Below are 72,089 nucleotides of genomic sequence, written 5' to 3' on the forward strand. Positions count from 1 at the left end.
GCCCATAAAAATTTACAAAACAAAAACATTCAACAAGATATTCTTATGCTTTGAAACCAAACACAAAAAACACAAAACTCAAACCCAGATTTTCGGCCTCTATGCACAATCAAACCACAAACAACCACACAACCTTAAATTCAACAACTCACACACCTTTAACCCTAGATCTGAAACCGCCGATTTAGTTAGCTTATGGGTTTTGAGAGAAAGCCACTACTGGTTTCGGCCATCAATTTAGAGAGAGAAAGTTTGGGTTTTTGTCCATGGGTTTAGAGAGAGAGAACTAGGTTTTCATAACCCACAAACCCATCATCGGAATACATATCTCCACCATAATCTACACCACTGAGTTGAGAGATAGAGAGATGAAAGAGAGAGACTTACCGATCTGGGATAGAGAGACAATGATCTATGAGTTAGAGAGAGTTTGAGCCATTTGGGTATGAGTTTGAGCGAATCGTGAGAGAAAGAGTAGGTCGTTCAAAGAAAGAAAAGAAGATAACCATCGCCGGTTGTGGTGGTGGCGGTAGTGGCAATGAGTAAAGGAGGCCAGCCATGTAGTTTGAAAGAGTTATGAGAGTTTTGGAAGAGAGAGGAAGGTTTGAGATTTAGGGCGAGCCGGTTTGAAGGTTTTCTTTTGAGTGTGTGAAAATTTTTTGGGTTTGGATGCCAAGAAAATACATGAAAAAAAAAAGGGAAGAAAATAAGGATTAATTTGCTAAGAATACGAGTCAATCTTTTGGGGAAGAACACATAGTTCTAAGTTGTTCATGTTCTTCCAAAAAAAAGAAAAAAAATTTAATTTAACTAATTTCTTTTATTTTTTTAAAAATAATTAAGTTAAAATTTTTTATATTATTTTTATCTGATGTGGCTTTTTAAAAAAAAATTAAATTGTTGATGTGGCATTTTTAAAAATGTAAATAATTTTTTTAATATTATTTTAATGGACACATCAGCATTTATTGTTGGACCGTTTGCCACGTAAGATATTTTTGTTAAATGAGTAATGATAAGAACTAAAACGGAACGTGTTTTTCAAAATAAGGACTAAAGCGGTGAAAATAAAAGATAGGGACCAAAGTGAAAAATTGCGTGAAAATGTAGGGACGAAAATGTGATTTTCTCCTTAAATTTACTGCCCACGGAAAACTTGTTAATTAATTGGCATAAATGCACTTTTAGTCCCTACATTTTGACTTTTTTCCATTTTGGTCCATACATTTTAATTTTATCACTTTTGGTCCTTAAACCAATTAACGCGTGTTATTTTAGTCTTTTCCTTCAATTAACCGACGAAAATAACTGAGGTGGCTGCCGGAGAAATTAAAATATTATAAAAAATACCACATCACCCATGACACATCAACATATAAATTAAAAAAATTAATTTATTAATTTTAACTAAATAATAAAAATAAAAACAGAATTAAAAACTAAAATTCATATGAATTAAGTTCTAAAAGTTTCTTGAACAAGAACACCAACCCAAAAATTTTAAAACCCAAAAAATTAACATAAGATACAAACCTGAACACTATTCTCAAACTCGCCACACACTTTTTCTTTTTTTCATCTCAAACTCAAACTACACTGCCACACACTATTTTCTCATCTCAACCAACCCAAAAATAAAAAAATAAAAAAAATAAATCTCAACCCAAAAAAACACATCTCAAGTAAGTTGAAACCCAGCAAACCCACCTCAAGCAAACCCAGATCCGGTGGCCTGGAGCACTTAATTGGCCTGGAGCTTCGCGGTGTCGTCGGGCTCAAACGATTTGACTCTAGTGATGAGGCCAGAAGCTCCGCCGCCTAGAGCTCCGAGGAGGTAGTTGCAGCCAATGAAGAAGGTGAGGTTGTCGGTGAGATTACGGCGGCTCCAGCGAGCTTTTGTCGAAAAGGTATTGAGGGGCGGTGGGGAGTTGGTAGACATTGCGAATTGGGATTGAGACTTGGATCCCTTGGTACGGGTCGTAGAATTGGGTCTAGGTATTATTCAGGTCGAGTTTCCGTCAGAGAAGAGCTCGTTGGTGGGGAGCATGGCCACCGGATTTGGTTTTACTTGAGGTGGGTTTGCTGGGTTCAACTTGCTTGAGATGGGTTTTTTCTAAGTTTGAGATTTTTTTGTTTGGATTGATTTGGTACTTTAGGGTTTTATGATTTGATGATTTTGCTGGGTTTGAGAAAATGGTGATTTTGAGATTTTTAATTTTTGGATTTTAATTTTTGGGTTTGCTAGTTTGTTATTGTGTTCTTTGTTTGTTGGATCTGAGAGCAAGGTTAAAATTTTCTTAAGATGTGTTTTTCTGGGTTGAGATTTTTTTTTTTTTTTTTTTTTTTGGGTTGTATTTTTGGATTGATTTTGTACTTTGGGGTTTTGGGATTTGATGATTTTGTTGGGTTTGAGAAAATGGTGCCTTTGAGATTTATGATTTTGTTTTTGAGCTGAAATTTTTTGGGTTTTTTGTGTGTTTGTTTCCTGAGAGAATTTTTGGGTTTGCTAGTTCGTTGATTGGGGAATAATAGGATATTCATGTGCTGGGAAAGAAGAAAAGTTCTTACGGAAAAAAAAAAAAAAAGGATTAATGTTCTTTGTGTTTTGAAATTTGAGTTTGTGTTTGGTTCTAGGTTTGTGCTCTTATGTTCTTGTTCTTTTGTTGAATGTTTTTATGTGTTCTTATTCAAAATGAATTAGATCTAAATTTATGTATTTTATTATTTTTAATTCTATTTTTTCTTTTTTTATTTAGTTAAAATTAATAAATTATTTAAAAAAAATTAGATGTTGATGTGGCATTTTTTAATAATATTTTAATTCCTCCGGCAGCCACCTCATCTATTTCTGTCAGTTGACTGACGAAAGTGACGAAAATAACACGTGTTAATTGGTTTAGGGACTAAAAATAGTAAAATTAAAATGTAGGGACCAAAATAGAAAAAAGTCAAAATATAGAGACTAAAAGTGCATTTACACCATTATGTTTTAGTTGGAGTAGTATTTTAGTTTTTCAAATATTGATAATATAGTTTCACTTAAAGTAAAATATGTTGATAGTTTTATGTAATTAGAATTAATCATTGGATAAAATGTTAAAAATAATTATTTTGGGAGGAATGAAAATTACGACTTCAAGTTGTGTCACAATCTTTTGGGTTGTAAATGCACTAAACTATTTAAGAACAATTTTAATAAGTAAAATCTACTCAATTTGACTCAGGAAAAAACTTGTTTCTATTTGTTTATTTGACCATCGAGCTAAGATTAAGCCAAATTTTAGATTCAACTATTAAAGGAGTTAAACATAAATATAATAATGTGTTAGTGAACAAACTTGTGACTGGTGTTCACCAAATTGCAAAAACCACATCAAAACCACTCGCAAAATGACATAAGCGCACCACACCGTAGGTAACAGTGCACCGCATTGCATGGTGCAATGCAATTTGCGGTTTTATAATAAGAAAACCGCACACTTTCTATATATTAATATATTTATTTTTTTAAATATTAGGTATATTATTAATAGTTTAATAACCCTAGTTTCCAATATATATATATTTAATTGGTTGAGATAGTGATATATGTTCAATTTTTGTTACATACTAGGTGTATTATAGTTATTGAAAACAAAGCATTGGGCTGGCCCAAACCAACCTAGCAAGTGTTGATTAGGAAAGCCAACCCAAAATAAAGAAAAACTAGCTTAATAGTTTAAAACTTGGCCCAAAACAAAGAGAAAAATCAATTTTGAGTTGGGCAGAAAAAACCCAAAATTTAAAAAATATACCGACTTCAAATCGTTCAAACCATATCTTATACATTGCATCGCATATGTGACCACAAAAATGACGTGTTGTGTGGTTATGGTTTTGACTAAATTATATATCGCACCGCACATATGATCGCATAAATGAGGTGCGGTACGGTTATGGTTTTCGTTAAATCGCATAGCAAAGTGTGGTGCTAAAAATGGCCTAAAACCGCAAATACCCCTACTTGTGAGCATGATACTCAATTTAAATATATAATGTTATATTTTTATAAAACAATACTTGTATAAATTTGATATTAACTTTTGTGAGTTTGTAAATAAATTTCTAAGGTATCAAGCTGATATTTTTAATTTATTGATAATATAAATATTTTATTTTATAGTAAAAATTTAAAACAATAAGTTTTTTTTTTTTTTGAGGAAAAAAAAATAAGTTGGTAAATTATTTTGTGTAAGTAGTTTAATTAATATAATTTCAACTATAATTTATACTATTAATATTAATTATTAGTACAATTTATTAAGAGATTAAAATTCTTAATTTTATATATAAGATTAAATTTTTGGGGAAATTACACTTTACTATCTTAAACTATATCTCATGATACACTTTGCACCCTAAATTTTTCGAATGCACTCTTTGCACCCTAAACTATTGTTGAGGGCCATTTGTGAAAGCCCAACAGACAGAAAAGCCCAATAATGAGGGCCACAAAGAATTGACAAGATAAATAGCAAAGAACCCATTAGGCCCAAGCGGCAGGAATAATGGATTACAGGCCCAACAAATGAATAAATGGGTCTTGAGAAGGCAAGCGGGCTCAAAGAAGCCAGGAAAGAAAGAAGTAGCATCTCATAGGCAGAGTATGAGGTAGAAAAGTGAGAAAGAGCCGCCGCAGGCCCAAGGCAATTGTAAACTAAAAGAGTAAGGAGTTTATGGCAGACCCATGAACTCCAAAGATAAGGATAAGGTTATTGGGCCGGGGAAGTCCAATGAAGTTAGTAAAAAGCCCATGGGAGTGTGGAATTAGCAAACGGGCCGAGGAAGCCCGAAAAAAGCAATCGGACCACGGATGTCCAAAGGAAAAGCCCAAAGGGACATAGGAGCCCATGAGTAAAAGTAAAATAGTGCCCACAATAGGCCACTGAGAAAAGGGATAAACGGCTGGCCCAAAAAGAGGTCCAGCAGGATTAAGATATTACGGTAGGAATAACAGTTCAACGTGGCAGGCAGTAAAGAAAATCAAAAGTGGGCCAAGGAAATGTGAAGCCCATTATCATACGAGGCCCAGCTCCTGAATGGAGCGAAAAACCAAAGGAAAGCCCACATGAAAGACCAGGAAAACGCAGACGGAGAGTCTCCAGGTCACAGCAGACGCATGAGTAGCAGGCAGACTTTTGGACAAATTTGAAAGGGAAGCACGCGCAAGGCTCAGGCACTACCAGCCTGTACCCAGCCAATATAGGACATGGTGGGGCCACGGGCCAGAGGTAAGAGGTAAAGGGGGTGTGGTTTGGTGGTGGGGAGGGGGGAAAAGACCTATTTACGGCTCCTGCCCAAGCCTCTTTTGGGAGGTACGTCCTGCTGGGATGATAGACCACCCAAAAGAGGCAAGTTTGAGGGAGAACCGTTGGTGCATGCTCTGAGAGTAGAGAGAGAAAGCATTTATACCGTGGCAGGAAAGAAGTGCTACGGCAGGGGGAGAACTGAAACCTGCCTCTGTCTGGCAAGGGTGAGTGGCACACACCTCTGGTGGTCGGCAAGTACGCCCAGACCAGACAGAGGCGGTTAAAGGGAAAAATGGTAAAACCATGGTCGCGGCAGGCACTATAAAAAAGCTCTTGCTGTGCCCTGTAAAGGGGATCGAAAAACAGAGTATATTTTTTTGAGTAAAAAGGAGAAAATAGAGCAAGAAGAAAGGAAAAAGATAAGAAAAAAACTAAGAAAAACGAGAGTTATTTCAAGGAGGGCATGCACCTATAGATCGTTTTCTCCCTTTCCCCCTTCAAATCTTATCTTCTTCCAAAACGTAAACAATGACTTTTTCTTTTGGGCAACAACCATTAAGGTCCGACTCTCTCAAAGCCATTAATCCCCACGGCAGGATAATTTTCCTGAGGGGGTTATTTGCATTGAGAAGAGGCGTTCTCCCCTCTTTGGCTTTGCTACGGCAGACTAAGCTTAAAACTTAATACGTGCCCATTTAAATTAACCAGTATTATTTTTTTCGTTCTTCTCTGTGATCGATATCATTATGACTGTAATCATGCTTTATTAAGTAGGAAATACATAGCTGTTTATTTAAATAAGTCAAAATACTCTGTTTTAGTTATTATTATATCCACCTGCCGTAACTCGTCTGCAGCAGTTCCGCCTGCCGTAATTCGTCTGCAACAGTTCTGCTTGTCGTAAAATTGCTCCTGGCAGACAAGGCATAAGTTTGTGCACAAACCGGCCCAAGTTGAGTTACAATTGGACCGGCCCCAGCTCCCTTACTTAGAAACACTAGGGCCCATCACCGCAGGAGGCAGCCCAGCCCATTACCGCAAGAGGCAACCCAACATACCATATCACATAGAAAAGGCCCCTACAACTATGACCATTGTTATTATACCCTGATATTAAGTTTGTCATTAACTTAGATGGAAAAATATGACACCATGTGAAAAGACTTAATTACCCCTCTTCTTAATGCTTTAAAAACGAAAGATAAATCATACTTTACCACACTAAACTATGGCTGTGTTTGTTTCATGTAAGTGATTTTCCGGAAAATACTTATTTTCCGGAAATGCTATTTTCCGGAAAGGAAAATATTTTTAAGTGTTTGGTTGCATTACAGAAAATGTTGTGAAAAATATTTTCTGGTGTTTGATTGTATGGTTGAAAATGTTATTTTCCTACAAACTCCGCCAAACTCACGGCAGCAAACTCCGACAATTAAAAACCACAACCACCAAAACATCACCACCACAACAACACCAAAAATCAAAATCATACAGAACACCAAAACACAAATAAAACCCAGAAAAAAAAAATCATATTCCGGTCAAATTGAGAGAAGAAGGAAGAGAGGGAGGACGATCGGTTTTGGGGTGCGACCATCGCGATCGGGGACGACGAATCGGTGCTGCGACTGCGGCGATCGGGGACGACGAATCTGGGTTCGCGATCGGGGACGACGAAGGGTGCGATTCGAATGGCGATCGGGAACACCAAAACACCACCACCCACGCCACCACAACAACAACAACAAAATCAGAGATCAAAGAGAGAAAGTAAAAAATCAAAATCACAAAAATTTCAAACGAGAACGAGAACGAATCGGTGCGAGTGGGTTCGTTGGTGCGAGTGGGTTCGCGGTGCGAGTGGGTTCGCGGTGTGAGTGGGTTCGTCGGGGTTTGTCGGTGCGAGTGGGTTTGTCGGGGTTCGTCGGTGCGAGTGGGTTCGCGGTGCGACGATCTCTCTACTCTCTCTGTCTCTCTTTTCGCGCGTGGTTCGGAAATGGTGAGACGATCTCGATGATCGGTGACTGGGTTCGACGAGGGTGGGTTTGAACGATCGGAGCGGTGCGATCGTCTTGCTCCGACGTCGGCGATCTTCTTGCTCTTTCTCTCTCTCTCTCTTCTATTTTCCAAGGGCGGAAATCATTTGAAGTGAAAATGAAAACGGAAATGATTTTCCGTTGTTTTGGCTCTCATTTTCGGTCAACTGGAAATGCTTTTCAGTTTGACCGAATTTGAAGTAACAACCAAACACCAAATTTTCCGGAAAATCATTTCCGGAATCGGTTTGAAGTCAATTCAAACGCACCCTATATTCCTTATTACACTTTACACCCTAAACTTTGAATTTTCATCCAAGTTAACAGCAAACTTAATGATGAGGTGCAAAGTGTAGCAAATGTTATAGTTTAGGATGCAAAACATACATTTGAAAAGTCTAAGGTGTAAAGTATAAAATGAGGTATAATTTAAGGTAGTAAAGTATAATTTCTCCTAAATTTTTTAAGTAATAAGAAAGAATAAATTAAAAGGTAGTAATTGAACCACTTCAAATAAACTTAAACACTTTCCCAAAAAAAAAAAAAAAAAACTTAAACATGTAATTTAGTTGGTTGGAACCAAACTTGAATATATAATTTAGTTGGTTCGAGACAGATCCGGCTCCTCTCCAGTTTAATGTCTCATGTTTTCTCCTGTTTTTAAACAGATGAACGACACGTGGCGGCTATAAAATCTAATGGTAAAAACAAGGCCACATCAAATTATCATTTATTTCTCTTTTACCCCACTCTCAGTAACCCACTACTCACACACCAAACAGCACTACACCGAATCTCAGAAACTATCACAAACAGAGTTGCAAGAGAGGGGGAAAGAATGGGCTGAGAAATTGCGGAAGAACAACAAAGGCTTCTTGTATATTTGTAAGTGTGACAATGTGAGCTAACTGCTAAATGCTAATTGCTAGTTATGGCTGTGTGTGTTTAACTGGTTCGGATCTGCACTTGTTGGTTTGTTCATCTTTTTTGTTGGGATTTGGTTGATTTCGGACTTGGTAGTTTGATACTGAGCTCTCTCTTGCCGTTTCTACAATGGGTTTTTGTCATGGGTCTGGTTTGAATTGAAATGAAATGAATTTTCTCCCTTTTGTTTCTTTATTTTTATATTCAATATAATTTTTTCTTTGTTTGTGCTTATGGGTTCTCTCCCTCTCTTGAGGCTCTGTTTATGTTTATGGATTCTCAGATCCGGTTTTATTTCTGGCATGATTTCTGACGGGTCCTTATCATCCACTGCTAAGTGCAGTGGGGTGTGAACAGTGGATTTATTGCTAAAGAGTGTTGGTAAAATGGAAATAAAAGATGTTGTGATTTGGCCTTTATATCTTACCATTAGATTTTGTAGATGCCACGTGTCATTTACCTGTTTGAAAACTGGAGAAAACATGAGACTCTTGAGTTGTGGGAATGCTATACAATAGTCGCATAGTTGACGGACATCGGTGATAATCTGGGTTCGGCTCCCCTCCAGTCTTGGGGTATTTGGAATAGTAGTTTGAGAATTGAAGTTTGGGATTTTTTAAAATACATGTGGTGAATTAGTGTGTGAAAAAATTTGTAATGCCAACAGGCCTTAAAGGCTCCGTTTTTCGAGTCTTTTGGCTGAATATTGCTAAATTTGAAGTTAATTTGTGTTATAGGTACTGTTTCAACTTATTTAGGAATATGAGGAAAGAGAGTGAATTTCGGCAATACCATTGCCGAAATTCAACAAAAGTAGGAGAGAGAATTTTTTGATTTTCGGCAACACCATCACCGAAATAGGAGGGAAAATTTTTTATTTTTTTTCCCTCCTATTTCGGCAATGCCATTGCCACATTTCACTTTTTTTTTTTTTTTTTTTTTTTTTTTTTTAAGAAATGATATGTGCACACAATTTTTACAATATTTTACAACATTTTTACAACAAATCACAGGTAATTAGTTATTATTAGTTAAAATTTGAATTTAACACTGAGATTACTTTTTTAATAACAAATATAACCTGCCACTTAAAATTTGTTGTAAAAATATTGTAAAAATTGTGTGCACATATCATTTCTTAAATAAAAAAAAAAAAAAGAAAGTGAAAATGTGGCAATGGCATTGCCGAAATAGGAGGGAAATTAATCCAGTGTTAAATTAACCTGCCACAACAAATTTTAAGTGGCAGGTTATATTTGTTGGATTAAAAAAAGTAATCTCAGTGTTAAATTCAAATTTTAACTAATAATAACTAATTACCTGTGATTTGTTGTTAAAAATGTTGTAAAAATATTGTAAAAATTGTGTGCACATATCATTTTAAATATAAAAAAAAAAAAAAAAAGTGAAATGTGGCAATGGCATTGCCGAAATAGGAGGGAAAAAAAATAAAAAATTTTCCCTCCTATTTCGGTGATGGTGTTGCCGAAAATCAAAAAATTCTCTCTCCTACTTTTGTTGAATTTCGGCAATGGTATTGCCGAAATTCACTCTCTTTCCTCATATTCCTAAATAAGTTGAAACAGTACCTATAACACAAATTAACTTCAAATTTAGCAATATTCAGCCAAAAGACTCCCGTTTTTCTCCCAATTTAAAAATGATGAAAGACACGTGGTAAAAATAAAATCCAAAGGTTACAAAAATGCCACGACAAATACAACTTTTTTTTCTCATCTAAGAAGTCTGACCACCCTCTTTCTCTTTCTCCCCAACAAGCCTTTCCTCTCTTATTTGCCTCTCTCTTCTTCTCCATCACCACCACCGCCTGAGCATCAGAGGTACCGAAATCAGAGCTTGACAGAGAAGAAGGGTAAAACAAGATAGTGGATTAGCAAATTATAAAGAGCAAAAGATCTTTGTGACCTTATGGGAAGCCAAGCAAGCTATACTGTGAGAGGGAGGTAGGTGTGCAGTTTGCCATTGTTGTCTTAAACTTCACCTTCTCTTGAACGGAAGCCAATTGCGTTACGGCTAAGCACACCACTCAAGTCCTTGTCCAACATGCCAAGAATAATATAAATTCCCCAAGCACAGACTCACTTCTTGTCCATTTTGGGTTATTTTTTTAATAATTTATTCTCTCTGATCAAATTGTATTTCTTATATCTTTTCTGGTTGTGGAAATTTTTGATTTTGTAAAAGCTTTTGAATTGTTCTTTTCAATTAGATGTTAATGTTATGATTGATTTTGTGGTAACATTGGCAGTGGGTATTATTTATATTAAAAAGATCTTTTTGCTCTTTTTAATTTCCTAATCCATTGTCCTGTTTTACCCTTCTTTTCCTTTAAGGTTTGATTTCGGTGCCTATGATGCTCAGGTGGCGGTGGTGATGGAGAAGAAAAGAGAGGAAGAGAGGAAAGGCTTGTTGGGAAGAAAGAGAAAGAGGGTGGTCAGACTTCTTAGGTGAGAAAAATGTTGTATTTGTCGTGGCATTTTTGTAATCTTTGGGTTTTATTTTTTCCACGTGTCCTCCATCGGTTTTAAGATGGGAGAGAACGGGAGACTTAAAAACTGGAGGGGAGCCGGACCCGATAATCTGATGGAGTTGAAACTTGAAACTAATTCCTTAAGCGGAAAGCAACAAATTCAAAAGTAAAACCAACAAAACCGACATGACCAAGAATCTCAGCAGTACCTCCGAAACATTACCTGCGGCTATGGAACTCGACCTCGACTCCTTCCTTAACTCACCTCTCACCAGCGACGACGACGACGACGACGATAACAAAGGCAATCACCACAACCTCTACTCCATCCCTCACCGCACAATCGACGAAATCCTCAACGCCTCCGATTCCTCCACCTCATCTCCCCCTACATCTCCACCGTCCGTTTACTCCCGCGTCTCCGATCCCAAACACGACCAAGACGACACCGTTTCAGTCTCCACAACTAAACAACCCTCCTCAGACTTTTCCTCCATACCGGCCCAACATCATGATGAAAACCCCTCGCTCCACTCCCGACCCGGTTCGTCTTCGTTCAGTCGGGTCAGACCCGGAATCAATTACCCGGACGATCCGTTTAAAAGGCTCTCGAACTCGAAGCCGTTACCGTCGCTTTTCGGCGGTGTGAGATCGAATGCGAAGCCAGGGGCAGCGCTTGCGGCGGCAGTGGCAGCCTCCAGGGCTCTCCCGACCCCGCACGCCGCCGCGATCAAGTCTAGGAGGGCTGCCAGTGGAAGCTTCCAGAAGGTTCTTGAAGATTCCGATGCGGTTTCGGTCTCAGCCTCAGATGAATTGAGCTCTAATAGTGAAATTCGTAATGCGAAAGAGGATGAGGTTTTGGAAGGTGTGATAGGGAATGAGGGTTTTGCGCAAGGTCCTAGTGTTAAAGAGGTCGAAAGCGAAGCCGAAAATGTGGTTCAAGTAGACGGATTAAAGGTTAGTAGTAATCATGAAGAATTGCTGCGAACAAGTGCTGATTCAGTTTCTAATTTTGAAATCATTGAGCCGCGGATTGGTTCTTCGTCCATAAGTGTTGAGGAGGACGAAAACAATGTAAATGTAGATGAGAATGCTTCTGTGCTTGACAGGAGCTCTGAAATTTTGAACTCAGAAGAAGATAAGGTTGATCATTTGGAAGAGAAGGTAGAGGAGGAATCGACAATTGAGGCATTGGAAACACAGCAACAAGTGAATGTTTTGGAAGATACTGAGGTGGGTGGTGGCGATGATGATGACGCGAGTTCATTGAGTGATATTTCTGAACTTGTGGAAGAGAGAATTGGGCAATTGGAGAGCAGGAGGATTAGTAAGAGAGCGGAGAAGAAATCCCGGGCTGCTTCTATGAAGCCATTGGAGTTAGCTGAGGAGCTTGAGAAGAAGCATGCTTCTACTGGTTTGCATTGGGAAGAAGGTGCAGCTGCTCAGCCAATGAGGCTTGAGGGCGTACGGAGAGGATCAACCACATTAGGATACTTTGATCTTGATGCGGATAATGCTATTACAAGGACCATTTCTTCTCAGGCATTCAGGAGAGATCATGGTTCACCTCAAGCTTTGGCTGTTCATACTAATTATATTGCAATTGGAATGTCAAAAGGGGTCATTCTCGTTGTGCCCAGTAAATATTCCTGTTATAATGCTGACCACATGGATCCAAAGGTTACTTTTGCATTAATCTGCTTATATTGCTCTTACTTGTTAGCCTTTCATGTTCCTTCAGGATTCTATGTTTCTATATATGTTATTTGTTCATCTTTTGGTTGAAACTTGAATAGATTCCAGGAAATATATTTTGGGTGTAATTAGAATCAAGGGAGAATGTTGTGAATGTGCCCTTTAAAATAATAGTCAATTCCTGGTGTCATCTCTTTGCAGAATTGCTTAAGTATCAACTTAATTGCTTATTTCAATCTCTAAAATGCCCCAATGAATTCCACACAAAACAGCAGTTACATACTTGATTTTGTACAGGATGACTTCCATACACAAATAACTTGATATTATTGAAAAGAAACACAATGTTATCAGCTTTAAAACCTTTGGTGTGCGTACTTAGTATGAGTATATTCTGTAAGGATGACTTATATACATAAATATAATGTGCATACTTAGCATGAGTGTGTTGGTACTTCCTCAACAAAGTTCTTATTCAGATATGCCCTCAGTATATGGTTATCTGTTAAGATACCATTGATTGGTAATATCTAAATTTCTTCTGTTACAGAAATCGAACATGTTAAGTGAGGAATTTGGCTTTTTATGGTAATTTCAGTATGAAAACATCTGGATGTTTAATTAAATTGTGAAGCTTCTAAGTACATTTGCTTTTGCTATGTGCCACATTGTAGTTACGACAGAAATAACTTTACTCAATAAACCATGCTGTTTATGTTCCAGATGTCGATGCTTGGTCTGCAAGGGGATAGGTCTCATGCCCCTGTAACTTCCATGTGCTTTAATCAGCAAGGGGACCTGCTCTTAGCTGGTTATGGTGATGGTCATATTACTGTTTGGGATGTGCAGAGATCATCATCAGCAAAAGTTATTACTGGAGAGCATACAACACCAGTAGTACATACATTATTTCTGGGGCAGGATTCTCAGGTTACTCGTCAATTTAAAGCAGTTACTGGTGATAGTAAGGGTCTCGTTCTGTTGCATGCTTTCTCAGTTGTTCCCTTGCTCAATAGGTTCTCCATCAAAACACAGGTAAAACGTTAGTATGCATTAATATGTGATTTATGATTGTGGCACTATGTATAATATGCTTATGAGTTGACATCATCTCCAAACTAATGATCATATTGTTACTTGAAATAGTGTCTTCTTGATGGACAAAAAACGGGAATTGTGCTATCAGCTTCACCGGTCCTTTTTGATGAATTCTCTGGAGGTGCTTCCCTGTCCTCTCAGGGAAACAATGCGGTTTCATCCAGCAGTCTTGGTAGTATGATGGGAGGTGTAGTAGGTGGAGATGCTGGCTGGAAACTCTTTAATGAAGGCTCTTCTTTAGCTGAAGAAGGTGTGGTCATATTTGTCACCCATCAAACTGCTCTGGTGGTATGAAGCCCTCAGATGATTGCACAAATTCCATGTACCTTTTGTCTTGTGAATTGATGTTGTTCTTCTTAGTGGTTATATCTTGTTCAAAATGTGTTAAAGCCACATTTGCATGTTACAGGTAAGGCTTACTCCTACTTTGGAAGTCTATTCGCAGCTTTCTAAGCCAGATGGGGTTCGAGAGGGTTCTATGCCTTATACTGCATGGAAATGCATGACAAAATCACGCAGTTTGCCTAGTGGTATGCATTGAGTGAGTTTTGGGCATTTATGTTGAGATATTTCATTTTTTCTAAGATATGAATTTGTTTCAGAAAACGTGCCTGTGGAGGCATCAGAGAGAGTCTACTTGCTCGCAATTGCTTGGGACCGAAAAGTTCAGGTTGCAAAGTTAATCAAATCAGAGCTAAAAGTATATGGGAAATGGTCTCTTGACAGTGCAGCTATAGGTGTGGCTTGGTTGGATGATCAGGTACGTATTTAGTTATTCATATATTGTTGATTTGTCTTTGTTGTATTTAAATAATGTTATTTAGGCAGCGTTGCCTAGTAAATAATTGTAAATGCTTTGCATGTAATGAGATTTTTGTACTTGACCAGATACTGGTTGTTCTTACATCAACTGGACAACTCTGTCTGTTTGCTAAGGATGGAACTGGGATTCACCAAACAAGTTTTTCTCTGGATGGTTATGGTGGAGATGATCTTGTTGCATACCATACCCACTTTATTAATATCTATGGAAATCCTGAGAAAGCTTTTCACAATTGCATAGCTGTAAGAGGAGCTTCAGTATACATCCTTGGACCTATGCATCTTGCTGTTTCTCGCCTTCTCCCATGGAAGGAGCGGATTCAGGTTCTGCGGAAAGCAGGTGACTGGATGGGTGCACTGAACATGTCAATGACACTTTATGATGGCCAGGCGCATGGTGTTATTGACCTTCCTAGAACCTTGGATGCTGTACAGGAGGCCATAATGCCCTACCTTGTGGAGTTGCTTTTGTCATACGTAGATGAAGTATTTTCTTATATTTCAGTGGCATTTTGCAACCAAGTTGAGAAAATGGAACCACTGGACAACCCAAATAGTAGAAGCAGTTCTGTGCACTCTGAAATAAAAGAGCAATACACTCGTGTTGGTGGAGTTGCTGTGGAATTCTGTGTTCATATCAAGAGGACTGACATCCTTTTCGATGAAATTTTCTCCAAGTTTGTGGCGGTACAACAGAGAGGTATCATTACATCTCTGAGTCTTCTTGTGTTGAATGCTTCAATTACTATGCAGTTTGATCTTTGATGTCCAGGTTGAAGTTCATTTTTTAAGTGAAACTTGGTAACTCAATTTGTGATAGCCATAACTACATAACATGAGGCTAGAATGTTTAACAAACTTTGAAGGTCAGACTGTTTGGACAGTGAGATTATTGCTAGGCTATCAGCAAGACATGTTTGGATCTTTGGGGGGAATATTATCAATTATGAAAGAATATGAGAAATCTTTCCTTATTTATTATTGGCAAGTTACAAACGCACCTAGTGGTTGTTGAACCCACAATCTCACCCTCCACCCTATTCTCATTGGGAAGTGCCAAATGAGCCAAGCTCATTGGCTGCTTAGAGAGCTTTCCTTGTGATGAAGTTTTTCTAATGATATATTCTATGTTACCTTTGCCTTTTAAGATTGGGTTTGTTACTAGGAAGGGTGCAAGTGTTATTCAGCTCTCCTAGCACCTTGAGAGTGATGTATTCCGTGTTGACACTTTGCTAGTACAAAACTAGGTTGAGTTAGTGTCTGCTGTGGTCTTATTGCCTGTGAAGTGTGTGTATTCTATATATATATATATATATAGCAGCCCTTGCAATAATTTGTCCATATTAGCAGTCCTTAGACATTACTCTTTCGGTGATTTACCTTTTGTTTCATTACATTTTCCAGACACATTTTTGGAGCTTTTGGAACCATATATATTGAAGGACATGCTTGGATCACTGCCTCCTGAGGTATAGCTTGATGTCCCAGTGCTTAGCCTTATTGGCAGCTTAATCATAAATTCTGATATTTCTTTTTCTTTTTTCGTTTTATTTTGTTAGATTATGCAAGCACTTGTAGAACATTACAGCAGCAAAGGATGGTTACAACGAGTTGAACAATGCGTCCTTCACATGGATATCTCTTCTTTGGATTTCAATCAGGTCTTACCTTCAAAACCTTTGTTAATCATTTTTGTTGTTGGAGTAAATTCATTTGTTATGATTTATTGACTTGATTGGATAATGATTATTATTTTTCCTTGTAGGTTGTTAGGTTATGTAGAGAGCATGGATTATATGGTGCTCTGGTGTATCTCTTCAATAAAGGATTGGATGATTTTAGGGCTCCTTTAGAGGAGCTGTTGGTGGTCTTGCGAAATAGTCAAAAGGAGAGTGCTGCTGCCCTTGGGTATGTATAACGTGTTCCTTGTGTTCTCATTCATTGAATATGGAAGATTTCCTAATATCATGTTTTCTCATTCTAGTTTGCTTCTCTTCTATGAATGCTGTCATGTCAATATTTATAAATTGACTAGATTTAGGGTCTATTTGGGATTTGCTTATTTTGCTGAAATTGAAATTTTTTTGCTGAAAGTACTGTAAATGAAGGTAAAAGTTAGCTGAAATAGTACAGTTGGACTCATGAATAGTACCAAAAAGTGCAGTGAGGTTCATGAATAGTATCAAAAATAAGTTGAATAGTAAAATAAGCTAGCTTTTTAATTTGGAGCCAAACGCACACTTATTTAGAAGTTTATTTATGGGAAACATTTTCTACTTTTAAGGAATTGTATTCAATGTGCAGGTATAACATCATATTAAGAATGTAATTTTATAGGAGCTACAAATAACCCTAATCTTAAAAGATTTCAATCAGCTGGTTTGAATTAGGCTCCATCTGGGCCTATGTGGCATGGAGTTGGAGACTTGGAGTCAAATTTCAATCAGTGTGCAAGCTTGCTTCTTCCTTCTCCCTTCCCCTTTTCTCCCTCACATTAATTTTCTTATTCTACTTTATGATAGTATTTTTGTTCTCATTGGAAATACATGTATCTTAGCTGTGCCTTAGTGAAGTGTTATTCATATGGGGGCATATGCTATCCAGAGGTTACAAATTTAAGATTCCTATTAAGTTGGTTTTTATTTTCTAAACCGCGAATGAAAACTGTCAAATATTGCATCAAAAGCACACTTCTGGCTTGTTTGTATCTCAATTGTGCCTTAGTGAAGATTTATTCATTTGGGGGCATATGCTATTCAGACGTTACAATTAAAAAAATTTCATATTCATTTGGTTATGATTTTTTAAACCATGAGCAAAAAGTGACAAATAGGAAAAGGTATCTCATGAGACCTCCCTTTCACATCATGTGTGGGTCTCACTTGTTGTGAGAGGTATCAGGTAAGTCTTATAAGATAATTTTCCATCTGATAGGGCTGGAAAACAGGGAGGGCTTATTCCTCTACTGGTTGGTTGTGTAAATAATTACCGGGAAGAAAAAGAGAGAGTATGAAATATTTCTGGGGAAAGGTGGTTTAAAATTTTGATCGAATAAAACTTCTTGAGGCATTTGACTATATGGAATATCTTTAGTTGAAAAGAGGTTTCTTTATTCAGTATGGTATTGATAGAATTTTAGAAAATGTCTTGGATGGCTCACTTGAAATGTTCATTTTCTTTAGATTGGTTGCCCACCACAGCCCCCACTGGGGCCTAGCCCCCCAAAAATAAATTATAATGAGAGAGAGAACTGCTTTACCACTTTTTCTTATTTGCAGTCTTATGGTAATCGTACTGAAAGGTGTTACAAGCAGGATTATATTGTTTTATACCATTATTTATGTTTTATCTTCTTATAGTTGGTTTTTTATTACCACTTTGTAGTATTAACCTTTGCCTTTTGTTCTTGCTTACAGGTACCGGATGCTTGTTTATCTAAAATACTGCTTTTCAGGTCTTGCTTTTCCTCCAGGTAAGGAGTTATTATTGGTGGCACTTTCCAATTGATCAGTTTGAAGATCCTTTGTGCAAGTATGTGAAAATTTCTCTATAAATCTTGAATTGACTAAATTATAGAAAACCAAATATATGTGACTGTTTATCTTGTAATATTTGTTTTGGCCATTTTATGTTGTACATATACATGTTATGCTAATTTCTCAGAGTGTTATATTTTTGTTTAGCTGTGTTACTACTTTCTTACAGGTCTTAAGTAATTCTTTAGGTTAAATTCAATAAGGATGTGACATAAAAGACCCTATTTACACCCTTTAATAAAATATTGACACTGTCAGATTTTCAAAATGAAAGCATAGTGACTAGCACATATGATAACAACCCATTAAAAGCTAATATAATCAAATATTTATTAAGAAAACAAACAAACCGATAAAAAAAATTACTGTCATCTGAAGACTCTGAACACACTGAGAAGTCGCTGGATTGATGTTGGTGTTGTCTGAATTTCGTTCAATAGAAAAAACCTTTTGATGATTCCATAACAATCTGCAAGCATTTGATTCAATTGCCATCTCCCTGCTCCAAACCCAACCACTGTAAACTCCATTTTTCTCATCCTCATAAGCCTTGTCAGAATCAGAATCATACTGTTCCTCCCATTGCATTCTTCAACACCCCATATTATTCCAAGTTCCCAAGAATCACACTATTCCCTCCTCAGAATCACACTTTTTCTCCAGTTAACCTCAGCTATCTCTCCAAGGCGACAGTGATGGTTGTTGGTACTTATTGGGTGAGTTGGATTGCAGTCTTGTGACAATTATGATGTGGTCAACAACTCCTCTATTCTAAAGGCTTTTATTTATTTATTTTTAATTTGAGGATTTTAATGTGATTTGGATTGTGTGTAGTGGGGCTTATGCTTGTTATCACACAAATCTGATGTGTCATTGATTGGATGGTGAAAACCATGGGTTTTGCATCACATCCTTATCAAATTCGGATTCATTCTTTAAACATGCTGCTGTTTTCTTTTTAAATGTGTGGTCTTTAAGTGGTGATTTTAGTATCTGTATTTGTTTTGTCAGTGTATATATATATATATATATATATATGTCTGTACTGGTTACTGACTTTGGAAGAACAAGGCCTTTTTCTAATAAGCAAATTCATTGTACAGCTTGAAACCAGTATTATGACTATTTGATAATTTTTTTTTTTATACAACTTACTATTGATAAAGAATGGCAACCTGTTTGGTTTCATCTTTTAGTGTTTATGGGAGTTTACATAATTCTTAAATGGTGTTTAGATGCTATGAAATGAGTGTGAGGCATCAAAGCAAGAATACCTTGTTTCTTTTTACAATCCACATGTTTTGAAGCTGTATCACTTGTACAGCTTCATTTCAATGTATGCAGGATGGAACTGATTTAGAAACATTGAAGCCAAAAGTTTCCCTTTTGCAGGACAAGGAACTCTGCCCCCTACACGCTTGCCATCTCTTAGAACAGAACTTCTGCAATTTCTGTTAGAACATTCTGATGCCCCTAACTCAAAAGCTGTTTCAAGCTTATCATCTGGAGGAGCATACCTGAACCTGTATCATCTCTTACAGTTAGATACTGAAGCTACTTTAGATGTTTTGAGATGTGCTTTTGTAGAAGATGAAATCCCAAAACCAAAACTTTCATCACATGATTCAGCAGATGAAAATACAAAGCCAAAAATAGAGAATGACAATGGATGTCAAAATATATTGGTCCAAGATACAGTGAACTCTCTTATTTGTATTCTTAATAGGGACATTTCCCAAACAGAGAGGTCAGATAGTGAAGATATCAGTGGATTGGTTGAAGAATGGCCTTCTAAGAAAGACATAGGCCATATGTTTGAGTTTATAGCATACTATGTTGCATGTGAAAGAGCTAATGTCTCAAGAAGTGTCCTGAGTCAGATTTTAGAATACTTGACATCACAAAATAATTTTCCAACTAGTGTTTCCTCACATCACATAACTTCAACAAGAAGGGAGAAGCAGGTGCTTGCCCTTCTAGAAGTAGTGCCTGAGATTGACTGGAATGCTTCTTATGTATTAGGCCTATGTGAGAGAGCACAATTTTACCAGGTATATTTAAATATAGTTCTTATGATGTTTACCTGGGAAGCATATTGCTGCAATCTAGAAATCCTCTGTTTTTCTTACCTGTAATATTAGCTCTGTTTTAATTTTATAGGTTTGTGGCTTCATTCATACTATCAGACATGAGTATCTTGCTGCTTTGGATAGCTACATGAAGGATGTAGATGAACCCATTCATGCTTTCTCCTTTATCAACAAAACATTATTACAGCTGAGTGATAATGAACGTGCTATTTTTCAATCAGCGGTCATTTCTCGTATACCTGAGCTGGTTGATTTAAGCAGGTAATGTTTTTTTTTTTTGAAGTTATCTGGGGATCTTGTTTAAATGGTACATATGATCTTTTGTTGCGCAGAAATTAATTTATTCTGCAATCTCATGCATTTGTTTATCCTTTGCAGAGAGGGAACATTCTTGTTGTTCATCGGTCATTTCAACAAAGAAGGTTTGCATATCCTGTCTGAACTCCGCTCTCATCCAAGAAGCCTATTCCTTTATTTAAAAACGGTCATTGAGGTTCACTTATCTGGCACTCTCAATTTTTCTTCTTTAAGACGAGATGATTTTGTGGATCCTTCTGATGGAATAAGGTTGAAGGATCAGTCAAAAGGACTTGAGGCTTACTTGGAAAAAATCTCTGATTTCCCCAAGTTAATGCGTAATGATCCAGTTGAAGTGACTGATGATATGATTGAGCTTTATCTAGAGGTGAGCACTTTTACAACTATATTTATAATTCAAGCTAGAATTCATTTTACTCCCTTTAAGTTCAGACTTCTTGTCATTTTGGTCCCTATAGTTCTGCTTTTTGCAATTTCATCTGAAAAGTTTTAGATTGTTGTCAATATAACCTTGTCTAACTCAGTTAAGGATCTGTTTGGGATCCGCTTATTTTTTTGAAACTGAAAACTTTTTGCTGAAAGTACTGTAGATAAATGTAAAAATTAGCTAAAATAGTACAGTGGGGCCCATGAATAGTAGCAAAAATAAGCTGAATAGTAAAATAAGTTGGCAAAAATAATTTTTGCCAAACACACACTAAGTGTCATCAAACTATGTCATCTTGGTGAAATTTTTTGTAACGAAAAAAAAAAAAGATTCTTTAAAAGAAAAAAGATACTGTCAGAAACAATGTAAGAAAGCAAATTGCTAGCAAACCGAGGATTAAAGTTATCGTCAGGACCTCTCTGCCATGGTACTTCACATCCTGCTTGATCTTAATGAATGAAACTCAAGCTATGGAGGAAAGGCAACAGAGTATGCAGTTACCATGAATAATTTTAAGAACTTAACCCCCTTCCCCACCCAAAAAAGGGGAAAAGGGGAAAAGGGCAAGGCATTGTTCATACCAACCAAGAAGATGGTGGTCCAAGTCAAAAGCATAGAAGCAGCTGAAGGCACCTATGTGAACAAAAGGAATTGGAGCACAAGGACTATTGAAGTGTTCTAGATGTGAATCCACTTGAACCGAAGCGAGGCCTAGAGCTATCAAGAAATTTGTCTTAGCGTAGAAGAAGGCAGTGAGGATGGTGAGAGAGATGGAATTGAATGAGAGGCAGAAAGAAGAATAAAAAAAAGCTGGGCGAAGAGAAGGGAAAACTTGACTGCAAAGAAGGTTTTGGGACTGGAGTTGAGGGAATCGAGGATGTTAGAGAACATGACGCCTAGGAAATTTACTGTATTATTTTCCTTAAAATTCTGAGTTTTTTGGATTTACCTGCTCTTTTCTTTTCCCTTCGAACTTCCTCTCTCTTCTTTTTTTATAGCATTTTTATATAGTTTTTCTCACAAATTATTATTATTTTTATATGGAATTTTCACTAAAACATTAATGGCAATGTTTTGGTGTTACATACAGCTCATGACATTTGATGGCACTTGGTTAAAGGAATTGGAACCACCACATTGATAACAGTCTGAAACTTTAGGATGAAATCGCTCATAGTGTCACTGTAGAGATGAAACTCACAACAAACTCAAACTTGGAGGGACCAAGATGTAATTTAGCCTAAATTGAAATATGAAGTGGTTGAATGTTTTCTTTCCCCCAATGTCAAATGAATGTGTTTGTTCAGTCTTATCCTATGGTCTTTGAACTTCTTGCTATATAGCTATTGTCAACTCTAAATGTCTTCCCCCACCCCACATTATATGTGACAATGATTTTGGGTTGTCAATAAACTAATAAAGATCTTGTTTCATCAGTCTGCTCATCATTGGGCCACATATCATACTCCTTGTATACATATTTCTAGACTATGCAGATTCTGCACCATAAAGGGTGGTTGTTGTTATGGCCTCTTAATGGCTTACTTTAGTTTTAGTTGTTGCTCAGATTTCCTGGTAGCACTTCTCTATTTGGTGATAGCACCTAAGGTACTCAATGTTTTGCATATCACTTTTGCAGCTATTATGTCAGTATGAACCTGGTTCAGTTCTCAAATTCCTTGAGACCTTTGATAGCTATCGTGTGGAACACTGTCTACGCCTGTGTCAGGAATATGGGATTATAGATGCTGCTGCCTTCTTGTTAGAAAGGGTTGGTGATGTGGGGAGTGCTCTTTTACTTACACTTTCAGGCCTTGACAGTAAATTTGTTGAGCTTGATACTGCTGTTGGAAATGTGGTTTCTGATGTGGCTTTGAGTTCTGCTGCTGATACAAAGCATCTCAGGACTGTATTAAATATGAAGGAGGTATGTCAATATGACTTTTAATGAGATGATATGTTTAAGCTTCTTGTGTGTGTGTGTGTACAATTGTTTTACAACTTTATATTACCTCTGATATTTCTCTTACAGGTGAATGAAATTAGCAATATATTGAATGCCTGTATTGGATTATGTCAGCGGAACACCCCTCGCTTGAACCCTGAGGAGTCAGAGACGCTCTGGTTCAGATTACTTGACTCGTAAGTTGAACATCAATCTTTCGTTTGCTTTCTTTATTATGGTAGATTTACCATAAGTTTTCTTCATTGCAAAATCGTCGGAGCAGTATATAATCATCCACTATAGCAGTTTGCCTCATGCTGATTAATTGATTATCATGATTATATGACAGACATCCATTTGTTTGTTATATAATGGAGTAGATCTATACTTGCAATTAAACAGGAGGGGTATATTGGTACTTTATCAGATGCACATTCATTCTATGACACTGCATTTATTTCTTTTAAGAAACAAAAAATTGAGAATGCCAATGAGCTATAGCTCAACTGGCGCTTCCATTGGGTGCATGTGTAACTTATCATTGAAAAAAAGGAAAAGAAAAGAAAAAAAGATTTAGAAGAAATTACATATTTCTATGATTATGTTGTTTTGAGGAACATAAAGTTCTATGAACTGTTATGTTCTCTACTTATTAAAAAAATGGATGTTATGCTCTCTATTATTTTTGTTTAATTGTGGCACAAACTCATACTAAGCTTCTGTTCCTCAATCTTGTTTCCTGGATTTAATTGCTCCTCTTAATGCCTAAGCACTTGGTGCTTCTCTTTGATCATTATATGTTTTATGTGATATTTATGCTAGTGTGTGAGTCTTGTGGTGGGGGTGGCGTTTCATGTGATTGGTATGAAACATTAGCAAGTTTCAGTCACCAATTTTATTCTTCCAAGAATCTGGAAACTATATAAATATTTTTTACCAAGTGAACTTGAAAACTATCAAATGACTGATATCCATATACTTTGGTAGTAATATTAAATAATTTTTGTACAATTCCAATATGTTTACCAATATTTTCTTATGAGTAGTTAATGCAGTCTAAGATATGTGAGCTTATATGATTTATTTGCATTTCATGTGAAATGGTAGCAATGAACTTTAGCTCAATTGGAACATCCTCCCCCTTCCCCCCATAAAAATGGAGTGGAGGATAAGGTGTGGGTTCAAGACTTACTGTATTTCTAACTTAATAATAGTTGAGTTGTAAAATATGAGAGATTAGGGTTACATTAATATGTCCCTCACCTTAGCATATATTTATTAGAGAAATAGCATGATTACAAAAATACCCTTACACTAATACAAAATAACAAGTTAATATAAAAGAGTGATGCAGGATAACCTAGGCTTTCCACCTAGATTAGTCCTATAGTAGAAATTTAGGCTTCCCACCTAAGGTGTTTGGATTCACCACCAAACAAACGCGATGCAATTTTGCAAATAATCTGAATAATAATAATCATAGTTTGAAAATACAAAAGAAATCATTTGGAGCTTTATATGCAGCTTCCAGAAATCACAATGATAAGGATAAACTCTCCTAAACAATCTTAAATGCTAATCCGATAGTCCTAAACAATCTCAAATACTAATCCAATACTAATCAAATAACTATGTTACAATCTGAAATTATCCATTGAAAATCTAAAATAAAATATCGAAATAACTTCTGGTTTGCTCCTGCATTAAAGAGTTTCTTCTCAGTAAAACAAAAGGTTTTGAGATGGTGAACTACAGTTGCTCCAGGATAAGGTAGCCTCTAAAATATTAAAAATAAGGTAGTGGGGTAGGTCTCTCTCTCTCTCTCTCTCTCTCTCTCTCTTATTTTTAATTTTTGTCAGGTCAGAGTGGATATTGAATGAGATAGTAGCTTCTAGAAAATCAACAAGGATAGATATAACTAGGAAAGACTTGAATATGTCATTAAGGCTCAGGTTGTCATCATGTATGGTTTGTTTGGCTTTCACATGACCTTGAAAGATACTAAGAATATATTTCCATATGCTTAGTTTCACTTGCTTTGTTTTCATGTTAACAACTGTTCTGCTCTTTATAAAGTTGCTAAATAAGCAACTTCTCTTAGGAGGAAGTTATTATATTGTTAAGAATTAAGATAAATATATATACATGTGCAGGAAAAATAATAAATAGTGCTAATTCTTCACAAAAATTCATTTCAGGTTTTGTGAACCTTTGATGGATTCATATGGTGATGAAATGGTATCTAGAGGAGAAAATCATGTTCCACTGCTGACCGAATCATCAGTCTCACGTGAGGATGAAGCATGCATAGTTAATTGGAGAATATCAAAATCGCACAGAGGGGCTCATATCTTGAGGAAATTGTTCTCTCAGTTCATCAAAGAGATTGTTGAGGGAATGATAGGATATGTTCGCCTTCCAACCATCATGTCCAAACTCCTCTCTGATAATGGCAGCCAGGAATTTGGTGATTTTAAACTTACCATACTGGGCATGCTTGGAATATATGGCTTTGAAAGGCGAATTCTGGTAGATATACTTTTTAAACTCATCATTTGCTTTAGTCATGTGGTCGGCCTTTTGTATACTTGTTGCATTAGTTTATATAATGGGAATTATTTTTGCATCTTTGTTGAGATTTAACTATGCCAACATGCATGATTAGGTCATAAAGCTTCTTCTTGTGAATTTTAGTTCTTTAGTGCGATTCTAGGACCTTTGTTTAGGATCATGAATGAACTCTTCTCCCATCTTTGGGATATTAACGTCTTCTCATAGCTAATGCAAAGAATTTGAAAGCTGCTTATATAATTGTTGCAAAGAGTTGCATGGCACGTTGCATTTAGTATTTCTGCTGTACAGAAGTGAGCAGCAAACTTGCATCAAGGATTTTAGTTTGATTGTAATTTCTGATTGCATGTGCATATTAATTGTTGACATTCTAGTGGATAAATGAATTTCTTTTTAAAGTTAGATATAAGGCTGACTCACTCGACTGTAATTATAAAATATTCAGAGTATAAAATTTTCTATTGATTATAATTATTTAATTTGTTGTTTTAGGACACTGCCAAATCCTTAATAGAGGATGATACATTCTATACCATGAGCTTACTGAAGAAGGGGGCCTCTCATGCGTATGCACCCCGGAGTCCTATATGTTGTATATGTAATTGCCTTTTCTCGAAGAATTCTTCTAGCTTTAGCATTCGTGTTTTTAATTGTGGTCACGCAACACATCTTCAATGTGAAGTTCCGGAAAATGAGGCATCAAGTAGAGGTGCCTCATCTGGATGCCCAGTTTGTATGCCGAAGAAGAAATCACACAAAGCAAGAAATAAATCGATTCTTGCAGAAAATGGTTTAGTAAGTAAATTTTCATCCAGGCCACAACAATCACCTGGAACTAGTATTCTACACCCCCATGAAAGTGATGCATTAGAGAATTTCTATGGGCTTCAGCAAATTTCACGGGTAAGCATCGACTTATAATTGTCATTATCTTTTCCATTTCTTGGACTTCACAAGCATTGAAAATTAATCAAAAGTGAATTGGATGCTGCAGTTTGAGATCTTGACTAATTTGCAAAAGGACCAGAGATTAGTTCAAATAGAACACATGCCTCAGTTGAGGCTTGCACCGCCAGCTGTTTATCATGAAAGGGTAAAGAAAGGAACAGATATTTTTACAGGAGAAAGTAGCAATGGCCTTGCGAAAATAGAGAAACAAAGTAAAAGCAAGCAATTAAGGGAGCTAAGAGTAAAAGGATCATCTCTTCGGTTCCCTTTAAAATCAAGTATATTTGGTGAGTTGTGTTATAAATTCAATTTTAGAGTTACTAAAATTTTGTGATACTTTCCAATTCTAACATATGGGAAACTCTGCTATAGGCAAGGAGAAGACCAGCAAGCGGTAATGCGAGTGTCATGTATAGAACATACTGGAGATGATGAAGACCATTTTGGCTGAGATTTTGACTTACTTTATTCTTCTTCGTTTTTCTTTTTTGTATATTTTCATAATTGATTTGTTTATATTAATTTTGGGAGGCTTGGTTGTTGCTGGTTGTTGTATCTGTTTATATCTTAGAGTAAAATTGTACATGAACCATGGAGAGGCACTTGTAATGAAATTGAAATAGAATGCAATCAAATAATGAAGGAATATTTTCATCAGCCTATCTTTAAGAACGTGGACATATATATGAAAAGACGAGTAAAAAGCAATGCTTTTTCCAGAGGGGAGGAAAAAAAATAGTGATGTGCTAATATCAATGAGATTGAGTTATAAAATTAGCAAATTGGTTTAAAGCATTTGTGGAAGAGGAGAAAAATGAAGCTGAAATGTATCAGAAATTGTAGAAGTTAAAAGATATGATAAAAATGAAAAAGTCACTTTGAAGAATAAAACAATTGCAATGGTAACGAGCACCGACCGTGTGGGAAGTGGAACACCGAAAAAAAATTATATTGAAGAAATAAGAAGGGTGGAGAGACGGAAAATAATATAGAAAATTAAAAAACAGGGAAAAAAAGATTACTAACACTAAGGGCCCTACCGGGTTCGAACCGGTGACCTCTTGATCTGCAGTCAAATGCTCTACCACTGAGCTAAGGACCCTTTTGATAGTAGCTCCTCCTATTTATTTATTTAACTAAAATATATTCGTAATACTGATAATCTCACCGACCTCATCCGGTGGACGGTGCCACGTTTGAACTTTGGAATCTAATCGCTATCCTTATGGTTACACACCGTAGAATCTCCTCAGTGGGACCCACGGGTGTTAGACATTGCTCATTTTCATTGCACTCCAAAAAAGTAATTTGGTTCCTAAACATTTGTGATTTGTTACAATTTCAGTCTCGTCCTTATGAATTCATTGAATTGTATCAAATCTGTTTATTATATTTCAAATCAATATTTATCAACTATTAATTTTATCAAATCCATTTTGTCTTTCTAAAGTGATTTTTAATTGACTTGATTTTAAAAGTTAAAGATATGAAATTAATACAATTAATAAATAAAAGTACAATAATATTTTGACTTTTAATAAAAAAAAAAAAAAAAGAACAATACTAAAGCTACACATATTTGCAGTTTTGCACGGTATAATTTTTGGACAAGGTTTTTTTTTGGGATAAATTACATATATGGTCTACATTATTTACATCATATTTTAATTTGGTTTCTAACTTTTTAATTGTGTCAATTTGGTCCCTAACCTTTTAGTATCATGTTGATTTAGTCTTTGCCGTTATATTTTAGATGAAAATTGCTGATATGGCAAACGATCAAAATAAAATTTTAGTTTATTCTCACATTAATGGACACTAATTTTTTATTTTAGCCATTAGATATATCATCAATTTTCATCTAAAAGATAACGATATGGACTAAATTGATACAGTACTGAAATGTTAGGGATCAAATTGACACAATTAAAAGGTTGGGGATCAAATTGAAATATAATATATATGATAGGGATCAAAAACGTAGTTTACACTTTTTTTTTCCCCGCTGCAAATGTGCACTTGATCCCTTTTTAGCTGCCACCATGAGCATCGCCCTTGGTGGGTTTGTCCTTGTTCAAATCATGGGCCTTTTTCCTATCAAATTTTTTTTTGGGCCGTTTAACCTTTATAATTTGTGTTTTGTTATCAGATTGATATTGTGATTAATCTGAATGTTCCCATTATACTTTTGATGCAATTCTCTCTTAAGAGATTGGTTATCTCCCAGATTATACACCTTGTAATTTTGATTTTTAGCAATAAATTTCAACTGATTTCATTCATAAAAATGCATAGAAAATAAATTGAAAACATTGTTGTTGCAACATTTTGTTTACTTTATAAAGGTTTTTGTTAACCGGTACTCTTGTACGCTCGTTAAGGAGGTTTCAAATGAGTCTCACTTATTTTAAGAAAGGTCATTTAAATTAAAAGTGATATGCTTTCTATAAAAAGTCAGTTGACTTCATTAGAGGATTTCCATCTAGTTATGCATAAAATATGCATTTTATCTCCACAAAACACCATTTTCTTTATTTTACATTCTCACTTAACAATACATCTTACATTTCATTCTTTATTTTACAACCCATCTCATTAAAATAATTTATTTTCTTGCCACATCAACAACAACACTAGAAACAACTCACGGCCAAGCCCACCACTACTACCACCTCCAACCAAAACACCACCGCTGCACGCAGTGACCCATCATGACACAATGCTGAGAACCACCCCACCAATTAGAATTGGAGAGAGAGAGAGAGAGAGAGAGATTTGCCACAGTAAAATCTATATTTAAATTTTACTGTGTAGCTGAGTAGTAAATTTTTTTGCATTTTGCATTTTCAAATATGGGGTGATTTTTTTATGTATTTGGTAATATATTTTGCATTCCAATAAATTTTACATTCCAATAAATTTTACATTCTCACATTTGTATAATTATATAATAATTCAACCTTAACGAATGTCTTACAGTCTTAGACACCCATTAACTGAACAAACACAAAAACATCCATGGAAAAATCAATAATGTTGAATCACAAGACACAACAAATGCCACACATCTTTATAACAAAGAAAAGAAAAGATGACATTAGCAATAAACACACTCAACCGACTTTACAAAGCCCCAGTTAATAGCATTTGTAATTAGCTATTGCAAATGGTGCTAGTGTGCTACTACTAATAAAAGTAGGTTGGAGTTGGGTGGCTTTCCCTTTCCTTTTCCCATTTTACAAGCCTTTGTTTTTCCATTCAATATAAAATCCAAATCTTGCCCCCACACCCACACCCACACCCACACCCACACCCCAACGCTCCAGGCGGTTATTTCCACATTTCCCTCTCTCGTTTCCTCCGCCCAAATCTTTTCCCTTCCCTTCATATACATATAAACTCTACTCTCATTTTCTTTCCATTCATTTCCTCAGCTCTTTCTCTCAACCCATTTTCTCAGCTCCCAAACACGTAAAAAAGAGAGAGAAGGGAAAGAAAATGTCATTGACGACGTCCACCAAATTCGCTCAGCCCCTTCCTCTGAACACCACTTCGTCCAGATCCAAGGAACACAAGCTCTTATTCGACCCTTTCAGAACCAACTCTTTCCTCGGATCCACTCACAAGCTGCGCTTCAATTCTCTCTCCAAATCCAATCAAACTAATCTCCACCGTCGATCCGCCATCGTTGCTGTATCCGATGTTGTCAAGGAAAAGAAGTCCAAACCCAGCACCAATCTGGTAATCATTCCACAACCCCATTTCTCCTTTTTTGTTTTTGGTTTTAGTTTAATGCGAATCATCAACAGGCTTATGAGAATTCAATCATGCAAAATCCCCACTTTCTGGGAGAATTTTATTTACCCAGAAAGCTGACTGAAGGAAAAATTATTTTAAAGGTATTACCTTTGAAGGTTAAAAAGTATTGGGTAGCTGATTTTTATTAGTATTGAGTAAATGAGTAATCAAATAGTGCGTAATTAGAACTAGTTGTTTAATTAGGTGGATACTATGTTCATAATTTGCAACCAAAATGACACAGATCATAAACCTTTTTCCTTTTTATTTTATTTTATTTTAATTTAATGCGAATGATTAACACGCTTATAATAATTCAATCATGCTAATCCACACTTTCTGGGAAAATTTTCTTTACCCAGAAAGCTGACTAAAGGAAAAAAGAATTTTAAAGGTATTTACCTTTGAAGGTTTATACGTGTTGGGTAGCTGAGAAAGTAAATGGGGCCTAATTAGAACTAATTGTTTAATTAGGTGGATTCTTTGTTCATAATTTTCAACTAAAAGGATACAGATCATAACATTGAAGTTTCTTTGGAAAAAAAAAGTTTTCATTTTGATATTTGTTTTAAATGTTACTGATATATTTCTTGAACTTATATTTGAGAAGATTTTATTATATATATATATAAATATATATGTTTCATATGAACTTTTACTAGTAAAATGATCTCTTTTATTGGAAAGAAGATTTCGGTGGAAGTATTTTCTAGTGAAACAAACAAAGTCTGAGATTTGTCTTTGCGTTTGGTTAATTGGGTATTCAGCTGATCACGAAAGAGGAAGGCTTGGAGCTCTATGAGGACATGGTATTGGGGAGAGCTTTTGAGGACATGTGTGCCCAGATGTATTACAGGGGCAAAATGTTTGGTTTCGTTCACCTCTACAATGGCCAAGAGGCTGTGTCAACTGGGTTTATCAAGCTTTTGAAGCAGGAAGATTCTGTGGCCAGCACATACCGTGATCACGTACATTCGCTGAGCAAAGGGGTCTCTGCACGTGCTGTGATGAGTGAGCTCTTTGGAAAGGCTACTGGGTGTTGCCGAGGCCAGGGTGGTTCAATGCACATGTTCTCAAAAGAGCACAACGTGCTTGGTGGCTTTGCTTTCATTGGTGAAGGGATTCCTGTGGCTACTGGTGCAGCATTTTCCTCCAAATATAGGAGAGAGGTATTGAAGGAGGCAGATTGCGATCATGTGACAGTTGCATTTTTCGGAGATGGGACTTGTAACAATGGCCAGTTTTTTGAGTGTTTGAACATGGCAGCATTGTGGAAATTGCCAATTGTGTTTGTTGTGGAGAATAACTTGTGGGCTATTGGGATGTCACATGTGAGGGCGACTTCAGATCCTGAGATTTGGAAGAAAGGGCCTGCATTTGGGATGCCAGGTGTTCATGTTGATGGTATGGATGTTTTGAAGGTTAGGGAGGTGGCAAAGGAGGCAATTGGAAGAGCTAGGAGAGGAGAAGGGCCGACATTGGTGGAATGTGAGACATATAGGTTTAGAGGACACTCATTGGCTGATCCTGATGAGCTTCGCGACCCTGGTGAGCATTTGACATTTTTTTTCCTCTTTTGCATATTTACCTTCGGTTATATTTAATTCTTGAATGTGACATGTCTACAGATTGTGCATTTAAACAGCTAGTTTTAGTTATGCCTCTTGGTATTGTTGACTTTTGTTTATTTATTTTTGGTCTATTATGTGGTTGAACTTGAACCAATTCAAATGACGCTGCCCCATCCTTTGTGTTGCATATGCCATTTGTGTTGGAAATTTTAAATATTCTGATGTTACATCCCTTGTTGGATTATTGACTTGAGGAGAATTTGGGATGGCTACTTAAATGCTAAATAGAGCCTGCTGGGTCTTTGCCTCATCGACTAGATCATTTACTTTTATTGGAAGAGGCATGTCTATTAGCATGGTTGCATAGCATTGTCAAGTGAAAAAATTTTCTGGTCAAAAGTAAGAGGATTGAGCTTTTGGATTCCTAGGACTTGAACTGGTTTGATTGTATTAGGAGCAGGGATTCCACCCCCCCCCCCCCCTCTTCTCTCTCTTAAAATGGAGGATGCATTTTTAGGACTTGATAATAATATTAGGCCCTGTGGCCTATATGAACTGGATGACCTTTAATTTTTTCTGGTATATTATTTTTCTCTTATGCGGTGATCAATGTTCACCTCAATTTTTGATACAATTTTTGCAGCTGAGAAGGCACACTATGCTGCTAGAGATCCCATTACAGCATTAAAGAGATACATGATTGACAACAATCTAGTCACTGAACAAGAGTTGAAGACCATAGAGAAGAAGATAGATGAGGTGGTTGAGGATGCTGTTGAGTTTGCAGATGAGAGCCCTCATCCACCTCGCAGTCAGCTATTGGAGAATGTGTTTGCAGATCCAAAAGGTTTTGGAATTGGACCTGATGGGAGATATAGATGCGAGGATCCCAAATTCACTCAAGGTACTGCTCATGTGTAACCTTTCAAGCCCGGACTTCAAGCAATATGTCTTCTGGTTTTAGTCCATGGATGCGTGGTTTATATTTGAGCTTTCACTAGTGAACTTTCAAAAATGTGTCAGCTTTTCTAATATAAGCAGGAGTTGTTATTTAGGTTGCATTCTATATTTCCAATTTTGTATTTTTACTTCACTTTTTTGGTATAATTTATCACGTTCTTTGGGACTAGCATTTGGAATGGCAAGCTCTGAAGGCCAGTTTCATATTCTGTGTGCATCAAGATGTTCTATATCTTTGTGTTCATGAGGGTCCCGTTTTTATAAGTTGTGTTTTCTTGTAAGTCCCTACAGTAGTGCTCCTTCACTGAATAAGATCGTTACTGGACAACATTTCATTTACCTTTCTTTTCATGATGGTCCGTTTGGATTAGCTTTCTACTGATTTTTTACTTTGCAGGCTTTTAAAAAGCAGTAGATAAGCAATGAATTGAAAAATTAAAGCTAATCCACGGTCACAAAGCTGTGCAATGCTATTTGGGAATCCCTGTCCTAAATCATGCGGGCCGCCTCATGGGCCCAAGTTGCAGTGCTGCTGGCTGCTATGCAAATGCAAGTAACACATGGTGGCACTATTGATTCATATTTTATTTTAATTAAATTTAAGATCCCTATAAATATGTAGTTTCATTAAAGATTTCAAACAAAAAAAAAAAAGTTGTCCAACGGGAAGTCAAGTCTTCCAATCTAGCAGAAATCTCTTGCAGAGGAGCATGAGACATGAGGTTCTATCATATGATGCTTTATTAGAATAATTTTACATTTAGTCTTCTATATTAATTTCTTCCTATTTTATTCCAAACAAAGAGCTGATTTTTTATATTAGCCAAACAACTAATATGCCTTTATTATTTTAAATGCGTTAGATAGATTCAATGGACTTTTCAATTTTCTCTTCTTTGCATAAAAGCTAAGTTCAACGTAGAATTGTAAGAGTTAGATTCAATGAATTGTGTAATATGATTATTTGTCTTTACACATTTGTCCAATCAAAGCATAAATAATTCTATTAAAAAATAAAAATAAAAATCAAAGCCTAAATAACAATCTCTTTTAGAGTTGTTCTTCAAGAACTAAATTCAACATAGAATTGCAAGAATCAAATTCAATTAATATGATTATTTGTCTCTACACATTTATCTAGTCTAGCATAAATAGCAACATCCTCAAGAGTTGTCTTTCAAGATAAAATTTGATGGAGCGATTTTTAGAAAACAAAGTAGGAGTAAGAGTTTTGATTCGAAATGATAATAGGCCACTCATTGCAGAATTGAGTTACAAAGGGAAAGCAATTCGGATTTAGATGAGACAAAACTAGCAACGACCATCCAGGCTATTAATTTTGCAATTGAGATAAATGTAAGAGATATTATTTTAGAGGGAGATTTAGCATATGTTATTGATATGGTAGAGGCAGCAATAGGTATTATCCATGGTCATAAAGATAATTTCATAGATTTTTATAAAATATTTTAAAATAAAATTATGTTGTACACTTGTACATGTCATTATTGCACAGGACATCGGCTAGTTATATATAAGTAGTGTGCGGCCTCAGACCATTTATCCCATGAAAACGGTGCTACTATTTTCTTCAACTAGAATTCCCAAGCTTTTAACTGTTTAACCAGGACAATGACATATGGACCAAGAAATAATTACCATCTGTGTGAACTCAATTTGTATAAGGTTTATTGAAAGAACAACTGAATAGCTTTGATACTGTCTTGCTAGTAAAAAAAAAATTTCTCCTTCCACCAGGAACTTTGTTTTTCCCTGTTCGGAACGTATAAACCAGTTCACTACAATGAACAGAGTCTGAAACACAGCATAGATTAAAAGTTGCATGTGAACAGTAAAAATGTGTATTACTACCAATTTGACTCGGGAATACAAACTACTGGTTTTATTTTTTATTTTTTATTTTTTTATGCTAATTGAATACAACTGCATTAAGCTCACACCCAAAGCTACGTAGCCTACGTGGAGAGTTGGATCAGGTAGGAGCATTGATATAGGCCTTGCAGAGCTTGATTTTCCTCTAAGCTCACCTCCACTAAACGTCAAGACCTAGAAATCCATAAGAGTATGATCTAATTAATCCGGAAACAAGAACGTGGAACCCTCTGATTTTGCATCAAATCTACAACTTTTAGGAGGCCAAGATAATTAGCTCTTTACCCATTTCCAAAACTGAAAACGAAGACGAGCTAATCTGGCCTCTATCCAATGGGTATATATATGATGTAAAACAAGGATACCAGGCTCTCTTGTAAACTACCCAGCACTCCAGCAGAACAAAAGAGTTAATATTGGAAGAAAAGGGGTTTGGAAGATCTTATGGAAGTTGAAAATTCCTTTCGGACTTGTCATTTTTTTATGGAGAATCCTGAACAACATTTTGCCTGTTAAATCTCTTTGCCTAGTGAAAAAAAACATTGCTACAGATCAAATGTGTATCCTATACCAATCAGAGGAGGTAGACATGGATCACCTATTCCTCTCCTGTCCATTTGCTAAGGTAATGTGGCTTGGCTCTAGTCTAAATATTAAGTCAGATCTTCTACATCCTATCTCAATCATTCATTGGGTGCAACAATGGCTGCTGAATACAGAGAAACTTGACGTCTTAGCCCTCAGTTTGAAAATACCTTAGCTGTAATATTGTGGTCTCTCTGGAAGAGCAGGAATCAACTACTATTTGAAGCTAAGACCCCCAGCCCTTATAATACATTAATGACTTGCAATGTTTTGAATGACAGATACTACAAAGCATTCAGTTCAGAGAAGATCAAAACCAAGCAGACAGTAAACACCAAAATGGAGAGCCCGAAGTTACTCAACCAGATTGGCAGATACTTCTGATAGCTGGGCATAACAGGAGAAAGTTGAAAAGGGGAGGCATGTCTTATCTAGCAAAAGACAGGGAATGAAAGGAAATCTTCAAAGGCTGCCACTCCTTTAAAGACGCAACGAAAATGCAGGCAACACTTCTAGCCGCAAGGGAAGCAGTGCAAAAAATAACGATACCTTGAAGAAAAGTTACATACCTTTTAATGAAATAAAGCAAGGTTTGTAGAACAATTTTTTTCCCTGCATTAAAAAAAAATACATGGTTGTTGTGTTTTTTATTTTTTGAAGGAATTTCTATTGATTTTTTTTTCTTTTTTCTAAACAGCCTTGTTCTAGGTCCAGTTAGAAAAAGGGCCTATCAGGCCTCATTATTTTGCGTAGATATCCTGGAACCGCAATGTTGATGTTTTCTTTGAGGTATCAAAGAAAAACAGAAACTGTTGTCATCATTCCAAGAGCCTTCTTATCCTTATCCAAAACACTGACTTGAGGTATATCAATGTATAAAATATGTAAAGCACTAAATTGATTTGATAAATATTTCCAGTTGTACAAGATGATAACTGGAGAAATTTTTTGATTGGAACTTCTGATGATGTTTTCTTGTAATTTTGAATAAACTAATGTAGTTCTAACTCAGCAACGATATGCTCTTTAAAGAACTGCACTGCTCAATTTTTAAAAGAACATCAGAACTACATTGATAACATTTATAAACATCCTGCATTGGCCATAACATAAAATAGCTAAAAAAATGACAATAGTGTATAGAACAAGTCTACATGCCTTGATATATATATATATATATATATATATAAACTGACTAATAACATAGTGCTACTAACCTGTGAATAATGGTGATGCCAGCCCTTTTGTTCCTACTAAAATGATAAAAGAAAATTGGAAGAAGAAGCTAACACCATTTTAATCTAGAATCCAAAAAACGCAATTGAGTTAAGCTCTTAATGCCAGGGGGAGGGGCAATGAGGGGAAGAAAATTAACCATAGGCCTTAATACATGTTAGCATACATATTGGAATCCACATAATGCAAATCTTTAGGTATGTTATATGTATTTGGTGAGCATATTTGGTTGCCCAGGATTAACTGAATATGGTTTAGACTTCTTATTTTCGATATGTCACTACCTTTTAATCTCTCAATAGAGGAGTAACAATGCCATTTCAGTCAAGTCATGGCAGTCCTCATTTCATTTGCCACATTAACATTACTAAAGAAAAAATTCAAACAGATAATCATCTCCATCCCAAAATAGTTTGCATGAGCAAATAGTTCAAAGCAATCACTGATCTTGGTCTTGATTGTATAAAACAGTAGTTATTACTAAACTGATTTTTCTACGACCCATAGTACATATAGGCCTCATTTCACAAGGCCTATAATTCTCAAAAGCTTGCACCAGGTATGGGCCTAAACAATGCATAGCAATTTGGTTTCCTGTGGTTTAGAATTATTTTGCTACTAATGCATGGTTGATTTTTCAAATTCTCAGAAACCAATTGCTTAAGAAATCAGTAATTTGTCTTTTTGAATGCATTTCTTTCTAAAGTTCCCCCTTTTTCTTGTATGAATGAGAAATTTTATTTAAAGAAAAGTAAGCTGCAACAACAACAAAACAAGAATTGTTCAAGCAAGTAGCAACAAACCAGTTGCACCACCCTTTGAGATCTAATCTACACCTCTAGGAACATAAATACTCTTACATAACTCCAGTGCCCTAATATCCCCCTACATAAAAGTCTTAATGGCTTGCAACGTTCACCAAATCAAAAGAAAACAAATCCAAATCCCAAATCTCACCCTCTTCACCATCCCCATCTCAAAACACGCACACAAATATATTCATTTCTTTTTGTTTTTTGTTTTGTTTTGTTTTGTTTTGTTTTTTTTTCTTTTTCTAATGTTTCAAAGCAAAGAAAGGAGCATGGATATAGCTGTATTCATATGAAAATGTGAAATCTTACCATGGGAAAACCTTGGAATACTTCAAGAACACCTTCTACAACTGCAATTTACATATGGTGATTTTAGAAGCATAATGAAATAGACTTGGAATCAGAATATACTCTTAAGGCTTTGTCAAGACTGGTAGAAGCTGACAACACAAAGGAGATGACAATGAAAATCCGTAATTGGAGTAGGGAGTGAGTCTGTTTTATTTTGTAATAAATGAATCAAACTTCAACTGGAAATTGAGAGAGAGATTACCTGTCATGCATGTTAGCCAAAATACCAAAACAAAATAAAAATCCCAACTTGTGTTGCTCGTCTGCCTCCGCTCTGCCAACCACACCACAAAGTTGACTCCATCCCAGCAACCAACCATGGCCTTTGCCTTGTCGCCATGAATTGATGTGTATTGACTCACAAATATCTCACTCAACAAAAATAATTATTCACGGGTTCTTTCCTCTTTTTATTTTAGGTAATAGATATAGATCGTAATACACTTTTAGGTTTAATCAAAATTAACTCATCTATCCATTAACAAAGGACATAGAATAATGTATGTGACTCACAACAATAATAACTTTCAGTATTGTGAATGTAAAGAGACAATATCAAGAATGTTTTAACTTCCAAAACAACAAAAATTGTAAAGGCAAAATTCCCATATTTTCTGCATAATTATGCTTTCACATTTCTTGAAGTTCAAAAGAACTCAAGGCAATGTAGCATGAGGATACTGTGAGTATTTCATTCTGCTGAACAAAGACCAAGAAAAATGATACTAACAACAATAATAAAAAAATATGAAGGGAGAGAAGGGACTAGACAAATGGGAACTACAACTTAAGAGCAGCAATTGCTTCAGGTTTAAAATCAACCCTGAGACCCAATACTCGCCTAACTTCGGCTGGGGTTAATCTCCAGGTCATAGGTCCCGAGTTCTCACCCCAGAAATCTAGAATCTCAGAAACCTTCTCCAAGTTGAGGATTGTAGCCATTTGAGTAATACGAGCGAACTTATCCCTAACAGTCCTCTGAGTCATGCTTGAGAAATGGCTTACCAATGCCCTTGCATCTCTGTCGAGCTGAAGGCCTCCAAGTTGACTGAACCTTTTCTGCATCATGATCACTTCGAGCCTCTTAACGATGAAGTCAATGACCAAATGAACAAATGAGTCATAGTTGCTGGCAGTCATTAGTGGCTGAAGCCATGCCACATTTGTCTCAATAGCATGAAGAAGCCTCTGAACCCATGGATCATTCACCTCATTGTCTGCATATTCAGCCTCTGACAGTTCATAACTGATGGTTGCTACATTATCTAACACTGGACGGATTCGGGGTGTCACAGTTGCCACAAGCTGTTCCATGCCAGCATTTAGAGCTTGCTTGAAAGTGTTGCTCATATCACTCAATTCAGACAAACAAGATTTCACTTTTTCTCTATCAGCTGGTGCGGGGAATACCTGATAAAAATAATTTAAGTCTATTTAATGCAAAAAGATGGGAAGTATTTTAACAGATAAGCAAGTTAATATTACTTGAGCATAGGAACCTAACCAGGGGTATAACCACATCAAATAATGTCTCACACAAATATATAAAAATGAGAAGAACAAAGCCTAAGAGAAGCATCCAGTATAAGAGCCAAGTTTTCACGTAGGGTCACGCAATACAAAAAGGATAAGAAGAAAAAAAAGGGGTCGAGTATTAAACAGGAGACCTGATTGATTTAGTATGGACTGATGGAACAATTGCTCCCTCATAAGAGTTGACAATATAAACCTGAACTCAACCCATACCGGACATTGCATAAAAAGCACAAAGTACTAGTGCAACCAATTGAAACAAGTATGTCCAGAAAAAAAGACAATGATTGACACAAGATACCAAAATTTCTTTTCATGGAAAAAAATAATGAAAAAAATAAAGAACTACAGTGTCAAGCCCATTCTTATTAGTCTCATTACCCAAATAGTTCTTTATAGCTAGTTCCAAGTGTCAGTATATCACAGCTTTCAACAAGCAGCAAAACTAAGCATTAAGGGATGCTAAACAATGGTCTCAGTAGGTTGAAGGATCTTTCTAAATCTGAATAAATATCATCAATAGTGAACAAAAATTGCCAAGACAAGCATTATAAACATGACCAACTATGTTACATTTGGAATGGATTAACAATGTTACTTTTACCCAATCTTTTTCAGATCTCAGTAAATGCTCAAGAGCCTTGTCATTCTGTCTTAAAAGTCACTCACTGCCTTTGTTTAGATTACTGGGTTTCAACATATCTCATAAGCCAAATCCATATAGTATGAAACAGCTGCAAATCTCGTATTCCTCGGTTTGAAAGGAGATGGTAAGTTTGACCCCCGGTCTTACTACCATGCGATTTGGGGTACTCCAGATTCTTCGTTTCCTTGGAAGGGTGTTTGGAAACCAAAGGTTCCTAAGCAGGTGGCTTTCTTCTTGTGGACAGCTGCTCTTGATCGGATTCTCACTTTGGATAATCTCATACTTAGGGGTCGCCCTTTGACAAATCAGTGTTGTATGTGTTGTTGTGATGGGGAGTCGGTGGACCACCTTCTTCTTCATTGTCCTGTTACACATACCTTACGGACTTTTATGCTTTGGGCTTTTGGTATAAATTGGGTTATGCCAGGATCGGTGGTGGGTTTGTTATTTTGCTGGCATTAGTGGCTTGGGAAGCATAATTCGAGCATCTGGAATTTGATTCCAGGCTGCTTAATGTGGACTGTTTGGTTGGAACGAAACCGTCGTTCCTTTGAGGACACTGAGAAGACGTTGGATGAGTTAAAGGTTTTATGCCAACATAGTCTTTTTGAGTGGTCTCGGTGTTGGGGATATACTGATTATTCTTCTCTCTCTAAGTTTATATTTTCTCTTAGATTAGTTTCTTGATTTCCATCTTTTTTGCTGTTTGTTTTATCTTTTTCTTGTTGTTCATTATCATGAACAACTTGTACTATTTCCTATTTTTTCATTAATAATAGTTCTCTGATTACCTAAAAATAAAAAAAAATAAAAAAATGAAACAGCTGCTATACAGCTTCAATTGGTTCAAACTTCAAACTAAGCAAAGTTCTGTTTTAACTGGGTGCTAACTTGAAACTATTAAAAATTCAATTGGTTCAAGGTTCAATCTTCAAACTAAGAAGCATAGTTCTGTTTTGATTTAGTTTAAACTTGAAACTAATAAAACCACATTGTGACAAAGTAAACCACTCACCTCAGCACATTGCTCTTCAATCTCGTGTTTAAGCTTGAGAACATACTCGCCGCTGACATCTATATTATTCAAAGCAGTGGCAATCTCCGTCCCAGTCTTGTGAACCGCAACACCAGCCAAGAACAGCTTGGCACCAAGGTTGGGCTCCCTCGTCTTGTGCTGCAAAGCTTCATGATACTCATTGCTCAACAAACTACTAGCACCACTGAGAACCGCAACCACAGAGCTGATATTGGAGGTGAAAATGGCCCTCCGCAAGCAACTCTGTAGAACATAAAAGACATCATCTACCATTGAAGTGGTCAAGCTATCTGGAACCTCCTCGTCAATCCTTATAGCCTTCCTCACATTCTCCACCATAAAGAAACCTTCTAGAACCACATAGAACCCGGTGATCTCTTGCACAACTTTGCTAAAGCTTCCACTCCGAAACGCCTTTGTGGCTCGCGGAAGTAACTCTGGATCAACTGAACTCAAGGCTTTGATCTTCGACACCATGAATTCCGTATAATCCTCACCCAATTGCATCAACGATAGTATCTCTTCCAAGTATGATTCAATCTCCCTCGGGTCAGGACCTTCGGATCCTCCTCCCACAGCAAGCAAATTCTTGTTCTGAGCATTGATCTCAGATGATAACCGGCCTAACTTCCTGAATTCCATATATTTCTTCAAGATCAATGAACCTCGCGAGTCACATTCTTCTTGAAGCTCGCAAATCGCATAAACGATCCCATCCTCGCCACATAGACCTCTCAGAATCTCACTGTTCTCTTCAATTGCCAAGACTATATCCTTGAACAGATTCGTCAAGCACGAAATGAAATTCACTTGGCTCGTCTGGTTTCCTTTTTGTTCCATCAACTCCACCATGTGCTCGAACTCCATTCTCGCTCTCATTGCAATCACTTTCTTCAAGTAACCGACATAGACCTGTAATCCCTCATCCTCCAATCCAAGCGGCGGGAAAATCCGGATAAACCGCAAGATCGCGGCGTGGTCACGTTGATCCACGGCTGCAGAGAGCTTCTTCCGTACAATTCCTTCTAATTGCTTCTTGAATGAGAGCATTTGGTCCCTCTGATGAGATCCAGAGTCCTTGTACTTGGCATCGATCTGGAAAAAGGTCTGAACGTAGTTTGCGGCAGACTCGAAGTCTTCGGAATCGAGAGCCTTGTTGACTCCGTCGATGCAATTGGATCGCTCAACAATGGCGTCGATGCGGTGGAGGGTGGAGTTCACGCGCGACTGTGCGAGGTCAAGTTCTCGAACCTTCCGGCTCACCTGATCAGCCAGCTTGGACGTGGAGGACACGTTGGAGAGCATGTACTCCGAGTCGGCAGAGACTATATCGAGTACCTCCGAAGATTTCTGGAGGTGGAGGAGTTGCTTGTCTAAATCGGAGCGCTGCGAGAGGAGGTTGTCAAGGTCGAGGTCCAGTGAGCGCTGGTACGCTATGCACTCGTGGAGGAGTCGGGTCATGGCTCCGACATCGGTGAGTGTCCGAATGTGGTCCATCGCCTCCGCCGTACCGAAATCGATGGAGGAGGACTTCGTTCCCTCGTCGGATTCCATGGCTGCAGATCCGTTTGGCGTCGACGCCGTAACCTTCTTCATCTCGGGTCCCCCTCTCTTTCTCTGTGACAGCAACTCATAATTACAAAACAATTCACAGTCACAATCAGTATCAAAAAAAGAAGAAGAACGTGAAACACAGAGCTTATTAAAGTGATGGATTCTATTCTGAAAATCAAAGAAGGAACAAAAAAAAAAAAAAAAAAACGTACCAGCTCTGCTTTTGGTTTTGAAGTAAAGGAAACGAAAAACTAGCTGTGAAGAAAGTTACAGAGAGAGTGTTTAGAAAGAGAAAATGCCACCATCTCCATACCCATTCACAATCACAGTTACAAAACCCATCTCCACGGCGAGGTCTGAGAGAAATCTGAGATTGAGAGAGAAGAAAGAGGAGCACGATGTGAGAGGAGAGAGGAATTGAGTAAAATTTTACAGAATTGAATAGAAATTTACAAAATTACTCATATTTCTTTTAGCATTTGGTGTCCGTACCCAAAATTTTTAGCATTTAAAACATACGATGTGAAGGGTTTTTTTGGATGTTTGACGTGATAAATGTCAAATAGTTTGGCATTTAGCATCCCTGATGTTAGTGCTATTTATAAATCCTAGACATGGCCATTAGTGGGTTCGGGTTGGGCAAAATATAGTCGGTTTCGGAATAAGTCTGGACAATCAGGTTGTAACAGGGTCGGGCTGACAAGTATTTTCATATGAAAAAAAAAAAAAAAAAAAAAATCAAATTTGTAGAGAAAATGAATCAAATCAATCAAGAAAATGAATTGCCCATAATACTTTTTTTTTTTTTTCAATTGTGTGGACACCTACTATTATTAAACTACTAGTTTGTAATTCTATGCATATACATAAATATACTTAAAAGATATATATTAAGATGTATAATATAATTTTTACATATATAATTTAAATATTATTGATAGTCATTTTTTTAAAACTTTTTAAAAAGTCATGTAAGAATATTATTAGGTAAAAAATGTAAATTGTCATTTTTTTTATATATTTTTTTAATTTTTTTATGTTCATTAATTTTAGACTTTTTGATTTTTGTATACAATAACTCATTTAGATGGATATTTATGATGTGATCTCACATTTGACTCAAATATTAAGAAATAAAACTTTCTTTAAAAATAAATAATTTAGGACACATGACGCAAAATTAGACTTCAATTGTAGAATCTAATTGAATTTTCTCTAACCTTTACCTAGTAATATATACTAGTATGTAACCCGTGCTACCGCACATGAATGGTTAATTGTAATGATGCTTGTAAAGACTCAATTTGTAACGATCCCAAACTCGTATTGGGTTCGAACGCTAAAGGCCCAAACAATAAATTTGTAGAGCATGGATATAAAAGAACTAGATTAACTTCAAAATAAAAACGATTAAACTTAACGTTTCTAGATGGATTAACACAAATATTATGATCAATTTCTCCTTGAAACAAGCTAAGTTCTTTATTTCATAAGATTTTCTTCTAGGCATCACTTGTTTAGAAGTTCCGATCCTTTCCCTCAATGCATTCTTCCAAGTTATATACTCCCTCTTGGTGTCATCTTCATCACACACGTGCAGGTTGGATTCGGAGGATCCCTTCCTGTCCCATCCAACACTCCCTAGAACCTTCAACCAGCAGCTGTAAGGTTGCTTCATCACTGTTCAGGCATCACCTCCACATTAATGCGGTCAGAGAGTTAGTTGAGAGGCAATTAATGCGGAGGCAGCAGTTGTTAAAGATATTTGTTTATCTTTTCTTTCTTACCCTTGGCCCTATGTCCCACCTTTAGTGATAATGCAACTTCGAAGTGTGTTTGTGACAATACGACGTTCAGATCGTCCTCGGACACATATTGCCGAGAAGGATTTTGTCCTCGGACGCATACTGGACCCATCTCATGTGATATCTACTCATTTTTTTCATTTGGTTCCCCTTATAATCTTATGTGGGCCTCTTCGGATGGTTTAACGTCCTCGGATGGGCCACAGGCCCAGTTAATACGGTTTTAATATTTATTGATTAATCGGCCCCTACAATGCTATTAGTCAATTTTTTCTTTTTCTTTTTTGGGTTTATCACATGGATAAAATGATGAATAAAAAAAAAAACATTGCATTTTATTATTTAAGTCGTGCTACAATGAAAAAAAAAAATTTGAAAAAAACCTATTAACCAACTTAAACATTTCAAGGTAGATTGAGCATCTTTTGCATGTAACCACAAATTCTTCATAGGCATAAAAAATAATGTTCATCATGCTTCAAATTTCTCACAATCCATAATCATTGCTTTTCTCAAACCATTAAGGAAATCATAATTGTAAAACTTTTACCAAGTTCAACAAATAATTAATAAAAAAAAGAATATTGCATCTTATTATTTAAGTGATGCTACAATGAAAAAAAGAAAAAGAAAAGAGAATTAAAAAAACCAATTCACCAACTTAAACATTTCAAGGTCGATCAAGCATCTTTTGCACGTATTCGTAAATTCTTCATAATCATAAGGATAAGGTTCATCTCAGTTCCAATGTTCCATTCTAGTTTTTTGGCATGCTTGAAAGTTTGGAATTCGGTACAGGGTGGTGCCCACAGCAAGTAATCGAAGCATTTTTCGGCATTTTAGAAGCCAATGCTTCCCATGTTCATCGTTTAAAATTTCCAAAAGTTTAATTATGCCTTTAGGATTTGATTCACAAAGCAACATGACTCCATGAGTATAAGTTGCGATAAAATCGCCACATGCAAGAGCTTCTTCAATCAATTTTTTTCCTTCAACGACTTCTTCATTCAAGAAGTATTTGTATGTTCCCACTATGAGTAGTGCATGGAGATTCTTTGCTTCGTAACATGAAAAAATGAGTATTTTTGCTTTGTCATTTAGTAGGGCTGGGTGACTGAAATATGGAGTGAGTCGAATTTTTTGGAGGACCAATTTGTTTTCTGTTAATTCGTTGAAGCTTTTGCAACTAATTAAGAAAAAAGAAAAAATTGAATAAATAGATTGCATAACTTATATGGAGGGAAATAAATTCGTATATATAAATTGAAAAAGTTGTTTTGTTATACCTTAACTTGATATTTCCCAATAATGTTGCTGAATCATTTCCCACCTTCGAAAAATATTTCCACCAACATGTCATTAGGAAGATTTTGTAAAGTATTCATATTTTTTTGTTTGTTTGAAATAGTGTTCTAATATTTCATTCACTATTTATAATAAAATGATTTTTAAAGATTCATAGTATCATATTAAATAACAATACATGATAATTGTAGGGGTATTGGATCCAAGAGCTCATTATCTACGTATATAATGGGCCTAAAGCCAAAGTCGATGACTAGAGGTCATCCGAGGAGGGTAAACATTGTCAAGGGAGCCCATGTTAATAAATGAAGAAGTCAGTTTTGATCATAACAGCCCAGGAGATTGGGCTAAGGATGAATGCCTCCTCAGCTAACCAAGGTCGAGTTCCGTAGAGGTGGTTTGCCGTTTGGGGGAATGTTCTATGTATATAATAGGCCTAAGGCCCAAGCCGATGACTAGAGGTCATCCGAGGAGGGTAAACATTGTCAAGGGAGCCCATGTTAATAAATGAAGAAGTCAGTTTTGATCATAACAGCCCAGGAGATTAGGCCGAGGATGAATGTCTCCTCGGCTAACCAAGGTCGAGTTTCGTGGAGGTGGTCTGCCATTTGGGGGAATGTTCCAGGAAGTTCTGTTGGCACGGATAAACATTGCAGAAACAAAGGACAGAGGGAAGTCCTAAAATATCTAAGGAGAAAGCTGCTACCACCGTATTAAATGCTCTGCAGCTAACTTTCTAGCCGTAATAATGTGGAGGTAATACCTGAACAGTGGTTTTGACCCTTACAGCTACTACCTAAAGACTTTAGGAAGAGGCTGATGGGACAAGGATCAAGCATCCACTATCTGGTCTGCACGTGGAGGGTAGAGATGAAAAGGGAAAAAAGTATAAAAGAAGGAGGGAGTAATGAGAGAAGGGGATCGGAAAAATCAAGAGAGAAACATTGTAGCAGTTAGGAACCAAATCTGTAATCAAACTTGTGTGAAATATATAAGAACTGATCTTCTCGAATTGTGCCGAGGATGATTTTCTTTAGAAAAGTCAATCTATCTTCTTGTTCTTATTATTTTATTTTACTCTCCAACTCATTTTAGCTCAGTTTTCCAACCCATTCTCTACAAATTCATTGTTTTGGGTTTTTTGGGCCTAAGTCCATCCATCTTTTGGGTAAGGGACTCAAATCTGGTCCTTACAATTGGCGCCGTATGTGGGAATTCTGGTGTTATAGTGAGTCTGATTTCCAACTATGGTAGGGTCAGGTCCATACCAGGCAGAATATAGAAGGTCCCAACGCGAAGATCATTTTGTCAACCTCAAGCAAAGAAGGGACCGGGAGGGGAGTGTGTATACTACCCATACTAGTGGGAGTCATTCTAGGGGTGGTAGTCATCTCTTTCAGGAGAAAAATACTAGAGCCATGCAGCAGGAGATTGATCATTTAAAAATGAAGTTGCGCTAGGAACAGAGAAGGCGAACTCCCTCTATTTCTAATTTCTCATCTAATGATGAGAAGGATGGTAGTTATAGGCAAAGATCAAGGACTCCTCCTAGTGAGTCTTTCTCGTATGATGAGGACTACCACCATGAGCATAGACACAGAAGCTTATCTTCTAAAGGCCTAGGGAACGATGAGATGAGCAAAGCGTTCAAACAAATTTCCAGATCGCCTTTCACGCTTAGGATTGAGGAAGGGAGACTTTCTTGGCGGTTCACTCAGCCCACGTTCACCATATACAATGGCCGTACAGATCCTGCGGAACACGTATATCACTTCAACCAGAGAATAGCTGTACACTCAAAGAATGAAACCTTAATGTGCAAGGTATTCCCATCCAGCTTGGAGCCTGTGGCTATGAGGTGGTTTGATGGTCTAGGTACAAGTTCTATTGGCTCTTTCGAGGAGCTTATCCGAGTGTTTGGGTCTCGTTTTATTCAAGGAAGTCAATACCGTATCGGATGCTGTATCGGTTTGGCCAGTGGTACGATATATTTCAGGTACCAGTCAATATCGGTGTACCGTTTCGGGTTTACTGCTATACATATAAAATCCTATATATATATGTATATATATATATATATATATATATATATATTTGCTGAATTTAAATCCTATGTCTTTAAGTATATTTAGGCCCAATTCATCATTATCTTTATCCTTCTACAATGGGAATTTAAATCCTATGTCTTTAAGTATATTTAGGCCCAATTCATCATTATCTTTATCCTTCTACAATGGGCCCAATCTATTACAAATAAATCTAAATTAATCATTATATTAAAAGAAAAAAAAAACTTCAAACAAGTGTAAAAGGTCAAACATCCTACCTAACTATCACGTGAATTTTGAATAGAATTTAATGCCTTGAGAAGCCAAATGCTTAGAACCACACGTTACTTTCAAAAAGAATAAACACATCCCACACGTTTTGAGAATGCATTGAGAAGCCAAATGTTCAGAACCGAGAATTCTGGTCTTTGGTGTTCATGAGCATAGAAGAGGAGAAGACAAAAAAAAGAGTCTAGTCTGAGAGATGCAAATTAACAGAACGAGGCCCTTAGATTCTCTCTTGTCCATGTCCATGCGAGAAGGTGAGACCCTAAAAACATACTTAGACAAGTATTGGGAGATGTTTAATGAGATTGATAGGGATTTTGATGACGTGGCTATAAGGACCTTTAAGGTCGGCCTGCCCACAGAGCATGATCTGAGAAAATCCTTGACCAAAAAACCGGTAAGGAGTGTGCGCAGGCTTATGGACCGCATCGATGAATACAAGAGAGTCAAGGAAGACCAACAGCAAGGAAAGGGGAAGAGTAAGGTTATCCCTCAAGAGAGGAGAGATTTCAGGTTGGATTGCTACAACAATAACAGGCCTAGGAGGGATTTTGCGGGGCAATCTGGATCTACGACTCCTTAGGTGGTTAACACTGTGTTCCGAGAACCTGTGCATCAAGTTTTGGAGAAGATCAAGAACGAGCCATACTTTAAATGGCCAAACAAAATGGGAGGAGACCCCTTAAGGCACAACCAGAGCCTCCATTTCCAATATCACCAGGAGCGGGAGCATACCACCGAGGACTGTAGAACCTTATGGAATCATCTTGAGCAACTGGCTAGAGAGGGAAGGTTACAGCAATTTCTATACCGACCCAACGGGCAGGAAGACCAATCAAGGTTAGGCGCTTAGGGGAACGCTTCTTCAAGACCCCTTTTGTGGGCACCATTAACGTCATCTTTGCTGACCTTGGGAGAACTGGCTCACAACCCTCCAAGGTGATGTTCGTGACTCGGTCGCTAGTCGAGGATGTTGATCCTATGTTGAAGAGGGCTAGAGTAGAGGTTCGACCAGCGTTGAGCTTTTCGGATGAGGACAAGGTTGGAACCACATAGCCACACAATGATGCTTTAGTGATCATGCTTAGGATAGAAGGGTATGACGTGAGGAGAGTGATGGTAGACTAGGGTAGTGGTGCAGAGATTATGTACCCTAATTTATACAAGGGATTGAAATTGAAGCCCGAGGATTTGACATCATACGATTTACCTTTGGTAAGTTTCGATGGAAAAGTTGTTATCCCAAAGGGTCAGATTAGACTACATGTACAAGTGAGATCAGAAGTGGTGGAGGTGAACTTTATTGTGGTAAATGCCTACTCTCCCTACACAGCCATCGTGGGAAGACCTTGGCTTCATGCCCTGGAGGCCGCTTCCTCCACTCTGCATTTGAAGGTGAAATATCCATCCGGGGATCGGATCAAAGAGCTTGTTGGGAGTTAATTCATTACTAGGCAATGCCTTGTGGCCGCCATTTTGCATCAGCCTGGGGCTGAGTCCTCGGCCTCGGCTGAGGGGGGCTCATAGCAAACAAAGACCCCGGTCTTACCTGTTAATGGGTCGGCCGCGGAGGGCGAAGTGTGAGGATTTGGAAAAAATTGTTGTGGGGGATGACCCGGAAAAGTTTTTTCAGGTTAGAGCTCAGCTACCTCCTCAGGAGAAGGAAGAGCTGATAGAATTTCTCAAGAGGAATATTGATGTATTCGCGTGGAATGCTTATGAGGTTTTGGGGGTGGATCCGAGCTTCATCTACCATTATTTGAATGTCAATCCATCCGTCACCCCCAGAAAGCAACCTCCTCAACGCTTATTTAGGGATTATTCTGACGTTGTTAAAGATGAGGTGATGAAGTTTAAACAGGTTGGGGCTATCAAAGAAGTGTTCTACCCTGAATGGTTGGCCAACACTGTGGTTATGAAGAAGAAAAATGGAAAGTGGTGGGTATGCGTGGACTTCACAAATCTGAACAAGGCCTGCCCAAAAGATCCTTTCTCCATGCCTCGGATAGACCAGCTAGTGGATGCCATTGTAGGTCATCCTCGGATGAGCTTTTTGGATGCCTTTCAAGGCTACCACCAGATACCTTTAACCTTGGAAGATCAGGAAAAAATAGCTTTTGTCACTCCTATTGGAAACTACCATTACAAGGTGATGCATTTTGGGTTGAAAAATGCAGGATCTACTTATCAGAGGATGATGACTAGGATGTTTAAACCACAACTGGGCAAGAATATTGAAGTATATATAGATGACATGGTGGTCAAAAGTAAGTTGGAATCTGAGCACGTTAACGACCTTGGGAATATCTTTGAGATCTTGAGGAGGCATAAGCTACGACTCAATGCTTTTAAGTGCTCTTTTGGGGTCAGCTTAGGAAATTTTTGGAGTACATGGTTACGCACCGCGAAATTGAAGTTAACCCTGATTAGATTAAAGCATTTAACAATTTGCAGCTACCTTGAAATCTCAAAGAGGTCCCGAAGCTAACAGGGATGACTGCTGCCCTAAACCGATTCATCTCTCAGTCAGCAAACAGGTGTAGACCTTTCTTCCAGTTGTTGAACAAGTGGAAGAGATTTGAATGGATTGAGAAGTGTGTTTTAGCCTTCCAGCAGTTGAAGGAGTATCTATCTCGGCCACCCATTATGTCCAGGCCTGAGACGGACGAGGTCTTGTTTGCCTACGTTGCAATGGCTTCCCATGTAGTAAGCTTGGTACTAGTACGAGTTAACAGTGGTGTGCAGAGACCAGTTTATTATGTGAGCAAGTCACTACATGAGGTCGAGGTAAGTTACCTACCACTGGAGAAAGCCATTTTGGCAGTGGTGCATGCCACACGTAAGCTCCCCCACTGCTTCCAATCACACACGGTTATTATCTTAACCCAACTCCCACTTAGATCTTTACTTCGGAACGCTGATTACACTGGGAGAATTGTGAAGTGGGGTACGATCCTAGAGGCCTTTGATATCAAATACATGCCTCGCACCTCTGTCAAAGGTCAGGTCCTCGCCGATCTGGTAGCTGAGTTTGCTGAAACCCTATTAGAAGAGAAAGTGGAGAGGCAGAACATGGATGAAAAATCGGTTGGTGCAATCTCTAAAAATCGGTTGGTGCAATCTCTATACAGGAACCTTTGTCCTGGAAAGTATACATTGACGGCACAACGAACCACAGAGGATTTAGAGTAGGGCTAGTTTTGATATCTCCAGAGAGAATCATAATTGAGAAATCCTTGAGATTAGGTTTCTCGGCCACAAGTAATGAGGCTGAGTATGAAGCTCTGTTGGCCGGGATGACCATGGTTTAGAAGATGGGTGGAAAAGCAGTGGAAATATTCTTTGATTTAAGGCTGGTTGTAGGCCAAGTTCAAGGAGAGTTAGAAGTTAGAAATCTCAGAATGTAGGAGTACTTGAGCTAGGTTAGACATTTACAGTCAAGATTTGAATCTTTCAACTTATTACAAATCCCTAGAAGTAGAAATACACATTTTGACTCTCTTGCCACACTGGCAACCTCCTCGGCACAAAATTTACCTCGGGTGATTCTTGTGGAAGACTTGTGTAAGCCTACTGAGGTAGGGAGCAATGTGGTTCACGTTCATCAAATTAGGATAAGACCTAGCTGGATGGATTCCATAGTATTGTTCCTTAACGAGGATGTCCTACCCAAGGATAAGTCAGAGGTAGACAAGGTGCGAAGAAAGGCTCCTCGGTTTTGGCTGTCTGACAACCAAAAATTGTATAGGAGATATTTTTCTGGCCCATATCTACTATGCATACACCCTGAAGTAGTTGAACTACTCCTAGAAGAATTACATGAAGGAATTTGTGGAAACCACACATGAGGCAGATCGTTGTCTCACAGGGCCCTTACTCAAGGTTACTATGGCCAAATATGCAAAAGGAAGCACAAGAGTATGTGAAAAAGTGTGATCAGTGCCAAAGATTTGCACCAAATATTCATCAACTGGGTGGAGTCCTTAATCCTCTGTCCAGCCTTTGGCCTTTTGCTCAATGGGGCTTAGACATTGTAGGTCATTTTCCTAAGGCAGCAGGAAATAAGAGGTATTTATTGGTTGGCACGGATTATTTTACCAAATGGGTTGAAACTGAACCATTGGCAAATATTAGGGATGTGGATGCCAAGAGATTTGTTTGGAAAAATATTGTAACTCGGTTCGGAATCCCTCACACCCTCATTTCAGACAACTGTTTTCAGTTTGACAACAAGGCCTTTAGGAGGTATTGTTGTGACCTGGGCATAACAAATAGATATTCCACCTCGGCATATCCACAGGGGAATGGACAGGCTGAAGCTGTCAATAAGGTCATAGTAAGTGGACTTAAAAAGAGGTTAGACGACGCAAAGGGAAAATAAATGGAAGAGTTGCCACACGTTTTTTGGACATACAGAGCTAGCCCTCGTAGGTCCACTGGGGAGACCCCCTTTTCAATGACTTACAGAGTTGAGACCGTTATTCCTCTAGAGACTGAATTCCTAACATTGAGAATGAGTTCTTTCACTCTGAGCAGCAATGATGAACTGCTAGAAAAGAACCTAGACTTAATTAAAGAGTGAAGAGAAAATGCCATGGTCCAATTAGCCTATTATCAACACAAGCTCAAGTAAGGATATGATGCCAATGTGAAGTTAAGGCCACTGGTGCCTGGAGACTTGTACTAAGAAAAGTTTTGGGTACTGTGAAGAACCTAGCATGGGGAAAATTGGGGCCGAACTGGGAAGAGCCATATCGGATCACATCAATGGCTGGAATAGGCGCATACTATCTTGAAAATCTAAAGGAAAAGGCTGTACCACGCCCCTAGAATGTAAATAACCTCAAAAGATATTATTATTAATGAAAGTCTTCTTTGTCACATTCTCGTGTATTACCTTATCTGTTGAGCTTCATATTATTGTCTTTCTAAGTTTCAAACAGAATCTTGGTCATGCTTGGATCCTCGGACCACATACCATGGGTAAATTGATATCTTTTAATTATTTTCCCAAGTGTTAAATAGAACCTTAGCTATGTCTAGTTCCTCGGACCATCTGCTTTTGGTAAATTAATACTTCCTATTATTTTTCTAAGTGTTAAATAGAACCTTAACTATGTCTGGTTCCTCGGACCATCTGCTTTTGGTAAATTAATACTTCCTATTATTTTTCTAAGTGTTAAACAGAACCTTAGCTATGTCTGGTTCCTCGGACCATCTGCTTTGGGTAAATTAATACTTTCTATTATTTTTCTAAGTGTTAAACAAAACCTTAGCTATGTCTAGTTCCTTGGACCATCTGCTTTGGGTAAATTAATACTTTCTATTATTTTTCTAAGTGTTAAACAGAACCTTAGCTATGTCTAGTTCCTTGGACCATTTGCTTTGGGTAAATTAATACTTTCTATTATTTTCCGAAGTGTTAAATAGAACCTTAACTATGTCTGGTTCCATGGACCATCTGCTTTGGGTAAATTAATACTTCTTATTATTTTTCTAAGTGTTAAACAGAATCTTAGCTGTGTCTGGTTCCTTGGACCACTTGATTTAGGTAAATTAATACTTAATGGAATTTTTCTAAGTATCAAACAGAACCTTGGTCATGCCTGGATCCTCGGACCACATACCTTGGGTAAATTGATATCTTTTAATTATTTTTTTAAGCGTTAAACAGAACCTTAGCTATGTCTGGTTCCTCAGACCACCTGTTTTGGGTAAATTAATACTTAATGACATTTTTCTAAGTATCAAACTAGAACCTTGGTCATGTCTGGATCCTCAGACCACATACCTTGGGTAAATTGATATCTTTTAATTATTTTCCCAAGTGTTAAACAAAACCTTAGCTATGTCTAGTTCCTTGGACCACCTGCTTTAGGTAAATTAATACTTCCTGTTATTTTACCAAGTGTTAGGGCAAGGCCTTATTTATTTCAGACTCCTCGGACTAAATACTTAAGGTAGATCAGTGTTTCTTATTAATTACTTGAATGTCAAAAATGATTAGCCACCCTAAACAACAAAGATTTTCACTGTGATAGCAGGTTCAAATGGATGCCCATGAGCATCACTTAAAGTATTTACAGGCATACATGTATTTGTTTGAGAATTGGTTGTCCCTCTAATCCGTTAAACTTGATAATGATTAAGGAAAAAAGTAAGTTTAAATCTGTATGTCCTTAAGGTTAAATTTATGCTTTGCTGAGATGGTGGACTTGGTGGATTTCACTTGTTTTGCTACTGACCATATGAGATGGGATGACTTTTCTGTTACTTATGCATATTAATGAAAAAGGGTTTTTACCTCATTACTACGTTTATTAAGTGCTAGATAAGATAGAAATTATATCAACACCAGAATGGGAATCATAGGAAGAAAGAAAATATACATAACTTTCATTAATCAAAGCCTTAAAGCAAGGCAGATTAAGTACAAAATAAGCAACTTCATTACAAATTTTGAGAACCAAAACAGAAGTTGCAAATAAAACAAAAGAAAGGAAAAACAAAAAAAGGACTACACTAAAACCTATTTCTTTTTTATTACAAGTTTTTCCTTAGGAGGGCCTTCGATAGGCTGAGTAGGTGTAGCCTTTGAGGCCTTGGAGCCCTTGCTTATAGGATTAGCTTTGGCAGGCAGGGATAGAGAAGCCTGGACAATCTCCATCGTTTTAGGAGCTTCTTTCTTGGCAGGAGGGTCCTGGGTGATGGTTGGGGGCTTCATGGCATCATGGGCCACTCCTTGATTAGCGTTCTTTTCTTTTTCTGTGGCCCCGGGCTGCTTAACCCCCTTAGAAGGGTTGACAGAGGAGGTTGGAACATTGGCTGTGCTATCCTTGCCCACCTTTGCTACCTCGGGCTCGATATCAGTCCTCAGACCAGAAGGGGCAAACACTCGGATGGTAAGGGGTAATATACATTCTCTGCCTTCCTAAGCATATGTAACGACTCCCCCAACTATGTAAATATTGTCCACTTTGGGGCCTATACCACTTTGGGGCCCTTGCTTATAGGATTAGCTTTGGCAGGCAGGGACAGAGAAGCCTGGACAATCTCCATCGTTTTAGGAGCTTCTTTCTTGGCAGGAGGGTCCTGGGTGATGGTTGGGGGCTTCATGGCATTATGGGCCACTCCTTGATTAGCGTTCTTTTCTTTTTCTGTGGCCCCGGGCTGCTTAACCCCCTTAGAAGGGTTGACAGAGGAGGTTGGAACATTGGCTGTGCTATCCTTGCCCACCTTTGCTACCTCGGGCTCGATATCAGTCCTCAGACCAGAAGGGGCAAACACTCGGATGGTAAGGGGTAATATACATTCTCTGCCTTCCTAAGCATATGTAACGACTCCCCCAACTATGTAAATATTGTCCACTTTGGGGCCTATACCCCTCACGGTTTTTGTTCTCTCCCAAAGCACATAGTAGTGGGGGAAAATGCCTCTACACTTTAAAGGGAGGTCATTTCTTATAAGCACATCTCTATGTGCTTCCCTAGGCGATGTGGGATTCCATGACATGTAAGACCCCCTTTTGGGTCACTACAATCCACCCCCCTTACGGGCACACGCGTCCTCGCATGTGGGGCTCATATTTCCGGCTAGGGCACGACTCTGATACTATCTGTAATGACCCCCTAACTATGTAGATATTGTTCGCTTTGGGGCCTATACCCCTCACGGTTTTTGTTCTCTTTCAAAGCACATTGCAGTGGGGAAAAATGCCTTTACACTTTAAAAGGAGGTCATTCCTTATAAGCACCCTCTTTTGAGTCACTACATGGAGTAGTGTCTCCAAGCCCACATGGGGTTACCAGGCCGGCTTTGATACCATATGTAACGACCCAAGGAAAAATGCTAGCCACATATGTGCTATACCTCAAAAGGACTAGCCACAATTGAGGCTCCTTGTAGTTGTTAATAAAGCCCAGATCTACTCAGTAAATACCCGATGTGGGACTTATTACACATCCACACACATCACACAATCAATCAAATTGGGGTATCACAATCTCCCCCACTTAAATCCCTAATGGCTTTGTTAGGGCCCACTTTGTGGGGTAGTGTCTTTAAGTCCACACGGGGTTATCGGGCCGGCTTTGATACCATAAGTAACGACCCAAGGAAAAGAGCTAGTCACATTTACGCTATACCTCAAAAGGATTAGTCACAATTAAGGCTCCTTGTAATTGTTAATAAGGCCTAGTTTTACCCAGTATATGCCCGATGTGAGACTCATCACACACCCACACATATAACACAATCAATTAAATTGGGGCATCATAATCTCTCATACTTAAAAATCCCTAACGTCCTTGTTAGGGCCCACTTTGTGGAGTAGTGTCTCTGAGCCCACATGGGATTATCGGGCCGACTTTGATACCATAAGTAATGACCTAAGGAAAAGTGCTAGCCACATTTGCACTATACCTCAAAAGGACTAGTCACAATTGAGTCTCCTTGTAGTTGTTAATAAAACTCAGATCTACCCAGTAAATACCCGATGTGGGACTTATCACACATCCACACACATCACAAAATCAATCAAATTGGAGTATCACAGCATAGATGAAGCCTTAACCCCAGCCTGGTTGAGGGCTTTGTACCACACTTGGGAGTAGTAAGTTCTATATACCCCTGGGACCTCAACCCTGAGGGCTTTCTCGGTCTCTGCCATTCTGGTGTTGTATCATTCTTACTCGGCCTGATCCTAAGCCCTCCCTGCTCGCTTTTTTTCCTTCTCGGCCTCCTCCAATTTCTTCTTAAGCGCGATGACTTGTACTTTGGAGGCGGCCAGCTGATTCTCGGCATTGCGGAGGAGCACCCATTGGCCCTCGGCTTGCCTTTCAGCATTATCAAGGGCGACTACGGTTCTTTTCCTCTCCCTGTCCTCCTCAAGTAGTTTACTCTTGAGCTCTTGAATGCTCTTTTCAGCTATGTTAAAGGCCTTCACGGCAGCGTAACGCCTTCCTTCCTCTTCCTTCATCTACCGGTGGCAGTAGTTAGTTATCTCCTCCACCCAGAAGGAGGCTTGAACGACCTGCTAAGGAAAGGAACATGAATTAGAAAAAGGAGAGAAAAGCAGCAAAAAGAAGAAAAGAAGAAGAAGGGGTAAAGTAGAATACGTACCATCGTGAGGTACCTCTTCAAGCTGAGGAAGACCTCATGCCTCCTCATGAACCAGAGCTCAGCTATGTCACCGGGAAGCAGTAAAGCTTGCTCCACCGCATTGGCTACATAGCTGGCCGTCCCTCCTTGAAAGTCCTTGATGAAGGCACTGGCTGGCAGTGGAGCCCCATCCAACATTAGGGTAGGGGTCCAGGTTGAAGGGGCAACCTGAGGATCACTCCTCTTTTCAGCGCTCCTTTGCGCCACTTTGGCTTGCTTGGCCGCTTTTTGGGCTTCGTCCTTTGGGGAGGGGTGGGTTTTTCCAACTTCCACCACCTCTTTGCCCTTCGGCTCCCTTTTTCTTTTCAAGTCAGTAGGCTCAAGCTTGAGGGGCAAGGCAGGCGGGGGGGGGGGGGGTAGGGGTGGGAGGCTTATTCTAAGCTGCCTTCCCAAACGCGTCCCTCCCTAGCTGGGACTCTGTCAGGTCTAGCAAAGTGGACCTGGACTTACGTTGAATCCCCATCTCGTCGAGTATCGGTGTGAACGGATGGTCGAGGTCAGTAGATGGGTGACCAAGATCGAAGGTTGAAGTTTTTAGGGACAAAGCTTGATTGAAGACTTCAAACTCATCCTCAGAATCAGGCACTTCAATTACTTCTTCCTTTTCTTCTTCTTCTGTGTGGGCAGGATAGGAAGAAGCTCCCTCCTCGACTATATGTTGTGGTGGCAGGGTAACCTTTGGGATGCCCTCTAGTATTGGACCGGTGGCAAGTGTGCCCTTAGGATCAGACTAGTGAGGAGGAATCCTGGAGCGGCTACACTGATCCTTTGTAGACGTGGGTCCTTTGCTTTAATAACGCATTTAGGCACCTGAAAACTCTTGGATAGGAATATAATCCATTATCAAGTGGGCTGCCCTAAGTTGGTCGTCTGAGTGGATAAAGACCTCGGCCTTTAGGATTTTGTCCAAACTTGCCTAGTTTACAAGGTTGAAGTTGGGCACAGCAGCGTGTGGATCTGCAAAGCCATCAAGAAAGACAAAAAATCATCATTAGCAAAATGCAATTTTAGGTAAACGAAAGTTAAAGAAAAAGAGAAGGGGATAACTTTGAATTTGTGAATTTAAACCTAGAACTCCACTTGGTTTCCCTTCCCTCGTCGGACAAGGGAGGCCATTGTGCCACTCCCCTGATAGAATCAAAAAGTCATTTTTCAGGCCTTTATTGGAGTCGGGAAGGCATTGGATGAGCCTAACCTCAGGATACCTAGATTTTAGGTAGTACCCTTACTCGGTTAGGTGGTGGAGGTTGTAAATCCAGTTTATATCGCGGTGGGTAAGGTTTAAGCTCATTCTCTCATTTAAGGCATCTACACAGCCTAATATTCTAAACATATTGGGGGCACACTGGGTGGGAGCTAACCTATGGGCCCTAAGATAATCCCTAGTGACCGTGCCCATAGGGATTCCTATCCCCCCTTCTATAAAGGCGATCATTGGGATTACTACCTCTCACTCTTGCCTTTCTTCAAACCATTGCTCTTCCTTACAATATCTAATGCCTACTTCTGGAGGGATCCTATATCGAGCTCTAAAGCTCTCTAAACCCTCCTCAGAATCTACCAAACTTTTGAATCTACCCATTCTTAAGAGAGAGATGGTGGTACTGAAAAGATAATAAGAAGGAAGTGGAGTCGAGGAGGAAAGAACGCAAAGAAAAGAAGAGTGTATGGAAAAATAAAGAGTAAAAGTTCAGGAAGACTTACAAAAAGAATAAAAGTGTCCTCGGATAGGCTTTTGGTATTTGTAAGGGCACAAATGAGTTGGAAAAATTTGCAGGTTCAAAGTATGTGCACTAAAACAGAATGAATGCTAAAGTGAGATGAATGGTTGATTTGAGAGGTATTTATATCCAAAAGGGAGTTAGAAGTGGGGAAATTCTCGCTCGGTACCCAACAAAAACATCAGCTATTGGATTTGTATCACACCGTAGAATGTGGGGGACAGGGAGCCGTAAAAATTTAATGAAGGCGCATCTTGAATGCCAAAGCACTAGGAGTGTGCCTTGGGCAGTTAAAAAGGCGTCTTCACAGGCAGAGATGGGATGCAAAGAGTACAGGGAAACTACAGTGACATCAAAATCATTCTTTCTTCCCAAGGAGCTAGAAAGAAGAATTTTGAGGGGATATTGTAGAGGTATTGGACCCGGGAGCTCATTATCTTGTATATAATGGGCCTAAGGCCAAGCTGAGGACTAGGGATCGTCTGAGGAGGGTAAACATTGTCAAGGGAGCCCATGTTAGTAAATGAAAAAGTCAGTTTTGATCATAACGACCTTGGAGATTGGGTCGAGGATGCATGCCTCCTCGGCTAACCAAGGTCGAGGTTCGTAGAGGTGGTTTGCCGTCTAGGGGAATGTTCCAGGAAGTTCTGTTGGCATGGATAAGCATTGCAGAAACAAAGGACAGAGGGGAGTCATAAAATATCTAAAGAGAAAGCTGCTACCACCGCATTAAATGCTCTGCAGCAAACTCTTTGGCCGCATTAATGTAGAGGTGATACCTTAACAGTGGTTTTGAGCCTTACAGCTACTACCTAAAGACTTCAGGAAGAGGCTGATGGGACAAGGATCAAGCACCCACCATCTGGTTTGCACGTGAAGGGTAGAGATGAAGAGGGAAAAGAGTATAAAAGAAGGAGGGAGCAATGAGAGAAGGGGATCGGAAAAATCAAGAGAGAAACACTGTAGCAATCAGGAACCAAATCTGTAATCAAACTTGTGTGAAATATATAAGAACTGATCTCCTTGAATTGTGCCGATGACGATTTTCTCTAGAAAAGTCAATCTATCTTCCTGTTCTTATCATTTTATTTTACTATCCAACTTATTTTAGCCCAGTTTTCCAACCCATTCTCGACAAATTCATTGTTTTGGGCTTTTTGAGCCTAAGTCCATCCATCTTTTGGGCTAGGGACTCAAATATGGTCTTTACAATAATAATGTGTTTTAAGACTTTTGAAATGAATATACTTGAATTTGATGGTCAAATGGTTAAACTTATCTAGATTTTTGTATTGTAATTGGTTTCTAATGAATTTAATTGTTTCTATTCCTTAAAATTAACACTCTAAAGTTAATGTTAGCGTTTAATTAGGTCCATTGAACTCCTCTCTTAGTCCCCTAACAATTCACAACATTACAAAGTGGCCAACCATTCAAATCCTAAGAACGTAAGACAAACCAGGCCCGGTTATTGGTAAAAAAAAATGAATCAAACAAAAGGAAAATAAATCTAAAACATTGAATCTTAATCAAACCTCATGTTGATCTGTTCAGTAACTCAACTCTTTAACTTTTCAATAATGACACTTTCGAAATTGATAACTTCTTAGGTAAACTACTGATCATTAAAAACGAAGCCACCTCTCACATTAGCCTTGTTTGAATGGTGGTACACTGTACATGTGGTTATTCAACATAGGATCCTAAGTAAAATTTACATACATTTCAAAATTTTAGTTAATTTGTCATGTTTTTAAACAATCAAAGAGTGCATTAATAGATATTACAAACTTTATTAATATAGCTCAAGACATATGAAATACAGTAGTAACTCATGTTTTTAAATTTCTGTTTTGTTAGACCATTGTAATTTGAGGACTTTGATGGTATTGCCCCCATACTATATCTCCAATGTACTTAGGTTGGCTTTGTTTTTTAATAAAAAAACCTAATCATTACTTATCAAAAAAACAAAGAAATACAATAACCAACAAAAAGATAAGAAAATAAAAATAAATCCATTCTGGATCTCCTATGAAATGTTTTGTTAGAGCAAAAATTAACTAATTTACTGAATCTTCAATTGGTTGTTCTGCTTCATTTTTTTATTGCACAAATACAATTTACTGAATCTTCAATTGAACCTTAATTGTTCTGCTGATAGCATCACGACTATATTAACATGATCAAACTTTTCAGAAATGGAACTTTCATTTGGAAAATGAAAATCATGTGACTTTTTCTGATTATGAAAAAAAATTTGAATAATTAAACTAAATCTTCTCGTTGGTATTTCAAGTTGAAAGCAACAGATAACTTTTCTATATTGCCAACCTTGGAACTGAAGTTCTTGAAAAAGTTAGTCATTCTGTGAGCAGCACATTGTAGTTTATCAACTTGTACATTAAGCGTTATAGATTTATCATTTTGCATGGCATGCAGATGGACAGAACAAAAATTGGAGTTCTAGTGGGAACAGGCATGGGAGGCTTAACAGCATTCAGCACCGGAGTGGAAGCCCTAATCCAAAAGGGATATAAGAAAAGCAAACCATTCTTCATTCCTTATTATATCACCAACATGGGTTCAGCATTGTTAGCATTGGGTACATCTTACCCAATAGAGTTTGGTTAAAGCTGCTTCCCACTGTTGCAGTCAACTACTTAATTGTTGATGTTGCATGTGTTCATCCAGGCTTGTTCATAAATGAAAGATCAATGTGTAGCTTTGATCATACAGCTTTGCATAGCCCTTGCTTGTTTTAAGTGTCTTAATTGTGTAATGTGAAGGCGGGCTTAATGTCAACATAAATACGAGTGGTTAGAGAGAAACATCTAGAAGATTGAAAAAAAAAAAAGCAGAATTTGACATGGCTTTGTTAAGGATGCAGGTCTAATGTAGATGCAAGATTGAAAATTCTGTGCATGACTGCTTGAGAGTCCATTGGGATAGGGTAGTGTCTGTGTTTACCATCCAGTTGGTGTGCTTTTGGTATTCCTTGCGCAGCCCTTGCATTCGCTAGGCCCTCTTAGGATAGTAAGGAATCCCAGTATTGAAAATTTACCCTCCTTCTAAAGCCTTGATAGCAAACACATGATGTGATGTTCAAGTCTTTACAAATCCCTTCACCTATTGCTGACAGAGCAATTGCTAGCATTCACTTCCCCCCTCCCCCCATCTTTTTTTTTTTGGGGGGGGGGGGGGGGTGTGTGTTAGCGTGCTTTTTCTGAACTATTGCTTTGAATTGCGTTCTACTACTGGGGTGGTCTAGAAAGATGACCTTTCAGCTGATGATTTTGACATATATCTTTTATGGAGATTTCTAGACATTCTTTAACAGATGTCCTAATGCTAATTGTTATACATGATATCTTATTTAAGACAATTTGATATGTGGCCTCTTGTAAGTTTTACTGCTTATTTTTAGCTGCTAATCAATTAGAAAAGGTGAGGCAGAAATCATAGTAGCTGGTGGGACTGAGGCTGCAATCATGCCTACTGGGGTTGTTGGGTTTATAGCTAGATACTAATTTCAGATAGTAATAATGGTTTACAAAAGAAAAATACAACGATTTCTTCAACATATACTATCATTAAATGATGAATATTACGAAATTTGAATAATTAAACTAAATCTTGTCTTTGCCATTGCAAGATTAAAACAACATAACTTTCTTATATCCTTTATGCAACATAAATTTCAATGAGGTTGATGGCATGCTAAGCATGGCTGTAGTTCTATACTTGCGATTACATTAATGTACTTACATAATTGTATTAAAAGAGTTCCAATTAAAACGAAGTAGAGATTAATTATAGTAAACAGTTTCTCCTCTATGTGATATAAAATCAACTAAAACGTAATCGATCATAATGCATCATGAAAAGGTATAGCTGAAATTCTGTGCACTTCAAACAACTTATGAGAAGCTGTCCAATACATTGCAAATAGATTAATGACACAAACACATGCAGTGCCAAACAACCAGTGCACCATTCCAAGTCTCTCCAAATCAAAATCAAAACAAAAGAAACACCCAAAAGACAAAAATCCTTAGCACCAAATCTCAAGAGAAAACCAGGAAATTAAACAGACCCACTTCCCAAATCCCATTGATTTCACCTCAATCCTCAGAATTGGAAAGAGAAATTGTTATAGATCATGAAGTTCATGAACAAAAGCTAACATAAAATGCAAATCCAAGAAAACATTGTTAAGTTATAGTAACTCAGTTATCACAAACCAACAAGTTTATTTTTTCCATATGTATTACATAATAGAAGTAAAATTATTAGGACATATGATATGCAATACTTCTTCTTCTTATTCTGGGAGTTGCCTGTGTTGTTAGAAGTCTGCTTGGAGGTTCTTTTTTTTGTAAGATCTTTCTGCACAGTAAGGGGAGAATACATTTTCAGATTGATTGTTCATTGTGCATAAATATTTAAAATTCTAATAAGGATAACGAAAAAACATTATGAAAAAGAAAGGTTATGATGAAGCAATTAATAATGAGTTTTTGTCTTCTTACCAATTGTGTATTTCCAAAGATGTCATCTATTATGTTGTCATCAGTTACATCCTTCAAGCTTGTAAGTAATTTAATATCTGAAGTACTGATAGGATTGTTTGTAATAGTTTGGTTATGGCTGACCAGCATTTCTAATTGTTTCATTTGAATGTTGTCAGCAACATCTCCTGAGTGTTTGTTAGACTCAAATTTAAAGACACTTGTGACAGTGTAAACTCCCCATCCCTCTTTGACATTGTAATCATCAACTTTTATTTGGAATGTATAAGATTTTCCAAGCAAGTTTTGAATTTCTTGAGGTACTTTATTTGGCTATTGATTCTGCACAATATGATGTAAAGACCAAAAATTGTACAATAAAAAAATTAGGTTTAAGCATAAAATTGGAAGAGGTTAAGAATTTAGATTAGATACTTTTGAAGAAAATTCCATAGCAGTTTTTTGAATTATTTTTCCTGCATCTTTATCAAAAAGAACAAAAGAAACTGTAGCAGTATGATCCTTCACTTGGATTTGTACTTTGTAATTGAATATAATAATGAGAGAAGTTAGAAAGTGTAAGAAGGTTGTTTGTACATTTATAATTAAAGCAATTATCATTTGGTTTTCCTATGCAGTCTTTTTAATAGTTATATAGTATAGGCCGAAATGGCCAAATACCACCATTTTTAGAAATTTGTAGCAAGAAAGCACTATTTCGGAACTTATTAGGGAAATACCACTTTTATGGTACTCGAGTTTGGCAAACTTGAGTACCATGTGGAACTCGAGTTTAAAAAACTCGAGTTCCTAGAAGTTTTGCCACCGTGGCACTGCTAAGGTGAAAATTGGGCGATTAAAAAAAATAATGTGGTACTCGAGCTTGGTATACTCGAGTACCATGCAACACAATACTCGAGTACCTTTTATAAATAAAATGCTATTTACTTTATTTCTACAGTACTCAAGCTCAACAAGCTTGAGTACCTTGTAACTTTTTTTTTTTTTTTTTTGGATTATCAACAAATAAACATAAACATAAAATGCTGTTCATTTTATTTTAATAGTACTCGAGCTCACCAAACTCGAGTACCTTGTAACTTTTTTTTTTTTGAGGGGGATTATTGACAAATAAACATAAACATAAAATGCTATTTCTTTTATTTCGACAGTACTTGAGCTCACCAAAACTTGAGTACCTTGTAACTTTTTTTTTTTTTTTTGGGGGATTATCGACAAATAAATATAAACATAAAATGCTGTTTATTTTATTTCTATAGTATTCGAGCTCACTAACCTCGAGTACCTTGTAACTTTTTTTTTTTTTTTTTGGAATTATCGACAAATAAACATAAACAAAAAAAATAAGTAGCTTTTTTATGTTTTTATTTATTTAAATAGAAGCATTGTAAAATATAGAGATTTTAATTTCAAAATATGAATTTAATTTCTACATTAAGTAAAACTGTTCACTGTTTTCTCATAAACTATTTCTAGTATTCTGCAGAAAATTATTTTCTGTTCAGCATTATTTAAAAAATTGTTCACTCTCTTTTCTACGTAAATTATTTTCTATTCACTATTTAAAAAATTTTCCCCTATTTTCTCATAAAACACCTAGTGAAATCGTGTTTTCTAAATCTAAATGCTAAATCTGAATGCTTTTTCATGTTTGAATTTCACAATAATCGAATCTATTTTTCTACGTTGATAAAATCTGTTTCTATATTAATAAAATTTGCACTCTGCACATTATGTTCACTATATATTCGAATCTGCTTACTGCATTCATAAAATATGTTTTTTGCATTAAGTAAATCTGTTCACTGTTTTCTGCATAAACTATTTCTAGCATTCTGCATAAAATTATTTTCTGTTCAGCATTATTTAAAAAATTGTTCACTCTCTTTTCTGTGTAAATTATTTTCTGTTCACTATTTAGAAAATTGTTCCCTGTTTTCTCATAAAACACCCAGTGAAATCGTGTTTTCTAAATTTAAACGCCAAATCTGAATGCTTTTTCATGTTTGAATTTCACAATAATCGAATCTATTTTTCTGCATTGATAAAATATGTTTCTACATTAATAAAATTTGATCTCTGCACATCATGTTTACTGTATATTCGAATTTGCTTAGTGCATTCATAAAATCTATTTTTTGCATTAAGTAAAACTGTTCACTATTTTCTCATAAAAATTGTTCCCTGTTTTCTGCATAAACTATTTCTAGCATTCTGCATAAAATTATTTTATGTTCACTATTTAAAAAATTGTTTCCTGTTTTCTCATAAAACACCTAGTGAAATCATGTTTTCTAATCTAAATACCAAATCTGAATGCTTTTTCATGTTTGAATTTCACAATAATTGGATCTATTTTTCTGCATTGATAAAATCTGTTTCTACATTAATAAAATTTGCACTCTGCACGTCATGTTTACTGTATATTCGAATCTGCTTACTGCATTCATAAAATCTGTTTTTTGCATTAAGTAAAAATGTTCACTGTTTTCTCATAAAAATTGTTCACTATTTTCTGCATAAACTATTTCTAGCATTCTGCATAAAATTATTTTCTGTTTAGCATTATTTAAGAAATTGTTCACTCTCTTTTCTGCATAAATTATTTTTCTGTTCACTATTTAAAAATTGTTCCCTGTTTTCTCATAAAACACCTAGTGAAATCGTGTTTTCTAAATTTAAACGCCAAATCTGAATGCTTTTTCATGTTTGAATTTCACAATAATCGAATCTATTTTTTTGCATTGATAAAATCTGTTTTTACATTAATAAAATTTGCTCTCTGCATATCATGTTTACTATATATTCGGATCTGCTTACTGCATTCGTAAAATCTTAAGTAAAACTGTTCACTGTTTTCTCATAAAAATTGTTCACTGTTTTCTACATAAAATTATTTTCTATTCAACAATATTTAAAAAATTGTTCACTCTCTTTTCTTCGTAAATTATTTTTTGTTCGCTGTTTTCTCATAAAACACCTAGTGAAATCATGTTTTCTAAATTTAAAAGCCAAATCTGAATGCTTTTTCATGTTTAAATTTCACAATGAACGAATTTGTTTTTCCGCATTGATAAAATTTATTTCTACATTAATAAAATTTTCTCTCTGCACATCATGTTTACTCTATATTCGAATCTTCTTACTGCATTCATAAAATTTGTTTTTTGCATTAATTAAAACTGTTCACTGTTTTCTCATAAAAATTGTTCGTTGTTTTCTGCATAAACTGTTTTTAGCATTGGCACGATTATTGCACTTAAATGGTTTTTGTGTTTTTTTTAAATATGTAACCATGTGAATAATGAAGAAACTCCATGAATGAAAAATGAATAATTCGTATAGATAACCTAATGGTAAATGCCTCGAGTAATTCGAATTTGTAAAAAAGTTCAAATTAGTTCAAAGTAGAAATTCGGGAAAAATCAATGGAAAATCAATGAACGTACCAAATCGTGAAGGTGTACATAAGATGTACAAATAGTCTAGATTTGTTGAGAAATTTGACTTCGTTGAAAGTACAAAATAATGAAAATTCAATGGAAAAGTATGTACGTTAGATGTACAGATCGTATGAATTTGTTTAAAAATTTGAATTCGTTGAATGTACAAAACCGTGAAAACTCAAGGAAAAATAGTGTACATTAGATGTATAGATAGTACAAATTTGTTGAAAAATTCAAATTCGTTGAGTGTGTAAAATCGTGAAACTTCAAATGAAAATTGAAGAACATACCGAATTGAGTAAACTCAATGGAAAATTAATTACATTAGATGTACAAATCGTCCAAATTTGTTTCCAAATTTGAAGTCGTCAAATGTACAAAATTGTGAAAATTCAATTTAAAACTGTGTACTAATGTACTAATCATTCTAATTTGATGAAAATTTCAAAATTGTTGAATGAACCAAATCGTGTAAACTCAATGGAAAATCAAAGAACGTACCAAATTGTTGAGTAGCACATGCAGCACTATGAACATCAGTGTAGCAATGGTGGACAGCTCACCCCTAAAATTGATGCATAAACTTTCCAGGGATGCTCTGCATCCTTAAAAACGGTGCATTACAAAGAGTTGCATATTTGTGTATTCACGTGAGTGTGGATGGGTACTTCTGGTCAGGGCTCAATAGTGCCGAGCTGTTGAGCAGCACATGTAGAACTGTTTACTATCTTTGGTCATTTTCAAGGATGCTAGTCGAAACGCTCTTCCCATAATCTGTGACTTCTGGTTAGAGGTAATAGCACATGGGTACTTCTGGTCAGGGCTCAACAAGTAATGTACAATAAATCTAATTTGGGTGATAAGTGTTATGTGTGTAACATTTCAACTTACACAAACAGAATATTGGAAACATCAACATATCTAACTGGAGACATTTCACTTCCTAAGGTATTTCCTACATTACAAAGCAGAGGACATTGTCCAACCAAAGCATAAGAATCATATGTAGCAACAAAGAACAGCTGGGAAAAAATGAGCAAGTGATTTCATATAAACTTAGCCAAAGCTAATGAACAGTTAATCTTTAGATTTGCAAAAGTTGAATGTACATAATCATCAGTTGTCAAACATTAACAACAACATTTTGTATTGCACAGAACGTGTAGACATTAACAACAACGTCTAATGTTCGTAGGTAGAAATTTTTGGAAATCATCATTACTTGAATCTGAGAAGTCTGAAATATCTCTTTCATCTTCTAACGTAGTAACTTTATTAATAGACTTGATGGCTCGCTCTTGTGCCTTCCCCTTTAGATGCTTCCTAGCTTTTTGGATTGCATGAAAACGATCTAATCGCCTTTGCATTAATTTGATTGTTCTCTTGTTCATGATGAGCAAGTATGTTGGTAGGTTCATCTCTAGGTAACTCAGCTGAGCGTGCCTTTGGAACTCGTAACCCATGCCATCGATAATACACCTCCAACTCACACCTCTTCTCATATAGGGTTGACCATGGTGGTTTTGCTACGGTGAATTCTATTGTGGTGGTATCTGTACTTAGTTTTGTAGGTTTGCCGACCATGATGCGCCCGACGCTTCCAAGACTCTCGTACGTGTATATTGGCATATTAAGGAAATCTCTCTTCTTTCCAACCCATTTCCCTCCATAGTGGTCTGTGTATGTCTGTAGTTGTTGATCTGCTGGAACTTGTGATAATCCATTTGTTGAAGTAGATCTAAACTTGTTTTGCATTGTACGATTTGATGTTGAGGTGTTGTGACTCATAGCTTAGTCAATCTATGAAGTTAGTGGGGATGGAAATAAGATCATTATTGTGGTGCATTTATAACCTAATTTCATGTTCCAAGCATTATAATTTCAGTTATTAGGGCTTGTCTTGTCAATATAGGTTGGAAAAACACTACATGAACAGGATTTTAAATGTTCCCAATGTCATAGTGAGATTTAAAGATGTGGGCGGTAGTTGCAATGTTCTTGAACAAAGCATCATATTTAATTGACAGAGTGCTATGTCCCTGGCACCAGGGTATGATTATTCATATATTTAAGTATTCTCATGAATGTGGATGATATGACTGGACAATGTGTGAAATCGTGCCGAGCTGTTGAGTAGCACATGTGAAACAATGGCGTCTGTTGGTGCATGTAGTTTGTATGACTACAGTTGGTGTTACAGCAGCGGGCTGGTGACATGTCTTCAAAAAACTACTCATGCCACGGTTGGTGCAACATCATGTTTACTGTATATTCAAATCTGCATATTGCATTCATAAAATCTGTTTTCTGCATTAATTAAAACTGTTCACTGTTTTCTACATAAACTATTTTTAGCATTCTGCATAAAATTATTTTTTGTTTAGCATTATTTGAAAAATTGTTCACTGTTTTTCTGCATAAATTATTCACTGTTCATTAGGTGTTTTATGATCCGGATGCTCTAATACCAATGACTACCCAGGAGAGAACACAGCAGTAATATGGAAGCATAAACATTGATAAAATAGATAATAACGAAGTAAATAGCAAAATAAATATATTCAAAATAAGGTTAAAATGAAGTATGGAATATGAAAACAGAAACTAGTAAAATCTTACTTGAATAAAAACTTCAGTCTTTGATAAATTTGAAAACAAACTGTTGTCTTTGATACAAGCTTGAAAATAAAATTGTCAGAAGAGAAAGGTTACAAGATTAAAAGATGGGGAGAGAGTACAAAAGTGTTTCTGAGGGAGAGGGAAGGCTATCACAATAGGCTTTCTAAAACTTGGAACTTAAAAGCTCAGAATCTTAGAAACTAAGAAACTTAGAAACTTGTCTTCTGTCTTTGTAGTCCGTCTCTTTTATAGGTGAAATTAACCATGGTAAAGTAACCTGAGTAGGTAAATTTAACTCAAGTTAATCTGTCGATGGTATGGAAATTAGTATTGATGAGTAATAGTTTGTCTACGTCTGTTTGGGAATCTTTCAGATCTCGGGAATCTATCAGATCTCTTTTTACGCATGCTAGTAAATAGTAGTAACTTTTGAACATCTGTCTGTATCTATCTGGACTGTCTTGATTTGTCTGGAAGCTATTCACGCGTACTGGTGAATAGTGATCTGTCGCCAGTAAAATAGTGATTTGTCGCCAGTGAATAGTGATTTGTCGCCAGTGAATAGTTATTTGTCGCCAGTGAATAGTTATCTATCGCTAGTGAATAGTGATCTATCTGTCTGTCTTTCAATTTGTATCATTCTAGGATCCTTAACAATGAACAGTTTTAATTAATGGAGAAAACAGATTTTATGAATGTAGTAAGCAGATTCGAATATACAGTAAACATGATGTGCAGAGAGCAAATTTTATTAATGTAGAAACATATTTTATCAATGAAGAAAAATAGATTCGATTATTGTGAAATTCAAACATGAAAAAGCATTCAGATTTGGTGTTTAAATTTAGAAAACATGATTTCACTAGGTGTTTTATGAGAAAATAGGGAACAATTTTTTAAATAGTGAACAGAAAATAATTTACGCAGAAAAGATAGTGAACAATTTTTTAAATAATGTTGAACAGAAATTTTTTTATGTAGAATGCTAGAAATAGTTTATGCAGAAAACAATGAACAATTTTTATGAGAAAACAGTGAACCGTTTTACTTAATGGAAAAAATAGATTTTATGAATGTAGTAAGCAGATTCGAATATACAGTAAACATGATGTGCAGAGTGCAAATTTTATTAATGTAGAAATAGATTTTATCAATGCAGAAAAACAAATTCGTTCATTGTGAAATTTAAACATGAAAAAGTATTCAGATTTAGCTTTTAAATTTAGAAAACACGATTTCACTAGGTGTTTTATGAGAAAACAGGGAAAAAATTTTTAAATAGTGAACAGAAAATAATTTACATAGAAAAGAGAGTGAAATTTTTTTTAAATAATGTTGAACAGAAAATAATTTTATGCAAAATGCTAGAAATAGTTTATACAGAAAACAGTGAACAATTTTTATGAGAAAATAGTGAACAGTTTTACTTAATGCAAAAAACAGATTTTATGAATGCAGTAAGTAGATTCGAATATATAGTGAACATGATGTGCAGAGTGCAAATTTTATTAATGTAGAAACAAATTTTATCAATGCAGAAAAATAGATTCGATTATTGTGAAATTCAAATGTGAAAAAACATTCAGATTTGGTGTTTAGATTTAGAAAACACTATTTCACTAGGTGTTTGATGAGAAAATAGGGAACAATTTTTTAAATAGTGAACAGAAAATAATTTACGCAGAAAAGAGAGTGAACAATTTTTTTAAATAATGCTGAACATAAAATAGTTTTCTGCAGAATGCTAGAAATAGTTTATGCAGAAAACAGTGAACAATTTTTATGAGAAAACAGTGAACAGTTTTACTTAATGTAGAAATTAAATTCATATTTTGAAATTAAAATTTCTATATTTTACAATGCTTCTATTTAAATAAATAAAATATAAAAAAGCTACTTATTTTTATGTTTATGTTTATTTGTCGATAATCCCAAAAAAAAAAAAAAAATTTGAGCTTGAGTACTGTAGAATTAAAATAAACAGCATTTTATGTTTATGTTTATTTGTCGATAATCCCCCCCAAAAAAAGTAGAAGTTACAAGGTACTTGAGCTTGCTGAGCTCGAGTACTATAGAAATAAAATAAACAACATTTTATTTATAAAAGGTACTCGAGTCTGGTATACTTGAGTATTGTGTTGCATGGTACTTGAGTATACCAGGCTCGAGTACCACATTATTTTTTTTAATTGGCCAATTTCCACCTCAGCAGTGCCACGGTCTCAAAACTTTTAAGAACTCGAGTTTCTTAAACTCGAGTTCCACATGGTACTCGAGTTTGCCAAACTCGAGTACCATAAAAGTGGTATTTCCCTAATAAGTTCTGAAACAGTGCTTTTTTGCTACAAATTTCTGAAAATGGTGGTATTTGGCCATTTTGGCAATATAGTATAAGCAATGAAGAATTTGGTCACCTAGGCATAGGGAACTGAGATTCAGATTTGCAAGTATCACACCAAAACATATTATTTTTTTGTTTTACTTTTTGTTTGCAAAGTTGACATGAGATATAATTCCACCCAAATTTTGTTTCTATGTTTACAATATCAGCATAACAGGTAAAAAACCTTTCTTGCAAAATCAGTCCTTGTAGTTAGTTTTAATTGAATAATAAAGATTTAGATTTGAAATAGTTCAAGATAAAGAAAACCTTGACTCCTTCCACATATTACAATGCTTTAATTTCTGCCAATGACATTGTAGTTTACAATATTAGTTCTGATTTAGATTTTGGTTTTTTGTTACAAGCTGGAATATATCGAACAACATTATCATATTCATCCTCAACAACTTTATACCTGAACAAAGCAAGAGATCAATTTTTTTTTTTAAAATCCATTGATAATCCATTATAGAGTAAAGTAAATGTTTATGAACCTGTCAACAAGCTCAGAAACCTCTGTAATGTCCAAGTTGACGTAAACTTTACTTGCACTTGTGGTGTTAAATTCAGTTGCCTTAGAAAAAAAACCATAAAACATGTTGAAGAATTTGTTATACAC

General features: G+C 36.8%; 3 protein-coding genes and 1 non-coding gene across 5 annotated transcripts; 2 read left to right on the plus strand and 2 right to left on the minus strand.

The window, feature by feature from the left end:
- The first annotated feature begins 9,997 nt into the window (after positions 1-9,997).
- On the plus strand, positions 9,998-26,846 carry LOC115958200 (vacuolar protein sorting-associated protein 8 homolog). Of its 2 annotated transcripts, XM_031076594.1 has the most exons (20): positions 9,998-10,212; positions 10,631-12,419; positions 13,158-13,469; positions 13,581-13,820; positions 13,942-14,062; positions 14,135-14,292; positions 14,421-15,054; positions 15,759-15,823; positions 15,914-16,015; positions 16,120-16,262; positions 17,771-17,826; positions 19,283-19,941; positions 20,051-20,241; positions 20,359-20,665; positions 22,365-22,652; positions 22,758-22,867; positions 24,869-25,199; positions 25,734-26,144; positions 26,236-26,476; positions 26,562-26,846. In XM_031076594.1, the coding sequence occupies exons 2-20, from the start codon at positions 10,926-10,928 to the stop codon at positions 26,585-26,587; spliced, it is 5,889 nt and encodes a 1,962-aa protein (XP_030932454.1). In that variant the 5' UTR covers positions 9,998-10,212; positions 10,631-10,925; the 3' UTR covers positions 26,588-26,846. The 2 variants fall into 2 exon arrangements, with proteins under 2 accessions (XP_030932454.1, XP_030932453.1); XM_031076593.1 differs by lacking the exon at positions 9,998-10,212 and having other exon boundaries at positions 10,534-12,419.
- Positions 26,847-27,219: 373 nt separating this feature from the next.
- Positions 27,220-27,291, minus strand: TRNAC-GCA. Its single transcript has one exon. It is a non-coding gene; the product is annotated as a tRNA-Cys (tRNA).
- A 2,133-nt stretch (positions 27,292-29,424) lies between these two features.
- On the plus strand, positions 29,425-32,857 carry LOC115955975 (pyruvate dehydrogenase E1 component subunit alpha-3, chloroplastic). The gene is made up of 3 exons (XM_031074403.1): positions 29,425-29,930; positions 30,755-31,535; positions 32,202-32,857. Exons 1-3 carry the CDS (start codon positions 29,688-29,690, stop codon positions 32,477-32,479), a joined length of 1,302 nt encoding a protein of 433 aa, XP_030930263.1. The 5' UTR covers positions 29,425-29,687; the 3' UTR covers positions 32,480-32,857.
- Positions 32,858-37,900: 5,043 nt separating this feature from the next.
- LOC115955849 (conserved oligomeric Golgi complex subunit 4) lies at positions 37,901-42,607 on the minus strand. Its single transcript, XM_031074220.1, has 3 exons — positions 42,377-42,607; positions 40,590-42,227; positions 37,901-38,805 (listed from the first exon to the last, which is right to left on the minus strand). Exons 2-3 carry the CDS (start codon positions 42,204-42,206, stop codon positions 38,176-38,178), a joined length of 2,247 nt encoding a protein of 748 aa, XP_030930080.1. The 5' UTR covers positions 42,207-42,227; positions 42,377-42,607; the 3' UTR covers positions 37,901-38,175.
- Between the last annotated feature and the right edge of the window lie 29,482 nt (positions 42,608-72,089).

Source organism: Quercus lobata, chromosome 8 (assembly GCF_001633185.2).
Source record: "Quercus lobata isolate SW786 chromosome 8, ValleyOak3.0 Primary Assembly, whole genome shotgun sequence".
Lineage (NCBI taxonomy): Eukaryota > Viridiplantae > Streptophyta > Magnoliopsida > Fagales > Fagaceae > Quercus > Quercus lobata.

Coding starts and splice junctions, on each gene's coding strand:
- LOC115955849 (XM_031074220.1), bottom strand. CDS start 42,206: ATGAAGAAGGTTACGGCGTCGACGCCAAACGGATCTGCAGCCATGGAA. Junction 38,806..40,589: donor TTGAAGAGCAATGTGCTGAG/GTGAGTGGTTTA, acceptor TATTTTTATCAG/GTATTCCCCGCACCAGCTGA.
- LOC115955975 (XM_031074403.1), top strand. CDS start 29,688: ATGTCATTGACGACGTCCACCAAATTCGCTCAGCCCCTTCCTCTGAAC. Junction 29,931..30,754: donor CCAAACCCAGCACCAATCTG/GTAATCATTCCA, acceptor TTGGGTATTCAG/CTGATCACGAAAGAGGAAGG. Junction 31,536..32,201: donor TGATGAGCTTCGCGACCCTG/GTGAGCATTTGA, acceptor CAATTTTTGCAG/CTGAGAAGGCACACTATGCT.
- LOC115958200 (XM_031076594.1), top strand. CDS start 10,926: ATGACCAAGAATCTCAGCAGTACCTCCGAAACATTACCTGCGGCTATG. Junction 17,827..19,282: donor AGGTCTTGCTTTTCCTCCAG/GTAAGGAGTTAT, acceptor TCCCTTTTGCAG/GACAAGGAACTCTGCCCCCT. Junction 22,868..24,868: donor TGGTTCAGATTACTTGACTC/GTAAGTTGAACA, acceptor AATTCATTTCAG/GTTTTGTGAACCTTTGATGG.